The sequence below is a fragment of the Vombatus ursinus genome, unplaced genomic scaffold (assembly GCF_900497805.2).
Source record: "Vombatus ursinus unplaced genomic scaffold, bare-nosed wombat genome assembly UNPS02003292.1, whole genome shotgun sequence".
In the NCBI taxonomy this organism is placed as follows: Eukaryota; Metazoa; Chordata; class Mammalia; order Diprotodontia; family Vombatidae; genus Vombatus; species Vombatus ursinus.
This window is the reverse complement of record NW_020943070.1, coordinates 5,036,731-5,094,651: the sequence shown is the minus strand read 5'-3', so window position 1 is coordinate 5,094,651 and position 57,921 is coordinate 5,036,731. Positions and strand designations below refer to the sequence as shown.

The 57,921-nt window shown below is 42.2% G+C and overlaps 1 protein-coding gene across 1 annotated transcript; it reads left to right on the top strand.

Annotated features, from left to right (window-relative positions):
* Window positions 1-11,995: 11,995 nt before the first annotated feature.
* NCF4 (neutrophil cytosolic factor 4) lies at window positions 11,996-37,729 on the top strand. Its single transcript, XM_027872897.1, has 10 exons — window positions 11,996-12,339; window positions 17,671-17,755; window positions 19,041-19,194; window positions 20,413-20,483; window positions 26,540-26,667; window positions 29,563-29,620; window positions 31,119-31,217; window positions 32,825-32,958; window positions 36,226-36,291; window positions 37,327-37,729. The coding sequence occupies exons 1-10, from the start codon at window positions 12,308-12,310 to the stop codon at window positions 37,520-37,522; spliced, it is 1,023 nt and encodes a 340-aa protein (XP_027728698.1). The 5' UTR covers window positions 11,996-12,307; the 3' UTR covers window positions 37,523-37,729.
* The last annotated feature ends 20,192 nt before the right edge of the window (window positions 37,730-57,921 follow it).

The window sequence follows — 57,921 nt, the reverse complement described above, 5'->3', positions numbered from 1 at the left end:
ACACACACACACACACACACACACACACACACACACACACACACACAGAAAGAGAGAGAGAGAGAGAGAGAGAGAGTCCTTGCTCACTGTTCTGTGTAATGTAACTCTTTTGAATGGAGTTGGTGAGATACCTGTGGCACCATTTTAGTCTCTGAGAAAAAAAACAAACTCAGACCCTGGTTTGCTGAGACACCATGTTGTTGGGACCCAGCTCTCCAATTCTTTCACCTAAAATAGCACAAACTCTGATCTCTTACCAGAAGCAGTTATGGAATGAATGTGGCTGAAGAGAAAATGGTGGAATGGTTAAATGAGGGTTCAAGGATGACTCAGGCATCGCAGTGCCTCTGCGTCCAATCAAATAGCCTTCCATTCACCAGGAGGTTAGACTACCAGAACCAGTTGTAGAATGCCCACACATGCTCCAGAGTCCTTCCAAGGTACTTCCATCACCCACCATGTTGACTGTTTCCAAAGTAGCCTTCCTAGGAAGGCTACTGTTTGTGGGGAGGTGTGATCAGAAGTGCTCTGCACGGGGGCCAGTTCCCATTGTACTTGTCCCCCTGCTGGCAGATATACATAATAAAGGCAGGAAAGTAGATTACATAGGTGAAGGACAATGACCTTGACACATTTTCTTAGTTTTTGTTCTTGCTTAAATTCATGTGGTAACTATGCAAAGCCAAAGCGTCCCCCAATTTAAGTTAAATCTATTTTTTGGTCCTAATATATCAGGGGCTAAAGGGAGGTCTGTCATACCAGGAAACTATCTGACTTAGAGTTAGAAAATCCTTATAATGCCTGCCATTTGCCTCTTATAGGGATCTTATGATGCCCAAACCCCATTTCAGGGGACTTTGCCAAACAAACAAATGGGCCCTGGGATCTGTGTGGAGGCTGGAGCCATGGAGCTCATTTTGGTCCAAAGATTCTCACTGGATTGTCATATAAATGAAGATGAACTAGAAAAAAAATGTAGTGAAAGAGGCAAACCATTGTCATATATCCCCTGAACATGCATCTTTCAGTGACAAAACAAAACAAGCCATCTCAACTTCCTCTACTCCCTTTTCTCATTGTATTCCTGCACTTACATATAGTTGGAAGTTCTGCTAACACCTCAAACTCAACATTTCCCAAATGAGACCTCCATTTCAGAGAGAAGGAGGAGGAGGAGGAGGAAGGCATTGAGTGGCTGCATTATTCAAATTAACACTGAATATTTCCATTGGGCTGGAACCAATTATCCTGTTTTATGCGATTATAACTTCGAATAGTGCTAATTCAAATACCCGAAACCACTTCAAGGCATTTCTTATTCACACTGATAGGGACCTAGCTGTATTATTGTGAAAGCCCCCTCCTGCCCTAAGAGTGAAGAATTCTTTCAAAAGGCAGATGATGCAGAGTTAAGTGGTAAAGAGTCCAGTGGCCCCATTGTATGGATGAAGAGACTGAGGTTTATGGGCATATACTAATTCCTATGAGGCCCAGACCTGAGATGGAGAGTGTGAGGGTAGGGCTGAGGGAGGGAGGTTAGATCTTGGGATCCTGACACCAGCCCCTGACTCTGCTACCTTCCAATTTGAACAATACTGGCTAATTTTGAGAAGAATCATAGCATTTCTCATTTAATTTTATTTTGATATTTTACAGATTCTCTCCTCCATTTTCAACTTTGATAAGTAATGAATAATATTTTATCTTGCACTTTCCCACTGAAACCACCATTGGAATCTTTCTGTCTTGTATGTGAGTGTGTGCGTGTGTGTGTGTGTGTGAGAGAGAGAGAGGGAGAGAGTAGCAAGCTTGTACCACATGTGGATTGGACAGTATGGAATAAATGTGAAATTTCAAATGGCTAATTTGGCTTAAATATTAGCCTCATAAGATATTAGCAGCAGTTATAAGTTAAATTACTGAATCCTATTTAAATTACTGCGTTAATATGTACTATGATTCTATGTTTAGCATCTCTTTCTGTGTAGGAATAAACTACCTTGGTGAACAATTTATACAATAACACTACTACAGAGGACAACGAATTGGAAAGACTTTAGAACTCTGATCAAAACAATTTTAAAACCGCAAGTCCAGAACAATGCAGATGAATAATTCTACTCAACTCCTAACAAAAATATAAAATATTTTAGAAAGAGACATACATTTTTGGGTGTGACAAATGTGAGAACTTATTTTGCTGAACTAAATGGATATGTTTTGAAAGATTTGTATGTTTTTTAAAGTTTACTCAATGGTGGCTAGTGGGAAGGACAGATTAATTAAAAATACTTATAAATTGAAAGATAAAAATCAACTATTTTTAAATGAAAAAAGGTTAAAATGAAAGCTATTAAATACACTTCACATCTGGTTTGTATTGTGCATTGGATATTTTTTATTCCCACCACTACATTTTGGGAAATCCCTCCATTTGCTAACTTTGACTCTAATTAGCATTGTCTCCAATATGCCAGAAGTGTTAGAATGGAAAGCCTAATCCCCCTAATTTCATGTGTACCCAGGATAAAACCGAGTTCCTGAAACACAATTGTTGAACACAGGATCCAGTCCTCTGGTCCCCTGAGGGACTCTTTAAGGCTAGCTAAACATGAGAGATAGGATTTGTAATGAAGTCCCCTGATGTCTCCACTACACTGCACCATCTCCTCTAATTATGAGCTCCTTGGGGTCTGGGACCATATCTTTTTCTCCCTTGTTCCTTGTCCCGGTCTTTCTTTTTATCGTCCTGAAGACGCCTCCTCACTGGGCTATCTTACCCGGTAATTGGGAAGCTCAGCTGTGAAAGAGCCAAGTATCTGAGCAGAGGCCAAATTTGTAGGATACATCATCAGTGCTTAAATACCCTCTTGGACGTACTCTGTGTCCTGGCTTCCAAGCAGTACAGGACCTGGCGTGGACCACACAAGACCCCTCGGGAAACATAGACTTCATATGAGCTTCAAGCTGACAGTTTCCCTGAAGGCGGGCAGCTAGGGCCATATACCACCATACTAAGGAAAGATGGTCATGGCAGGGGAGAGTGGGGGAGTCCTAGACCATCGCAGACCAGCTGAGCTGAGGCAGTGTTGTTGGTTTACCCCCTCTCCACCTCCCTCCTCTCTCATACTCAGAACTCAAAACCTCCCAAGAGCCAGGCCAGTGTGCCTTGGTGACACAGCCCAGAAGGCAGTAGGACAGACCTGGCTGAAATATCTCCGAGCTCTGTGTTTACTCTCGATGCTCCTTTCTGCTGCATGGCCTCAGATGACCTTTTTTCACTTCACATTCCCTTTATGATTCTGAGTTCCTCTGTCCAGTCCTCTCTGGTGCTCAGTCCCAGCTGAACTCCAGAGTTTGTTGCTAACACCAGCATCTAGCATTAGACTGGACAGACAGAAGGGGATCAATAAATCCCAATCCATCGGCTGACCTGAGTGTTGAGGACACTGCCTTCTTTGCCAGAAGTGCCAGTGGAAAGAGCACTGCTCATCACCCAACTTCAGGTCCTCATCACCTCTCTCTTGAATGATTGTACCTGTTCATTGTTCCTCTCATCTTTCTCCTTTCCAGTCACCCCTCCACACAGCCACCAAAATCATCTTCTAACAGCACAAATTTGGCCATGTTACTCTCTAGCTCAAGAAACTTCATTGGCTCCCTTTTACCTCTGGTAGGAAATAAAATAATTTTCCCTAGGAGAAAACACCTCAGTTTGTTATTTAAAGCCCTTCATTGTTTGGCTCCAACTACCCCTATAGTTTAATTTCCTATTATTCCCTGCTGTATACTCTAAAATAGACTATTTGCTGTTCCCTGAACTTGGCATTCTATATCTCTTACCTCCTTGCCTTTGCATGGGTTATCCCACATGCCTGGAATGCACTCCTTTCTCATCCCCTCTTAGGGTCCCTAGTTTTCTTCAAAGCTCATCTCAGGTGTCACCTCTGGTGAGAAGCTTCTCCTGTTCCCTCTCAGGTATTAGCCTCCCTCCCTCTTCAAATGATTTTGTATTTAATACTCTGTGTACATGCTGATTTCCCTGAGTAGAATATAAACTTCTTGAAGGCAGGAACTTTTTTTGTTTTCTTTGTAAATTGCCACACTTAACAAACGTTTCTTGGATTAGACAGGGATTGGGAGTCTGAAGAGCTGGTTCTCAGTCCTGACTCTGACTGCTTCTTGTTTCTTTTAAGTAATTCACTCCCTCTTTCTCAGCCTCAGTTTCTTTATTAGTGAACTAAGGAAGTTAGACTAGTGTCTAAATGTTTTTCTTTTGCTCATCCCTATCAGTAAAAATATTTTGAATGTACACTCTCCAATATATGTATGTTTGCTTATTTATAAATATGCAATTTTATATAATTTTAACTATATAAATTATATAACTAATCATTGTGTACATTATAATTGGTCAATTAACTATCATTAATTAGACTCTTGCTATGTGTCAGGCACTGGGCTAAGCTCTGAGGATACAAAGAAGGAAAAGAAAAAAAGTCCCTGCCCTCAGGGAGCTCACACGGGGGAGACAACATACAAACAAGATGTAGACAAGACAAGTCAGAGATGATTAGGAGAGGGAAAGGACTAGGAGTAAGGCTTCATGTAGAAGGTGAGGTTTTAATTGGGACTTGGAGGGTAGGAAGCCAAGATGAGGAGGGAGAACATTCCAGGCATGAAAGACAGAAAGAGAACATGCTTGGAAATATAAATTTTAAACATATTAAGAAAAAAATGAAATAATAATCAAACCTGTAGTCAGTAGAGATTCCTTGGAGTGTATGGAGTCTTGAAGTGACATGATCACAGCTGCCTATGTTTTAGGAGTGTTATTTTGGCTCCTGTATTGAGGATGGTTTGGGGAGGAGAGAGACTTGAGGCAGGGAAACCAGTCGGGAGGCTAGCGCAGTCCTCAGGGGCAGCTAGATGGCACAGTGGGTAGTATGTGGGGCATGGAACCAGGAAGGCCTGAATTCAAATCTTGTCTCAACACTGACTAGCTGTGTGAGCCTGGGCAAGTCACTTAGCCCTCTTTGTTTCAGTTTCTTCATCTGTAAAGTGAGCTGGAGAAGAAAATGGCAAACCACTTGAGTATCTTTGCCAAGAAAACCCCAAATGGGGTCACAGAAGAGTAGGACATGAGTGAAAAATGACTGAACTGAACAGTCATCAGGATGAGGGAAGATGAGGATCTGAACTAGGGTTGTGGCTGTAGGAATGGAAAGGAGGAAAAGATATTATGAAGGCTAAAATTACAAGATTTGGTAATTAATTGGCTACAGCACAAAGAACAAAGAATAAAGGTGAATAACCTTGGCAACTTGGAGGGATGGTGGCAAGGCAGCTAGGTGGCACAGTGGATGGTGGCACACTTAGCCTAGAGTTAGGAAGACCTGGGTTCAAATCTGACCTCAGACATGTACCAGTTGGGCAAGTCACTTAACCTCTGTTTACCTCAATTTCCTCATCTGTAAAATAGGGATAATAAGAGGACCTACAATCCCAGGATTGTTGTAAACATCAAATGAGATAATATTTTTAAAGCACTTAGCATAGTTCTTGGCACATAGTAGGTCCTTAATAAGTGCTTGCTTCCTTCTTTCCTTGGCAGAAATTAGAAAGTTCAGAAGAGAAGTGAATTTCTGAAGAAAGATCATATAATGAGATGTGCAATGCAGATTTCAGTGCATCTATATGTGCTCATCCTGTTTGGTCCCACCAAAAATATGAAATGGGTAGGGCAGCATTCTTACTCACCACCCTCATTACCCAGGAGCTCAAATTCCACTGAGGGTCACCTGCTGCAGCCATGAAGTGATGTGGGAGAGTGGTAGACAATGGGGTCAGGTAGGAATTTTACCTGTGTAGTTGCTTTTTTTTGGGTGATTGGGTTACTGTTATATTATAACCTTCTTGAGGTTATGATATCTAAAGCAGAAGGAGAAAGGTTGAAAATATAGGGCACTACCAACAGAGGGAGGGAGTATAGAGGGGAAGTGTTGGGTTATAATGGGTTAAGGTAGGGTGGGGTTGTGCTGGAGTCAGGTGCCACAAGAGACTATTCTAGGATCCTGAGATTTTAGACTTAGAATTGTGAAGATCCTTAGGGGCCAACATTATCATTTTACAGATGAGGAAACTGATGCTGAGAGAGGTGAAGGGCTTGCCCAGGGTCTTAAAGCTAGCAAGTATCTGAGGTGGGATTTGAACTCCAAGTCTTTCTGCCTCAAAGTCCAATGCCTTATCTGCCGTGCCACTCTTCCTCTATTGACTGGCTAGTGTGAGGAGAGTGGGATGAGATACAACCTCCTGCTCTTTGGTTGGTCACTCCTTGAGTCGATGCCATGGATGCGTGGCTATGCAGGCCTCTCCCCATTGGTAATCTCTAAGGTTCCTTCCAGCTGTAATTATTCAGAAATTTTGTGACTCGGTATTCAAATAATTTTATCTTATATGCCTTACAGAATCTAGTCTATTATAGAAGATAGCAAGCCTAATTTAATGAATCACAGGGGAAAACCAATCTCCTAATTTCCTGCCCACACTACATTTAACTGAATGACTCAGAACAATGAGGCCTATCCAATCAACCAATTTAGCAACTCAAGCAGATTTACCCAACTTCTTATCAAGTTAGGGGTTGGCTTGATGCTGAGAGCTGGGAACTGGAAAGGTATTTCTTCACGCTAACATACTCTGCCCCCTGCTGGCCAGTGTACTCTTGAGGTAATTGGTAGTCCTGGATTCATTAGATATGAACTGGAAGAGGCTTTATACATCAAAGGCCCACTCCTTACATTTTCAGATGAGGAGACTGATGACCAGAGAGATTAAGTGATATGCCCAAAGTCTTAGAACTAGTGAATAGTTAAGAGTTGAAATTTGAATTTATCTCCTTCGATTTCAAATCCAATGCTCTTTCCAATACATTGTACCTCATGAGTAAGAGAAAGAAATGACCAGGGTCTTTGTTTGGTCAATAAATTGTGAGGAAGCTTGGGAACATCACATGTTATCATTGGGACTAACTTACTCATCCATTCACTCAGCAAGTATTTATTAAGTATCTACTATATGTCAGGCACTGTGGATAAAAAGACCAAAATGAAATTGTCCCTTCCCTCAAGGACCTTGTAATTCTACTGGAAGAAGACAACATAAATGAATGAAGATAAGGCAGTCTAAAGTATACATAAAATCTCTTTGACCTAGAAATCAATCAATTAATCATTAAATATTTCCTAAGCATCTTCCATACTCCAGACACTGTGCTATCCATATACCTCAAGAAGGTAAAATATAGAAAGGAAGTCCCGTATACACCAAAATATTTCTAGCAGCATTTGTTTTATGGTAGCAAAGAACTGGAAACAAAATAGATGTCCTTGAAATGAGGAATGACAATATAAATTATGATAAGTGAATGGAATATTATTGTGCCATAAGAAACAATGAATATGATGGACCAATGCAAAGAAAAGAAGGTAGAACCAGGAAAACAACAGACACATTGACCACAACAATGTCAATGGAAAGAAAAAAAGTCAAAACCAAATGGTGTACAATTATAATGACCAAAGGCCCCCAAAGAAGAAATATGAAATTACACTTCTCTCTTTTCTTTGAAGAGGTGGGGAATGATGAGGGTGAAACATTGTACATAGTGTTGGATAAAGGGTAACTTTCTAGGGGGGATAAGAGTGGGATATACTGGGAAGTGAAGGCAAATAAAAGATATTGATAAAAATTATGTATGATACATGATTACATATATATAATTTCTCTATACAGAGATATGCAAATTGATTACATAGAGAGAAATGACATATGCAATGATATATTTATTTTTATTAATATTTTGTTTATACAAAAACAAATCTATCAGGGGAGAGAGAGAGAGAGAGAGAGAGAGAGAGAGAGAGAGAGATTGAGACTCTCCCCTTTCCATTTCCACTAAGGAAGTCTCGTGCTTTGGACCCACACACTGGCTCAGCCCTGAGGGAGCCTACCCTTTAATGAGAGGATTAGGTTTCCTTTTCTCATACTCTTTGTATCATTATATCCCCAAGGACAATTTACTTAAATCTTAGGTTTTGACTCATAACTAGAGCTACATAGTCATTGTATGATATGAATCAGCAATGGAACAGGTATTTCTTTCCTACAAGCAAAAGAAATATTAAACACAAATTACTCACAAACCTGTGCTGACAGAAAGATTTATAGTTGTGTTTGGTAAAGCATAGAATTACAGCTCTGCTCCTTTGGGTGGTGAATATATAAACCCCATTGGAACATAGAGGATTTTGCAGGACTGATGAATAGGCATTGCTTTATTTTAGCTGGCCTCTTTACCGCTACCCTACTGAGCCCATGTCAACTGGCCAACCAGTCCAGGGCTTGGCCTTTTCTTCTTGTTAGTGGTCATCTTCCCTGATGCAAAAGCTAGCTCTGCCACCAGCTCTCTCCCCACTAAAGAATCAGAATCCCCAGACCTCTCAACTCCCAAGGTTGTCTCCAAGCCTGGACATGTCCATCTCAAGATCACTGTTCGGTCACCTACTTTGGAAAGGAAACACAAAGCAGAAAAGGCAGCCAGGGTCCAGGTTCAAGTTCAGAGTTGAACTATTTTGGGGGTTAGTCATCTTTAGCCCGCACACTTCCATTGAGAGCGTCAGAGGGAACTCACGTGTTCCCCAGCTAGTAGGAGAAATTAAGATAGGCCACCCCCTTGAAAGGATCACTGGCTCATCCTGCCCAGTGGCCAATGAGGAGATGGTTTTGTCATCTCAATTTGAGTCCTTCAGCTCTGAGGCACACATTGCCAGAAGAGTCAGGGGCATTGTGATCTCTGAAGCACCTGAGCTCACATTCATTCATGAAGTGCCTACCCTATGCAAAAGCCAGGGGATACAGATGCTAGGGGTTTAAGAACTGCCTGGCATCTTGGGGTTTGTAGGCAGGGCAAATGTTTCCTGCTCAACCTGGTGAGCAATCATGGACTATTCAGCAGGAGTGGGGAACTTGCAGCCTCGAGGCCACATGTGACCCTCTAGGTCCTCAAGTGCAGCCCTTTGACCGAATCCAAACTTCACAAAACAAATCCAGAATGGGCTGCACTTGAGGGCCTAGGGGGCTACATGTGACCTTGAGGCCACAGATTCCCCACCCCTGGACTATTGGAAGGCAGAGTTGAGTCTTCCTGCCCTGGAGTTTAAAAAAAAAAGACACCTATAGTCTATGAGAGAGACTAAGGATGAGGGGACCTTAAAAGCTGAGCTAGAAAGCATTGGCAAGAAAGGGGCAACAGGCAAAAGGAGGAGGGGTAGGGCCGGGCTGCCAGCAGGGTCATTGGCCTCTTGGACCATCTTGGAGCAGAAGTTCCAAGAAAAGATTCAATCTTCTTTCAACTTCCCCAACCAATGCTTGTTCATTAAAAGAGACTATAAACATAATCTATTTGTTCCTTTGCCCTAGTGGTTCTGGCAGCCCATTCTTCCCTCCCCCCTGAAACCATAAGAAGGCTATAACTTAGTTAAAACTGGCTATTAAAGAAAATAAACAAACATAAATTTAAATTATTATAGACAAAAATCTGCCTAAATGTTAGGAATTGGCTGAAATTGTGGTCTGAGATTTTGTGATTAAATTCCTAACTTTTTATTTAATATAACATGAAGAAAACACCAGAAAAGGGGAGGCACCAGCATATTGAGCATAGACTAACCCCCCCCCCAAAAAAACCTAATGATTTTAAGAGGGTGTGGTTGATTAAGTCCCCAGGAGGGGGAGGTAGAGAGGAGAGGGCAGTGGCCTCTAGGCCAACTGCACCTGCCTTAGCAACAGGAAAACCCTACAAAGAGCCATTGTTGTATAAAAACAAACCAGAAGCGAGGCAGGGAATCTTTAGTCCAAAGGAGCTTACTTACATCCTCCTGGGGGGGGGGTGGGGTGGGGAGGAATGTAATTTGTAATCAGTCAACAAGCATTTATTAAGCACCTATTATCTACCAAGCATTATGCTAGGCTGCTCTTGAGGAACTTAGAATCTCTCTGGGGGAGACAAAATGTGCTTGTATAGATAGACACAAAATAGATACAGGCAAGCTCGGAGCTCAGGAAAGACTTCATGTAGAGCCAGGGCTCAGAACCTGGGGTCCATGGATCCCCCAAGGGAGCCCATGAACTTGCAATGGAAAAAATACAGCTTAGTTCAGTGAAATTGGTTTCTTTTATAATCCTATGCATTTCACTCGATGCATTTACAAACATGATTCTGAGAAGGGGTTCATGGGCTTCGCAACCCAATTGCCAAAGAAATCAATGGCATATATGCTATGGTGGAGCACTTGAGCTGAGCCCTGAAGGATGTTACAAAGTGATGATAGTCATCAGTTTGGAAGATACTGTAAGGTACTCCCAGTGTGGACATCATCTCCCTCAATCCTTCAGAGTAACTAGGAGAGGGGAAGGTGCCACCATTAAAGGGATCGTTAACTGTCATGGTCCTATACCTGCATTCAGCCTCCAGTAGGGATGGGGAACTGGGCTCAGGCATAGGGGTCAGGGGGGATCAGCTTAGGTCAAACATTCAGGTCCATCTCTCACATTTCCTGTAGGTGTATTCTTGGCCAAATCTTCTGAGAAGGGTGGGATGGAACCATGCTACAGTCACATAGTACGTGGCTCTTGTACATTTCTCCCACACTCCTTTCAAACTTCTTTTTTCCTATCTATGGCCTCACCATCCTTCTAAACAAACAAGTTCACATCCATTGAGTCATCCTTAACTCTTTCCTCTCCCTATATCAGGGGTTTCTAACTTGAGGTCCTTGAACTTTAAAAAATGTAGATAACTCTAGTATAATAAAATTGGTTTTCTTTATAATTTTATGTACTTGATTCAAAAACATGATTCTGAGAAGGGGTCCATAAGCTTCACTAGACAAAAATGGTTTAGAATCTGTATCTAGTTAACTGCTAGGTCTTGTTATCCTGACATCTCTAAGCATCTGACCTCCTTTCTCCATTCACTCCACTTACCAGTCAATAAGCATTTGTTAAGAGCTTACTGTGTGTCAGGTTCTGTGCCAAATGCTGGGAATACAAAGAAAGGCAAAAAATGTAGTCTTAATCACTCTAGTTCAGGTCCCCATTAGCTCTCACTTGGAAGATTGTAATTGTCTCCCAATTATCTCCAGTCTCTGGCTTCTTCAATCCATCCTCCAAGCTGCTGCCATATGGATATCGTAAAAATAGCGACCTGACCTTGTCACCCTCCATCCCTGACTCAGAAATTTTCACTGGCTCCCAATTACCACTAATATAAAAATACAAACCCATCTTTCTGGGTGGGCTTTCAATCCCACTCCACCTAGAGCTCCATCTCCATCTCTCCATCCATGATCCTATGCAACGAACTGATCAGGAGTTGGGAGCACAAATCAGTGTAGGGTAAGAAAAATACCATGAGATGTGAAGAATCGGGTAATGGCCTATTGCTGCCATGGGTATGATGGATTAACATGTGTTATTTCCCCCATCTAGTTCCTTTCATTGACCTACCCTTGCAAGAGCTTTCCCTTCCTTCCCAGGATAAGTGGGTTTGCTCCTCTAAGCTCACCAATGGGAGGCCAATGGAGTAGGAGCTCTGGATGTCTGGGGTTTAGGGGTGGGACTGGTCAAACCTAGGCTTGCCTCATTCTATGCCTAGCGCAAGTTTTTGCTTTTAAAACAGGAGCCAGGAAATAAACTTTTGGGGAAAGAACCTTGGCACTAAGAGACCTGGGTTTCAGTCCCAGTTCAGCCACCCAACTGCTGTGTGGTGTTGGGCAAATGTTTCTTGGTTTCAATTTCCTTGTATGTGAAATATGGCAGTTGGACTAGATCATCTTTCTAGGCGGTCCCTTCCAGCTCAAATAATTTATGAATCTGACTGACTGCCTGTGTAAACACATCTGTAGTGGCACTTCCCCAAATTGTGGGTGAAGGGGAGGGCTTGAGGAAACCAACCTTAGAGAAGCAGGAAGGGCCCCAAAGAGCTTTAGGGCTTCTGGGATTTACAGAAATCGTGCCAGTGGGGCCTGGATGCAAAGTGGGGTTGGTCAGGAGGTATTTCCCAGATTTCTTAGGTCTCTGGATACCCTGGGGATCCCCAGACAGAACTAAAGAGCCCTGGGGAATCCCAGAGCTCACACAGACCAAGAAGGCAACCAGAAGAAAGTGAGAGGTTGGCCTCCAGCTGGCAGCCTGAGTCTCCCAGGCCTTGTTGTTCTCCAGCTTCTTCCCCTGACCGTCCAAAGCCATGTCTCTGCCCAGACAACTTCGAGAAGGGAGGTAAGTGGACAAGGACCTCAAGCACAGCCTCTGACCTTGTCCTTTAGGTAGGAGTCCCCTTCCATCCCCTGAAGGTCCTTTGTAGTGAGCTTCCTGTCACTCTGGTGGAGGGACTGATGGCAAAGCTAGGGAAGACCAGGTTGAGTCAGAGCCCATCTGGTAAATGAGGACTTCTGGTAAGTTTTCTTTGAAGATAGAAACTGCCTTCTGATGCACTGATCACAGAAAGAAGTGAAGATTGGCTTGTCTGGCTTTCTCATTTGAGGAAACTAATGCTTAGAGCAAGAAGTGACCTGTCAATGGTCACATAGTAAGAGGCAGACTCAGGTCTTCTGGGTCCAAATCCAATGCAAGGTCAAAGGCTGGGCACTTACTGTGTGCCCAGCCCTGAACTAGACCTTCAGATCTAAGGGATGGTCCACAACAGCTTTAAGACTTTCCTCCCAACAGCCCTATGAGGTGGTGATGACGGGCGGTCATAGTAATGATGATAACGATATTGGCCCATGTCATTGGTTGCAGAACATTAAACATAGCGATTGTCTCTGGAGTCTTTGCTGTCTGAATGTCATTGAACAAGGTGATGAGGTAATAACAAAAAGAAATAAAGTAGCGATTTGATCCACAGGCACAATGAGAAGCCGACCATTAAATGTACCAGAGTAACAGCAAGATTGAGACTTGACCGTGACCATTTCTTTCTGAAATCCATTGGAAAACTTGGGGAATTATTGGTTTTTAATAATAATAGTTAGCATTTACACTTCAAGGTTTGCAAAAATATGTTATGTAAATTAATTTATTTATATTTCGAACTGAAACAATGAAAAGATCATTTCCATACAGTCAGCAGAACTCAAAAAAGGAGTCTTATATGAAACACTGACTCTCCACTTCATAAAACTTGTTCTAAATTCTACATGTTACTTTTGCAACTGTACTGCTAGCTGTTCTTTCTGAATTTCCTTCTGTTCTCTTCTGTGCATTTAAAAAAAATCTTACAATGGCCCTCTTTTTTTGTTACATCAGAATTGCTAACCCTCCCTTTACTTCCCAATTAAAAGCTCAGAGAAAGAAAGAAAAACCTGCTTATAATAAATATGCATAACCAAGCAAAATGAATCCACACAGTGGCTATGTCAAAAATGTGACCCTGCACCTTGTGTCCATCTTCTCTCTGTCAGGATGTGGGTAATATGCTTTGTAATAGGTCTTCTGGAGAGATAGTTTCTCATTGCTTTCATCAGATTCTTTTCTCATCCCTTCAAACCCTCAAAACAGAACCAATTCTACTTCCCCAGGACCTCTATTTTTCCTCAATAACCTTCAAAGACATCATGATTCTGAAGGAATACCTGTTTCACTTTCCCCTATTAGAACATTAGCACTATGTTATAATATAACTCTTTCTAATTTGTTCAAATAAATTTGGCTTTCTAGGTTCCTTTGGACTCTTATGTTTGTGTTTCAAAATTCCTCATCAGCTCTCATCTTTTCATCAGAAATACTTCTAAGTCCTCTATTCCCTTCCCCTTTTAGAGGATTATACTTAGCTTTGTAAGGTATGCTATTCTTAGTTGTAAGCCTTTATCTTTTGTCATTTAGAATACTGTATTCCAAGATCTCCTCTGATGTTCAGCAGAAGCTGCCACATCTTGCATAATCCTGACTGTAGTTCCTTGGTACTTGAACTGTTTTTCCCCTGGATGCTTGAAATAATTTTTCTTTGACATAGGAGCTCTGGAGTTTGGCTAACATTCCTAGAAATGTTTCTTCTGGAGATCTTTTCAGAAGGATATTTTTTCTCTCTTTCCTTTACTCTCAGGTGAAGTCAGCTACTATGGTTTCTTATTGGATTCCTTCATGGTTGTCTAGTCTAGTCTGAACTTCAGGATTTTGCTGGAGTGGGTATGTGGAAGCTGAGTGGTCTGTCTCCCATTCAGCTGGTTATCTTGACTGGAAGCCTGCAAAGCACTTTGTATGCATTGGACATCACACCCATGCTGTGAAGATGGGACTTTGTTTTCTCCCCATTTTACAGATGAGAAAACTGAGGCTGAGATGTGCAGTCAGAGAACTTGGGTTTGAATCTTTCCCCTGCACTTTCCTATCCATGTGATTCTTGGGGCAAATCATTTCACTTCCCCAGGTCTCAGTTTCCTTATCTGCAAAAAGACTATATGACTGCAGTCCCTTCCAGCTCTAAATCTATGATTTCATGACTTAGGATCATACCATAAGGGTGACATTACAATCTGTGCCATTTCTCCAACTCTGATTCTTTGACCCCATGGGTTCTTTCCCTTGTGTGTCCTCACAAACTTGTGTTGTGAGTTATGTCTATTAGGCACACATCCCCAAGGCTGTAGGAGCTCTTTGGGGAGGGGGTACTGGAGAGAACAAATGGTGTCTACCCACATGGTTACAATCTAATTTTTGGGGAGGAAACAAGACACCCACACCTGGAATGAAATAATTGCTGAGCTGCTCAGCAGTGGCTACAAGTTCAAGGAGAAAACTGGAGGAGGGGGGGTTCCCTAGAGCCAGGAGGAGTTGGCTCCCTCAAGGAGAACAGAGATCTTTTAAGCAGCCAGATTCATTGGTCTTTGAGAGCATCCCTCCTTTCAAGGCCTCCTCCCCTCCTGACTTGTCTGGTGTGGAAAGGGCCCTAGATAATGAGCAGGTCAGGGTCCATGACTTTCTGCCTTCGTGACTTTGGACAAGTCACTGTAACTCTCTGGGTTTCCACTTCTTCATCTGTCCAGTGAAGAAGTGACTTCTAAGGGCCCTTCCAAGTCACAACCCTAGGAGTCTGGTACTCTTGTTAGACTAGAAAAATCACATTTAGATAAATGAATGCATGAATTTATTAAGTGGTTTTTAAGTCCTGAGCACTGTGCTAAGGACTGGATATACAAATACAAAAAGCGGGACTGTTCTTGCCCTCAAGGAGCTTACATTCTACTAAGAAGAGACAAAGCATAAAGGGAAGTGGGGGCTAGGGAGGGATATTCTGTTGAGAAAAATTGTGGGGATGGTGAGTGGAGCCATGAGGGAGTAGGTTCACACACACACACACACACACACACACACATACACACACGCACCCATACACACACATATACACACACATGCACACATGCACTCATGCACACTTTGGGAATAAAAGCTCATTTCATCAAAGTATGACATATGTTTTCTTAAAGAAGAAGTGAACCTCTGTTTTTTCTTGGGGGTGATCTGGGTGCCATCTGGGTCAGGAACTACTTTACTCTTGTGGGAAGTTAGACCTGTCTCTCAAATTTCATTATCTTTCAATTTTTGTAATCCTTCCAGTCAGGGTAGATGGAGCTCTGACACTGATCAACTGTGTGACCCCAGGCAGGTTGCTTATTTATTCTGCCTTTCATGGAATCATAGACTAGAAGAGAGCTCAGAGGTCATCATCTAGCTCACCCTTGCCCCACCCCCCACCATCTCCACAATCAGTTTCCTTAATGAGAGAGGCAGTGGGATTGATAGAAAACTGGTCTTGGATTGAGGAAGACCTTCTCTGACACATACCATCAGTGTGACCTTGGGCAAGTCACTTAACCTTTGAGTTTCCTTAAATGTAAAATGAGGTTAGGTTTGCTGGACTCCAGCATCTCTTCCAACCCTGGATCTCTGGTCCTACGACTCTGGGCAGATCACTGGACTTCTCAGAGCCCCAGGCAACTCTCTAGGACCAAAACTGCACAGTAGGAGCTGACCTACCTTGGTAGAGGGATTTCTCTCCGTGGGAGAGACCTCCTCCCCCTTTCGCTAATGAAAGCAGAGGCCTGGACCAAAGAATCCTCCTCGGCCTCTTCCTCCCCCTCCTCTTCCTTTTCCTCTTCCTCCACATTTCAGATTTCTGCAGTGCTTAAAGATTTCTCAAAGAGCTTTCTTCATAGTCACCTGCCATTTAAGGGCCTCTACACATTGGTTCCTACCTATATTTGCACTTTTTTCATGTCACTCCCATTCACATTTTCCTTCCAGCCAAACAGTCTGATTTGTTGCTCCCCAAACTTGGCGTTCCGTTTCCCTCATCCATGCCTTTGCATAGGCCGTGCCCTCCACCTGGAGTGCCCTCCCACCGTACCTCCACCTCTTAGTCCCAATGGTTCCTTTGAGTGTCAGCTCAGGTGCCTCTTCTTCCATTCTGCCTTCTTTGATCCCCCAAATCTCCTCAGCTAATCCTAGAACATTCTGTCAGATTCTTACTCCTCTCCCCTTCACTGAATATTTTATGTTAAACTTATCTGAGAGCCCCTCCGTAGAATGGAAGCTTTTTAAGAACAAGGGTGGTTTTGTTTCTGTCTCCTTATCCCCAGTGCTTCACATTTGTTAAATTCACACTAAAAAACTGTGGAATAGAAGTGTACCCCATGAGGCAGGTATGTAGCTATTATTATCCCCATTTTATAGATGTGGAAACTGAGGTGCAGTGTCTCCACCAGGGTTGCACAGTCAGTATGTGTCAGAGCTGAATCAAACCCAGGTTCTCTCCTGACTCCAAGCACAAGGCTCTTTCTGCTTAGAAGACAGTAAGATATAGCATTCCAGGGGAATCCCCCTTCATCCAGAAACAGAGCAACCCAGATCTTAAGTCACTTGAAATTTCAGTCCTGTGCAATGAACATTGATCTTTATAATCACAATTCCTACGTCCTTCAAGATTTTGAAAGGCCTCCTGAATCACAGAGGAAAATTCAATTAAGTTCAATGGACTTTAGTATTAAAGAATTATTATTAATTCAATTGAATTCTTAACCAGAATATTCAATGAACTATAACATGATCTTTCTGGACCTCAGTTTCTGTAAATGGAGGGGGGTTGGATTAGATGATCTCTAACATCCTTTCCATTTCTGACATTTCATTTTCTAAGGTCCCTCCAAGCTCTGCCGTTCCCTGTTCTGAGGCCCCTCCTAGCTCTGGCTTTCCCTGTTTTAAGCCTCCTCTCAGTCCTGACCTTCCCTGTTATAACATTCTCTGTTAGAGCAGCTCTCTCAGTTCTGATGGTCTGTGATTCTAATAAAATATAGATTCGGGTGAGTATCACACCCGTAGCTACTTCTTACTCCTGGTGTAGCTCACCGTGCACCTTATTTTATCTGCCCGTTGTAGTGTAAGCTCTCCTGGGGCATTGAGTATCTTCTTTGTCCTTGTATCTCCCACACCTACAGTAGGTGCCCAGAAAATGCTGCTTGAATGAATTTGAGTCTCTGGATATTTCTAACCCCCCGTCAGGGTTCTCTAAGGATCTCTGGCCTCATGACCCTGATGACCTTTTCTCTTCCCCAGTGACTTTGATCAGCTCCCAGATGATGTGCCTATATCAGCCAACATTGCTGACATCGAAGAGAAGAGGGGCTTCACCAGCCACTTTGTAAGAGACACTCTTGCACTGCTGACCCAGGGCATCCAGCCTGCTCCGGGCAGGGCGGGGGACGGGGAGGGGGGCGATGGGGACCAGCTCCTGCATCACCGATGAAGCCTATGGTCCTCCAAAGCCCTTTCTGTCAGGCTTGATCTGAACAGGGGGCACAGAGAATCCTTCCATTTGCCAATGACCCCAACTCAAACACAATTCATCCTTCTGGTGCCCACCCCCTCCCCCACTCAAACACAATTTACCCTTCCAGTGTCCACCCCCTCCCACCCCTCTGCATTCTGGAGATGAATGAAGTTTATCAGATACAGTAACCAAAGAAAGCTAAGATGGTGATGGCTGATAATGGCTTCGTGTATCTTCACCTTGGAAATCATAGATTTAGAGATGTTAAGGACAGGGACTAGCTCATCTAACCTTGTTTTACAGAAGAGGAAATTGAGTCTCAGAGAGGGGCAGTAATTTGTCCAAGGTCACACAGCAAATAGCACAAAGAGAACTCGAATCCAGATCTCCCTACTCTAAATCCAGCACTTCACATTGCCGTGGCTGACAGATCTACATGTTAGTAAACCATAAAGAGCTCAGTTCAGGGACTGAACTACTAGATGATTTCAGATGCAGTAACCAGTTTATGGGGGAAGAAACAAGTTAATTAATCAATCAGCAAAAATGCTGTGCTTGGCACTGGGCAGGCAAAGACAAAAGAGATAGTGGATGCCCTCAGTTAACAAAGGCGACCCCTTGTGCACGAAGAAGTATATTCAGAATAAATACATAAATATAAAGTGATTTGTTGAAGGGAATGCACTCACAGTTTGGGGAGGCAAATAGGAAAAGTCCAATGTAAAAGGTGATGCTTGAACAGAGGAAACCAGGGATTCTAAAAAGTGGAGTTGAGGAGGGAGGGCATTCCAGGCATGGCGACAGGGAAGCCTGTGCAAAGGTATGGAGGTGGGAAATGACGTATTATATGCAAGGAACACTCATAAGGACAATTTGGTCATGTGACTTACACCCCAGTCCCACAGAATCACAGAATTTAACCATCTCCGGGACAGGAGAAAGAACAATGAATTTGGAGTCTACCTCACTTCGTGTGTGACCTTGGGCAAATTACTTAATCGCTCTGCGCCTCCGTAAAATGAAGAGGTTGACCTAGTTTCCTCTGAGTACTCTTTTAGCCCCAAGTCTTTGATCCTCAGACCCTCCTCTGCTCTGTCTTCTGGGCTGCCTCTCCCGTGGCCTCTGGACCAGCCTCTGAAACTTTGTCCCTCCTCAGGTGTTTGTCATTGAGGTGAAGACGAAAGGGGGAGCCAAGTACCTCATTTACCGCAGATACCGCCAATTCTATGCCCTACAGATCAAACTGGAGGAGAGGTTTGGGCCTGAGAGCAAGACGGCCCCCTTTGCCTGCACCCTCCCTACACTGCCAGGTAGGCTCCGCCCCCTTTGCCTGCACCCTCCCTACACTGCCAGGTAGGCCCCGCCCCCTTTGCCTGCACCCTCCCTACACTCCAGGTAGGCCCCGCCCCCTTTGCCTGCACCCTCCCTATGCAGCCAGGTAGGCTATTGAGGGCTCTCGTCCTACCTTTGAGCAGTGAGTTCATCCCTTCCCTCTCCTGGCTGCCCCAGCCTCCCTCTGTCCTTTTAGGGTAGAATAAAGGTTTGGGGACAGGAAGGGAACCCTCTCCTGAGTGAGTCTGTGATTCCCTTGATCTGGGAGTCTTGTTTTTCAGATTGTTCTTCTGGCCACCAGAGCATTCCTGTTGTAGTCAGTTAGGGAGAATGCTGTGCCGGGAATCTGGGGACCTGGGTTCTAGTTCTAGCTCGACTCAGGGCTCTCACATGGGATGACCTTAGATGTGATCTGTTTGTTTTTTTGAGAGCAGAAATGAAGAGAGGGAAGAGGGAGTTGTAGAATTGGAGGGTGTCAAGTTGTAGCAAAGAAATACTCCCTAATGATGAGAGCTTTACTTGGGTGGTTTTGAGAGGTAGTGAGATGCCCATCACTGAAGGTCTTCAAGTAAGAGCCTGAATGACTGCTCTCTGGGGATGCTAACCCAAAGTAGAGTGGATTGCCTTGGGAAGTAATGAGTTTCCTCTAATTGGAGGTCCTCAGCAGAGGCTGGTGCCCACTTGTCAAGGACTACATAGCCTCTGGGGTCTCTTATAAATCTGAGATTCTGGAATTCTGTGTTTTTGTGATGCACTATGCTGCAGCCCCGGGCAAATCACTCTCCTTGTCTGGGCTTGCTTCTCCAGCTGTAGAATGAGTAGATTAGCGTCAAATGGTGTCTAAGGTCTAGAGAGATGGCATTTTCTATCTATGGATCTTAGACTATTAAAAAAAGAAGTTATTGCTTCTCTTTTTTGGAATATCTCTAATAGTTCCACTCCCTCCATCCACAAGAAACAGGACACTCATCTGCAACAAAGAAATATGGATAAAATAAATCGACACATTGGCCCTGCCCAATAATGTATGCCTCGTTCCTCACCTGTAGTCCACCACCTCTCCACTAAGAGGCAGACCTGTCAGTCTTCTAGAGTTGCCGTTGGTTACTAGTGATTGATTAGAGTTCTGACATCTTTAATAAGTATTCCCTTCTTTCACCTTACTCTGATGCACTAATCATTTCTCTCTCCTGCAGCTAAGGTTTACGTTGGTGTCAAGCAGGAAATCGCTGAGAGCCGGATTCCAGCCCTCAACTACTATATGAAGGTACTTCTGAGCATAGGCAAAAGGGGCGGTTCAGGTCCTGGCTTGGCAAGCAGTGCCCCAAGGGGCTGGTGCAATAGCAGCTCCGACTCCATCAGTCCCCGGGCCATTCAACTCTCCCCTTGGCACAGGAACGAAGGAGTCTCTGTTTCAGATCTTAGGACTCCGTCTGTCCTATCCAAGCACAATGAGTGCTCCAGAACCTCTCTCAGTAACCCCTTTGGGTTGATTCTCAAGCGGTGGGGATGGAGAGTATAGAATCATACATGGTGTCTTGCTTTTTGTATCAGGGAATATTCATTTGCTTTCATTTGGGAGAGTAGTAGAGAGAATGCTTTCATCTCTCTTTTTTTTTTTTCAATTCAATAAATATTTATAAAACACGTATATGTGCCAGGAGCTGTGCTAAGTACTAGGGATACAAAAAGAGGCAAAAGACATTCCTTGTCCTCAAGGAGCTTACAATCTAATAGGGGACACATCGTGTAAACAAGTATATGCAAACTATATAATGAATAAATAGGAAATTATTGACAGAGGGAATACACTGGAACTGGGTTAGGGAAGAATGCTTTCACCTCTGATGCCTGCTCTGAGGCTGCTGAGTGTCTAAGAGGATAGAGCAGTGGGCTGGAATTCAGGAAGGTCTGAGTTCAAATCCAGCCTCAGATACTTACTAGCTGTGTGACCCTAGGCCAGTGACTTAACCTCTGTTTGCCTCAGTTTCCTACTCTGTAAAATAAGGATCATAGTAGCACCTATCTTCCAGGGTTGCTGTCAGGATCAAAGGAGATTGTAAAGCATTTAGCACACTGCCTGGCATGTGGTAAGAGCAATATAAATGTTGGCATTTATTATTATTGTTACTATTACTATAAATGTTGTGACCCCGGGCAAGTCACTTAATTTCCATCTGCCTCAATTTTTTCAACTGTAAAGTGAGGATAATAACAGTACTTATCTCCCAGGATTGTTGTGAGATGATATTTGTAACGCATTTAGCACAGTGCCTGGTACATAGTAGGTGCTTGATAAATGTTTATTTCTTCCTTTCTTACCAATGTGACTTAAGTCATTTAATATCTCTCAGACTCATTTTTTCATCTGTAAAATGAGAGAGTTGGATTACATAGCCTTGAGGTCTCCTCCCAGCTCAGAATCTCTGATCTGAAATCTTTTTCCCTCTCTGGGCCTGTTTCCTTTTTTTTTTTGTAAAATGAGGGTTTTGAACTTGAGGTCCCCTATGCCTGGACCAGCATTATTTCCACTACGCCATAGTCAGAAGAAGGCAGGGTGATGTGATGGAAAGAGCTGTGTGACCTTCAGTAAGTTGCTTAACCTCTCTGAATCCCATTTACCTCATATACAAAACAGAGATGATACTTCCTACTTGCTTGGACTACCTACTTGCCTCAATTCAACAAGCTATGTCCAAGGTCTTGTGCCAAGTGCTGGGGACAAAAAGGACCACAGCCCAACCCACCAGTCTCTGCCCTCAAGTTGACATTTTACTGTGGGATTATAGTCTATGATTAGTTAATCTGAGAGGAAGCATTGACACCTAATGGGATCAGCAGAGGCTGCCTGTAGGAGGTGGCACTTGGATGGAACCTTGAGTGACACTGAGGATTCTAATGGGAAGAAGGAAAAAGAGAGCATGCCAGGCATAGGGTACAGCCTGAACAGTAACCCAGAGGTGGGAGATGGTGAGTTTATGAAACTGCACACAAAAGCCAGATGGACTAGTATACATAAAGTATATGAAGGGGAGTGATATGAAATAATTCTGGAAGGATAGACTGGAGCCAGATGGAGGGCCTTTAAATATGGCAGCAACAGTCATAATAGCTCAAGTTTAAAGAATCCTTTAAGGTTTGCAAAGTGCTTTACTTGTTGGCAACTACCCTACAAAATAGGTACTATTATTAGCTCCATTTTACAGAGGAGGAAACTGAGACAGATGGCGGTTGGTTAACTTTCTCATGGTCACAAAGCCAGTAAGTGGCTAAGGCAGGATCTGAATGCAGATTTTCTTGACTTCAAGTCCAAAACTCTATCCACTGCACCACCTAGTAAACGACAAACAGGACATTCATATCGTAGAGTCCATAGGGAGCCATTTAAGATTCTTGAAGAGGAGAGTGACATGATGGGACCTACAATCTAGGAAAATCACTTTGACAACTGTGTGGAAGATGAATTGGAGCTAGCCAGAGACTTAAGGCATGGAAAGCAATGAGGAAGCTGTTGCAATAGTCCAGGCTAGAAGGGATGAGAGCCGGAGCTGGGATGATAATCATGTGAATGAAGAGATGGGGACAGATAGGAGAGATATTGTGGTACTAGATCTAGGTAGCTAGATGGCAGAGTAGACTGAAGGGCAGAAAGACCTGAGTGCGCATTTTGCAGCAGATACTTACCAGCTGTGAGACCTGGACACTTCACGTAATCTCTCTTAGCCTCAGTTTCCTTATCTGTAAAATGGAGTAGCACTGATCTCCCCAGGTTGTGGTGAGGATGAGTTGAAATGTCATGTCAAATACTCTGCCAACTATAAAGTGCTGGGCTCTCTTTAGTTAGTAAATGCTAGCTCTTATTATTATTATTAGAACTGACAACTTTTGGTAGTTAACGAGGTGCTTCAGGGTGAGGGAGAGGGCAGAGGCAGAGAAGACTTTGAGGGGCTGAACCTGGGAGTCTGGGAACCTGTGAGCAGAGGTACAGAAATAAGGAAGTTGGAAGAAGAAAAGGTCTAAAGGGGAAGTTACCTTCATACCGGCCTCAGGATGAACACATCCAGGATGGTTTTTTTGCATCAAATTTCATTTTTAAAATGCAATTGACATTACACCACTTAGTTCTCTTTTCAGCCTAAGTCCGAAGGGCTGGTTAGTGTAAGGCCAGAATGAGAACTGGCTGGGAGTCCATTTCCCACTCAGACACTCAGGGTGTGAGGGGTAGAGGAGAAGAATCTTTGGGGTCCTACCCTGGAGTGCACCCCAGCTGGGAAGACAAAATGACAAAGGGAAGTAACTAGAGGGCAAACTGACAGCTTTGGAGAAGACCTGAAGATGAGGGAAAAGAGAGAAGGGTGGACTTCAAGGACCCTCCCAGCTCTTGATGATGATTCTGTGAAGGAGGTAGAACTGTTGATTGGAGTTTTGGCAATGAAGGAAAATGTCCTGGAGGGTGGGGGTGTCAGGTCACTCTGCGATGAAGGACCAGAGTAGGACCCTACACCTAGATCTAGCCATCTAGTCTACTGCTCTCATTTCATAGGGGAAACTGAGGCTCATGGGAGTTGCCCAAGGTCACACATAGAATCATACTTCTAGATCTGGAAGGAATCTTATCAGCCAACTGGTCTGTCTCCATCATCTTAGAGATGAGGAAACTGAGTGACTTAACCAAGGTCCTATATAGATCTTAGATCTTAGGTCTATGTCTAAAAGGGACCTCAGAGGTCCTCTGGTCCATCTCCCCCATTTTATAGATGAGGAAAGTGAAGGCCATGAAGGTAAAGTGGTTTTTCAAAATCCCTCCAGTATTAAATGTCAGAAACATCAGTCTTTTTGGCTGATCAATGGGATTTCCATTGTATCATGTTTCTATCTTCATAACAGCCCAGAGCTTGATTGCATATCTGTTGTCTCAGGCCACACGCAGGTAAATTCAGACACTCGTCATGAGATTGGCCACGGGGTGGGGGTGGTGAAGGACATTTAGGCCATGATAACTCTCAGAGACCAACCGCCTGGTAAGTGTTAAACAAGCTGTGATCAGACCCAGTGGAGGGAATGTCTTCATCCCCCAAATCACAGATCCTTGAAGTATTAAGTAAAAATTCCTTCTAATAAGCCCATCATCATTTCCTCTTATTCATCGACGTAGATGTGATTTTCTGGTATCATGTCCCAGGGTCATGGTGATTAGCACAGTTTGAAGCTTGTAGAAATAATGAAAAAGAAAGAAACCCACAGAGAGATCCGAAGAGACTCTGATCAGCTCTAAGCCTGGAGGAGAAAGCCTCACTCCACACCCCCTTACCACCATAATGAGAATGTTTTCTGAGGATTCGCTCAAGGACTTAGCAGGAGGGGCTGATGGAACCAGTCCTTCCTCTATCACCTTTGCTTTTCTCCTCTGGTAATGGTGGGGATGACAATCTTCTATTTCTGACTCCATACAATTAGTGCTGGAAATAACCACCTGCCTGCCTAGTGTTTGATCATTTGTCTATTTCCAGTCACCTCCAAAATATTAGTTGAGCGTCTATGACCTTCCAGTCTCTACTCCAGCTGCTATTTCAGGTCCAAAAATGAACAGAGGATGGGGATGCTTCACTCACAAGGACATCAGTTTGGGACTAGAGCCAGTACAAAGCAGGGGAGCCAGAGGATGTGAAGATGAGTCCTTGAAGTCATGTCATTTTCATGGATCTCAGTTTTCTCATCTGTAAAATGGGAGGGCCATACTAGCTGACCTCTAGGGTCCTTTCTAGTTCTGGATCTATGATCTTAGATAAGAGGGGGAGGGGATTTGCCCAAAGACCCACAATTAGCCAATTGCAATCTGTGCACCAGGCTGGAGATACAAAGAAAGGCAAAAATACAACCCCTGCTCTCTGGAAGCTCACAGTATAATGAGGGAGATAACAAGCCAAGCCAGCAACTATATGCAGACAAGATGTAGACAGGATAAATAGGAGATAATCAGGAGAGGGAAGGCATCAAAAGTCAGCTGGGATGAAAACCCAAAAGCTCTCTCTCTCTCACCAAAGGATTATAGATTTAATGCTAGAAAGAATCTTAGAGGTTTCCTAGTCCAAATCTCTCATTTTACAGACAAGGAAACTGAGGACTAGAGAGGCAAAGGGACTTTCCCAACAAATAGTAAGTTTCAGAGTCAGAATTTGAATTCAGGTCCTGCAAATCCAAATTGAGTGATCTTTCCACAGTACCACTCTCTTGCCACTCTACCAGACCACCTCAAACTCTCGACACACTGGGACCCAAAGATTGCGACCCTGACCTTCTATGGGTATGGGATTTTGGTTGGGTAAGCTAGGGGTCCAGGACAGATTGTAGCTGTTCCCTGTGTCCAGGTCCTAAAGGAGGGAAAGTGTGAGCTTCAACAGTGATGGCGTTGCTGCTCCAGCAGGGGTCACTGTAACAACAGCAAATACAAAGCAAATCTGCATCAGACTGTGAAATACTAATTTGTAATTAAAATGCATGAATCCAAATATTGTCGCTTGGAGCTTAGGGCGCTAAATGTTTAAAGCTTATGTTAGCAGTTTCCCTGCATTTTGAGTTGTATGACCTGTGTGACCTTGGGCCAATCACTTAGTTTTTCTGGGTGTCACTGTGGGGTACAGTGGAAAGAATGCTGGAGTAGTTTGCTATTTCCTTCTCCAGCTCATTTTACAGATGAGGAACTGAGGCAAACTGGGTTAAGTGACTTGCCCAGGGTCACACAGCTAGTCTGAGATTGAATTTGAACTCAGGAAGATGAGTCTTCCCGATTTAAAGCCCAGTGCTCTATGCACTATGGCGCCACCTAGCTCCCTCACTATTATTATCTCCCTTCTATAGCTGAGGGAACCAAGGAAGGCAGAAGTTAAGTGACTTGTCTAGGGTCACACAGCTAAGTGTCTGAAGCAGGCCTTCCTGACTCCAGGCCTGGAGCTCTATCCACTGAGCTACCTAGCAAGAAATGCTTATAGAAGGGCTCAGGTTGAAAAGGAGCTGGGATGTGTTAGGGAAGATAAAGCCCAGAAAAGGGAAAAGCCAGAATTCGAATTTAGATCTTTTGACTCCTAATGGAGTGCTTTTTCCACTATCAGTATGGATCCCTTTTGTAGGTAGTGTGATTTTGTCCCTGCCTTTCAAAGCAGACACCCTCCTTTTGTATAGCGTCTGTCATCCAGTGTATTAGCCACATACTCCCTTTGTTGGGGGAAGAAGGATCTGGGTGAGGAGGCTGAGACATTTCAAGGGGACTGTTTGGGACTTTCTCTGTGCCTCCTTTAACACCCCCTCTTCCTTTTCCAAACACAGAAACTTCTCAGCCTGCCTCCTTGGGTACTGATGGATGAAGACGTTCGGATCTTTTTCTACCAGTCTTCCTATGATTCTGAGCAAATCCCCCAGGCATTAAGAAGGCTCAGGCCTCGGACCCGGAAAGTGTGAGTGGCAAACCCTCTCTGGCTTCTAGCTCCTTAGATCAGGGCTGGGTCTCTGAAGGGGTGGAGACACCCTCATTGCCAGCATTAGAGTCACTCTTCAGGGCTCAGTCTATCTCCAGAAGGCTCCTGTTAGAGCATCACTCCCCGGGGAAGCCCTTTTCCATGTTGTTGTTCGTCCTTCCTTCTCAAAGAGGACCAATGACATCACATTCTGTGGGTGGGACGAGGGGAGGTCTGTCCCATTTACACTACCTCCCTTTTGGAGAAAGGTCTTGGTTTTGTCTATTCTATGGGGAGCACACAATGTGGAAATTTATCTCTTTAATAATAATAACAGCACTTTCAAGTTTGCAAATATTTTCTCATTTTATCTTCATAACAACCCTGGAAGATAGGTTATATTGTCATTTCTATTTTAGAGATGAGGAAACTGAGGAAGACAGAATAAATGACTTGCCCAGGGTCATACAGCTTGTGCCTGAGGTCAGATTTGAACTCAGGTCTTCTTAACTCTAGGTCAAGAAAGCTCAATCCACCGTTTCTCCAAGCTGCCTCACTGATGCAAAGTAGCAATTTATTTATAATTTATGGTCTCTAGGAGTAACCTGGAGGTGCTGAAAAGTAAAGGCACTTGTCCAGAGTCATACAGCCACTGCGTGTCAAAGTGGCACTTGGGATGACATCTTTCTGACTCAAAGGCTGGCTGTTTTTCCACTTGTGGTTCACAAACATCTTAACCTCAGAGATTCCTTTACACGCTTAAAAATTATTGAGGACTTCAAAAAGCTTTTGTTGATATGATTTATATCTACTGATATTTACTTTAAAAAATTAAAACATTTTTGAGTCATTTAAAAATAATAATAAACCCAGTACCTGTTAACATAACATTTTAATGGAAAATAACTATATTTTCTTAAACAAAAAATTAGCAAGCTGAGTGGCATTGTTTTACATCTTTTTGCAAATGTCTTTAATATTTAACTTAATGTAAGACAGCTGGATTCTCATATCTGCTTCTGCATTCAATTAATGTTTTGGTTGAAGTATATGAAGAAAATCTGTTCTCATACAAATATGTGCTTGGAAGATAAAAAAAGTATTTTAATAAGGAAATGACTTGGTCTTTGTAGTATTATAAAACTAGTTTTGATCATGAGGACATCCTGAAACGGTCTTGGAGACCCACAGGGGTCTGTGGCCCACACTAGACTGTGGTAACCTCTAATTAATGTTTAACATGGAACAATTAATAGAGCCAGTGTCCAGAGAGAGGGAGCAGTATCACATTACTGTCCTCAGCCTCAGCCAGGAAACATCTGGAGTAGTGTGTTCAGTCCTGGGGACCAGATTTTGGGAAGTAAGCTGACAACCAGGCACAAGTTCAGAAGAGCGTGATGAAGATTGTGAGGTGAACTGAAAACGATGCCATCTGAGGGGTGGCTGAAGGAAATGGGAATATTTAGTCAGGAGAAGAGAATGTTTGAGGGGCACATGAAGGATGTCACTTGGAAGAGATGTTAGACTTCTCCTCTCTGGCCCCAGAGAGTAATGAAGGGGAGTTTCAGAGGCAGATTGCGGCTTGACTGCAGGCAAAAAAAATCAAATCGAATCAAACCTTCCTAACGATTTGTACTGTCCAAAAATGGAACAGCCTGGAAATCAGGAAATTCATAGAAACGTGTGATTTGGAACAGAAGGGGGCCTTAGCAATGATCTAGCCCAATCCCCTCATTTTACAGATGAAAAACTGAGGCCCAGAGAGTCCCGGTGACTTTCCTGGCATCGCACAGGTAGTGAGTTCTGGATCACTGCAGGTCTCCAAGAGGAGACGAGGTGCCCATGTGTTGGAGACGTTGGAAGAAGATTTCTGTCGCAGTATGGGCAGGGAGGGGAGGTGCTGGATGAATGCTGCAGAAGGAAAAAGCCTGGCCCTCTGGGATCGATGTGAGCCAGTGAGCCTTGTGGTGCAGTGCATGAGGACATTGGCTAGAGTCTGGCCATGCTACTTACTGCCTATGTGGCTTTGGGAGAGTCACACACTCTCTCTGGGCCTCAGTTTTCTCATCTGAAAATGGAGGGGTTGCAATCTCCAAGGTCCCCCTCAGTTCTAAGTCCTAATTCCCTACGAATCTCCCCAGGCTACCCATTCCTCTTTTGCACAGCTCTACTTGGAAATATTAAGCTTAAACCTTCTTCATTGTCTCCACCCATTGCACCTTGCTTTACCCTGTGAAAAAAGGATCGAGAATTTTTTAAGCACCTACCGTGTGTCAGGCACTATGCTTTACAATTTTTATCTCATCTGATCCTTTCAAACAACCCTGGGAGGTAGGTGCTGTGATGGGCCCCCATTTTGCAGATTAGGAAAGTGAGGCAAGTGACTACCCAGGGTAAGTGTCTGAGGCTGGATTTGAACTCAGGTCTCCCTGACTCCAGGCCCAGCGCTCATTCCTCTGAGCCACCTTGCATCCAACAAAATAAGTCTAATTCCTTTTCACGTGACATCACTTCAAAAGTGAAAAACATCTATCTATCATGTCCACCAACAGTCTTCTCTTTTCCAGGTTAAAAATTTCCCATCTATTCAACTAGTCCTCATATGACACGGTCTCCAATCAATCTTTCAATCAGCAAACATTTATTAAGTGACTACTGCATGCCAGGCACTGTGTCAAGTCAGTCAACAATCATTTATTAAACACAGGACACTGTGCTAAGGATTAGAGATAGAAAAAGAAAGCTAAAAGGAAGACACCTCTGCCCTCAAAGAGCTTCCATTCAAATGGGACCAAGGGAAGCATCTCCTTGGGGAGGAGGAGCCCTGTGAGCTTGTCCTTCATATAGACCTTGAGGAAAGAAAGTGGTTGGAGAGCTTCTGTTTTCTTTTTGCAGCAAGAACATCTCTTCTCAAGCTCCGGGTTTTGACCGTCTGGGTGCACCATGTGCCGAGGTATGTGTTCCCTTTGGCGTTCATACCTCACCTATAAGGCTTCTCAACCTCCACCGTGGAGAGCGACTTTTCGGTCCCTCCAATCAGTCCCTCCAAGGACATTTGTTACTCGATGCCTTCTGTGCTCTGGGTCTGTGTGTAGGAGTGTGGATGTGTTAGCATAGGGGCTTGGGGGCTATGGATCGCAAGGATGCATAATATAGTGAGAAAAGCTAAATTTGGGGAAAAGTGAGATGAGTTTGAAGTCTGCCCCTGACACCAGCTAGCAGTGTGATGGGGAGTAAGGCACTCATTCTCTCTGAGTCTCAGCTGAGTCATTCGTAAAATAGGAACCTACCTCACAGAGTTGTCATTCATTACGGCTGACATTTCTATGGCCATTTAAGGTTTGCGAAGCACTTTGCCTTCAGTAACTTATCTGATCCTTTCAATTCAGCAAACTGCTTTACGGGAAAATGAGGGGGTTGGACTACTTGGTCCCTGAGGTTCAATGATCCTAAGCTTGTTTCTTCCTCTGTAAAATGAGGGGGTTGGACCAGATGGCCTCAGAGGTCCCTTCCAGTTCCAGAGTGAGGGGCCTATTGTCAGCTGTGTGCCAGGCACTGCTGTAGTAAGGCTCAAATGAGATAATGAACATAAAGCTATGTGGCACAGTGGATAGAGCACTGGGCCTGGGGTCCAGAAGATCTGAGTGCAAATCTGGCCTCAGACACTAGCTGTGTGACCCTGGGCAAGTTACTTAACCCTGAATGCCCCAGTTTCCTTGTTTGTAAAATGAGCCAGAGAAGGAAATGGCAAACCACTCCAGTATCTCTTCCAAGAAAACCCCAAATGAGATCACAAAGAGTCAGACACAACTGAACAGCAACAAAATCCTTAGAGTGCTCAATTATGAATTATTAAGCAAGTCCTTAATAAATGATTTTTCATTCATTCAGATGTCAGCTACTAGTGCATGACTCTAGTTGGGCAGATAACATATAGGATCATAGCTCTAGTACAGAGAATATCTCGTCCAACCTTCTAATTTCACAAATGAGGAAACTGAGGATCAGAGAGACTGAGTGACAGGCTCACAGCTCATATGTGGCCAAGGCAGGATTTAAATTCATTTCTCCAGATTCAGTACACATTCCACTATACCATGATGTCTGTTTGTTACAGCAGAGCTATCTAGCTTGCCAGCATCGCTGCTACCACTTCAGAATTCTAAATTTCAAGGTTGCCAGGCTAGTTCTCATCCCTCAGGGTAGGCTTTCTTAGAGACCAGCTGAAATCAGATGGTCAAGGGATGGATTCTTACTTATACAATGTTGAACACGAGTTCAATAACTAGACCTCTTAAAACACTGTTACCCAGAATTCACTATTTTTTAATTCACAACATTTATATTTTCCTCAGAAATGCTTATTTCCCTTCCCCCACTTTCCCAAGGATTATAGATATTTGGGAACATATCTTCACATATTAATCCCAGTTGTATTCATGTATTCTCAGGCTTTGTTCGATTTCACTGGAAACAACAAACTAGAGTTGACATTCAAGGCCAAAGACATGATTTTCCTGTTGAGCCGAGTGAACAAGGACTGGCTGGAGGTAAGATGACCTTGTGTTGACTATTTGAGGGTGAGCTGAGGAAAAGAAAGAAAGTAGTAAGTAGAGATGGTAAAGTTACTCAAAATCATGTTCCATGAGGATACCTTGAGAAACTTGAGGCACCTTGATTATTGACTGACTAACTGACATTACTGTAACTCCTTGAGAACAGAGATTGTTCTATCCTTTGTCATTGTAGTTGTAGGCAACCAGTAAACACTTACTGATTAAATGATCTTCAAAGAGCTGAAGAATTGTTATGTGGAAGAGAGATTGGATTATTATGAGAGGCCTCAGAAAGATAACTTTATTTATATTTTGTATTAATTTACCATGAATGTGCTCTTTCCTGTCAACAGAATGTAAACTCCTTGAAGGCAGGAACTATTTTATTTGTCTTTGTATTCTAGTTGCCTAGTTCAGAACCTTGTGTGTGAGCTTGCTCAAGCAAGGTGTGGAGTTTGGGAGCATTCCAGAGTGGGTAGGCGCAAGCGTGCACACACACACACACACACACACACACACACACACACACACACAGACACCCACACCTGAGATCGAATTAATCAATCAGCCAGATAATAGTTGTGGAAAAAAATGCTCAGCACAGTGCATAACACATAGTAGGTGCTATATAAATGCTTATTCCCTCCATTCCTCTCCCAATCAATCAATCAATCCATAAACATTATTATGCCTTGTCTGTATTAGACACTGTCCTTGGTGATGGAGAAATGACAAAGAATGAAAGAATCTCCTTCATTCTCAAGGAACTTACATTCTAATAGGGCTGAGAGGGGAAGAAAAACATATGAACTATTCTATGAAAAATTTTATTTTAAGTAAAACTTTTCTAAGTCTTTAATATAGTTCAATTAAAAATGATGTAAAGTGCCTTCTAAACCTTAAGATCCTATATAAAGGCTAGCTTTAAAAAAGAGTATTCTGGAGCAGGGGTTCTTGACCTGGGGGTCCTTGAACTAACCTTGAGGCAGATAGAAGGCGAGTGGATAGAATGCTGGACCTAGAGTCAAGAAGACCTGACTGGTCAAATCTGGCCAACGTCATGCAAGTAGTAAAGCACAGGCTCATAAATCTAGAGGTGAAAGAGACCTCCAAGGCCATCTAATTCAATCACCTCATTTTACAGATGAAGAAATGGAGGTCCAGGGAAATGAAATGGCTTGCTTGAAGCCATTACAGGTAGTGAATGGCAGGGGGAGGATATGAAACTGGGCCCTGTGACTCCAAATTCTTTGTTCTTTCTACCTTACCACTCTGACTATTAAAAGGACTGACTTAGGCTGGTAGGGATAAGAGTGAACTGGTACAAGAGACATTGGGTAAAACAACAACTCTCATCTTAATAGCATTTTAAGGTTTTCAAACACTTTCTGCACAACACTGTGAGGTAGGGAGGGTACATGTGTATAGGGGAGGTATTAGCCTTCCTTATTTTACAGAAAAGAAAACTGAGCCTCTTGAGAGGTCAGATGATTTGGTCATGATCACACACTTATTAAGTGTCTCAGTCAAAACCTCACCTCAGTTACTCTGAGCAGGCCACAATGTTGCCTCCCAAGGTTCCATGCTCTTTGTCTTTCCAGGGCACTACCCATGGGGCTACAGGGATCTTCCCAGTCTCCTTTGTGAAGATTATCAAGGACTTTCCAGAAGAGGAGGACAGCCTCACAAATTGGCTTCGATGCTACTACTATGAAGACACAGTGAGCACCATCAGGTACTGAGGCTCAGGAGCTGGGGTCCATGGCCTTCCTTTCCTGCTTCCAGCTCCTACTGGTGCTGGTCTTCTCCCCCATCACCTCACCTGGGCCCCGAGAAAGCTGAGGTTTTTTTCCTGACCTGCTTTTTATGCTCTGCAAAAGCAGCCCCCATAGTCCATGATGGGGTAACTTAGAGGTTGGAGGGTGGTGCCAAGGCAAGGATGCTGGGTTTGGTCCTCAACTGGGCCCACAAACTCTACTGTATTCAATGGCCATAGATAGTAACCCTAATCCCATCTGGGCCTGTGGCTAATACAGGTATGGTGAAAGGGTGAGATGGTTCTGTACTTCTCTTCCTCCACTGTACAATTCAAAGTATGGACCCTCCTAAGGTGGGTGTCATTGTCCCCACCCAAGATAGAGCTAGCTTGCTCTAGTAATTAGGGAAATACCCAAGTCATCCTCATTTAGAACAGAGGGAATGAGGCTCCAGGGGGGAGAGAGAACACCGAGTTACTTCCAGGCTCAATTATCTAAGGGGCTAAGAAGAGTGGATGAAGAGTTTGCTGATCAGACAGTTCAAGTCATGGGAATTTGGCTAGCAGAATGCTTTGCAATCAATTCATCACTCAATCAATAGGCATTTATTATTTTGTGACTGATAGGAGGAACAGTGGATAAAGGACTAGACTTGGAGTTAGAAAGACCTGAGTTAAAATTCTGTCCCTAACACTCATTAGCTGTGTGACCCTGACTAAGTCACAGAACCTTTATCAACCTGAGTTTCCTCATCACAAAATGGGGATAATAATAGCACCTACTTCATAGGTTATCAGGATCAAATGAGATAACATATATAAAGTGCTTTGCAAACCTTGAAACTTTAAACCAGCTTTTTAAAAATTGACTATTATTTAGTAAGCACCAATCACATTTAAGATCACATGGGAATCACATGGAAAGTGAAGAGGTTACTGACTTGGATGGATGGTGGAAGAGTATGCTGGAGGGGAGATCATTTTACATTTTGAAGTGTCCCAGAATGAGAGCAGGGCGTGGGCTTGGGAGGCGAGGCTGTGATCCAGGTACTGAACTCCTCCAGAAGGGAGAGAGAGGGACCTGAGACTGCTAGCCATAGAGAAGAGAAGTGAGTATCCAAGGAGGAAAGGTGGCCACTGCTCAGTAACAGTGGGTCAGGGAGGGTCTGGAAGCGGCAACGGGGAGAAAGGATCTTGCCAGTGGGAAAGAGCACCGTGCTAGGTGCTGAGAATACCAAGGCAAAGAAAAAGTCATCTTCAAGGAGCTTCACTGCAGCAGGGGGAGACACTAGGGGCATATCTAGGGAGAAGCCAAATCGGGGCAAAGTAATTTGGGGGTAAGGCACCAGCAGAGGGGGAAGTGGAGTCAGAAAAACTTCATCTAGAAAGTGGTGTTTGAAGTGAACCTTGAAGAAAACTAGGATCATAGTTTCGGAGCTCAGAACTTCCTCATTTTACAGTTCAGGAAACTGAGGAACAGAAAACTTAAGTGACTTGCCCAAGATCATATAGTTAGAAATAATAATAATCCAAATTTACAGAGCACATTAAGGTTTGCAAAGTGATTTATGTTATCTCATTCATGTGATCCTTATGACAACCCATTTTACAGTTGAGGAAACTGAGGCTGATACAGGTTAAGTGACTTGCCCAGAGCCACTCACCTTTATATGTCTGAGACAGGATTTGAACTCAGGACTTCATAACTCCAAGGAAGGAGGGAGAGTACTCTACCTGCTGCATCACCTGCCTCAGAAGTGAGAGTTGTACCCACAATCTGTGACTCCAGGACCAGGGCTCTCTTTCCCCCATCATGCCTCTAGAGATTCTTCTTTAATAAATGTGTGTTGAATTGAATAGGAGGAAGCCAAAATGTAGGAACCAGAGGGAGTAAGCACTTGGTCTGACTCACTTCAATTGGCTTTCTAGAAATTTCAGTCTTTTTGTTTTGGAGGTTTACATGCCCCCATCTGCCTGGTGTTATGAATAAATGAGTCTCTGATCACCTTCTGCTGCCTTAGCCACCAACGCTGAATCATACATTCATTCTGCAGGGGAAGGGTCATCATGGTGCCCAATGAAGATTAGAACTCAACCTAAGAGTGATTGGGTGATGCTATTTGCCAAATGAATGTCAGCTCTGAGGTCATTCTGGACTGAGGAGGGTGAAATTTGCCTATTGGCATCAGTGAAATTCCAGATGAGCAGACCAAGAGGGGTCAACAAAAATGTTACTATATGCTATATGTGGCCAAAATATTCCCATCACCCCAAATCCCAACCCGAGAGTTGGATGAGATCTCAGCAACCAGCTAGCTCAACTGAAATTTGAAATGGAATCCCCACTGTAACAAACCCGTTAAGTGGTCATTGAGCCTCTGATTGAAGAACTCCCATGATAAGGAACTTATTACCTTCCTAGGAAACCAATTCAACTCTTGGACAACCCTAACTATTAGGAAGTTTTTCCTGACCCCAAGCCTGAATTTCCCTCTTTGCAACTTAATCAATCAACCAGCACTCAACAAATATTGATTATGTAGGCATATTGATTTGCCTACTCTGTGCCAGGCACTGGAGATACAAATAAAAAAGTGAGACAGTCCCTGCCTCCAAAGATCCCCGAATTGGTTTTTAGTGGGGGTGGGGGGACGTGACAGCAGAGAATACGTGTTTGCAGAGAAGTCAATGAAGGAGACTGAAAAGCTCCCATAGATATATTTTCCATTTGAGAGTTCTGTCCAACACTGCCCCTTCTGTTTGACTCTTGTTGAGGCCCTTCCAAAATCTTGCCTTGGGATATCCACCCAAAGTATTGCAAGCCTTCCTCATTTTCTTCTGACATCAAGAGGGTATTAGTGACTGTACATCTGTCATACAAAATAATTGCACATTTATTTGATGGGACAAGCTGAGGGAATCAGGAATGAATGGCCTCTTGAAGAAAGCGGCATCTGAACTGAACTTTGAAAGATGTTTAGGATTCCAAGAAACAGAGAGTGAGCAGCCCTTGGGGACAGTTTGTGCGAGGCATAGAGGAGAAAGATGGAATGCTGGGAACACTGAATAGACTAGTTCCAGTCATTATTCTTAATTCTGTCATCTGGGTGAAAGGGACCAAAGCTAACTCTTCTTCCATGTTTGGCAGAATATGGCAGAGGAGAAGGGTGTAGGGGCTAGGGTGGGCATCCGTCTTTCACAAGCTCATGCTGACAAATCTCTTATTTCTCTGTGTCACTTTCTTAGGGACATTGCTATAGAAGAAGACCTCAGGAGCACCCCATTATATAAAGACCTGATGGATCTAATCAGGTGAGGAGGCCCCCAAAAGGATAAAAGCAATGCTCTCAAGACATCTGAGTAACCTGATGTCCAGGGGATGGGAGAGGCCAGCTCCTCAGGCCAGCCCTTCAGACTAAGGGTCCTGAGGCTTGGGGAATTGGAATGTCATGGGCTCTGCCTTCTTTGAGCAGGGGTGAATTCCTGTCCTTTAAGATCTATTCTCAAGTAATGGGCAGGGAAGACATGCCTGGTGGGAAGCTGAGTCCAGAAGGGAAATCAAACCCTGTGTAGTGGTGGCAAGATGCCAGCTGGCTGGTTATTTGTTCTCCAACTAAGGGCTTGGGGAGGTGCTGATTCAGTGGGGAAAATCCTACTTATTCACATTCTTTAAAGCTTATAGATAATTTTCCTCTCAATCCCATGAAGTAGGCTGTACAGGCACCGCTATCCCCATTTCAGAGGCAAGGAAACAGCCTTTGAGAGGTAAATGAAGTGATTTGTCAAGGCCATGTTGAATGGAAGTAACGGAGTCAGGATAGTTCATGAGAAGCATCTGGACAGCGTAGCAGAAAGGTTATGAATTGGGAGTCAGAAGACCTGGGTTCAAATCTTGGTTCCACTAGTGACCACTTGTATGATAGACAGTGGGCAAATGTCTTCTCTGGGCTCAGTTTCCCCATCTACCAAATGATGAAGTTAGAATCAATCACTAAACAGTTATTTATATTATATTTATTATATATAATATAGATATAATATATAATACATTCATATTTATAATATTAGTTTATAATTTATAAGAAATATATTTATTCTATATTAATTTATAATAAATATATTTATTATATTATATATTATTTTATAATGAATATATTTATTATATATTGATCCTATTATATATTAATTTATTATATATTAATCCTAAGGATCAGCAAAGCTTGCACTTGAACACTAGTCCTCTAATCCAAAACCCAGCATTCTTTTCCACGCTTCTCTCCTCGCTGCTGTCTGGAGTCCCTCTAAGCCTCCTGCCCTTGCCCCTTTCTCCTTGTTTTTCCCCACCAGGCGAGAGTTCCAGCGCAGCGACGTTGCTCTGAATTACCGGGACAGCCAGGGAGACCTGGTGCGGCTGCTGTCGGACCAGGATGTAGAGCTGATGGTGAAGCAGGCCTGGGCCCGCCCCTCTCAGAAACGACTCTTCCCCTGGAAGCTCCATATCACGCAGGAAGACGCTCTCCATGTCTACAACACAGCCCCTTGAGAAGGCATCATGTATCGGGGCAGGGCAGGGATGGGACGGGAAGGAGGCCAATGATCTCCGCTGGCACTGTCCCCATCCTGGACCTGATGAAGCCCAGCCCGCCTCTTGTTCCATACCACCTCCCCTCTAACTTCCCCAGCCTGAATGAAATAAACAGCTGAGAGTCTGCAGCATCAGCCCCAAAGCAGCCCAGTGGTGGAGTTGAAAGACAGTTGAAGTTCCATTCATGCTCCTTTCTGCTTCCTTTAGAGCAGAGAATATCAGAGCTGGGAAGCCTGGGTTCAAGCATTATATCTGACGCTTACTGTCTGTGTGACATTGGGTGAATCACTTCCCCTCTCTAGGCCTCAGTTTCCTCATCTGTAAAAGGAGAGAATTGGACTAGATTGGAATCTGAGAGCTGCTTCAGTTCTGAATCTATAGTCTATAGATCATATTCTCTGCTCTAAGAGAGTTTAAACAAATGGGAGGAAAAAGGAGATTAGGCTAGGTGGGCTATTTAAGTAGATACGGAGTTGTCAGAAGGTTCCTGGCTTGGCTACCAGATCACTGCCCTCTGGGAGGAGAGGTGCAATAAATAGCACCCCGGACTTTAGAGTTAGGATGCACTTTAGAGAGCAGGTGTGGAAACTCCTCATTTAACAGTTGAGGATACTGAGGACCAGAGTGGAAGCCCCCATAGGAGTATCGATTTAGAAGTGGAAGGAGCCTCCTTGGCTATTGAGCCCAACTGCTCCATTCTACAGATAAGGAAACTGAGGCCCAGAAAGATGACAGAATCCTAGATCCACGACTGTAAGGGGCTCAGAGGCTGGCTAGGTCAATGCCCCCATTTTACAGAGGAGAAAATGAAAAGGTCAAAGTTCAATGGCTCACCCCAAATCACACAGGGAGTAAGGAACAGAAGTAACATTTGAACTCAGATCTTCTGAATTCTTACCCCATGCTCCCTTTATCATCTCCCTTTCACAAGCGAGGAAACAGACTCAGAGACATGTAGTCTCTTGTCCAAGGTCACTTTTGAAGGGAAGTTAGAATCAGCAGGGTGGGAGGGGTGAGGAAACCTAGGCTCTTCTGCTCTGATTTGCTGAGTCCCCAGTTACTGCTGTGGTCATTTCTGAGCCCTTTCTATACTCTCAGAATCTGACTTCTTATTTAAAAAAAAAAAGGAATAAAAAGAAAAAAGCAGGTGCCTGCTCTGGCTCCCCTGGTGCCTTCGAGGCTCAACCAGGCTGGGAACTGCTGATGTGTGGGCAGAGGGCAGCAGCCTTCCATCGGGCAGGGCTGCTTTCAAGGCTCAGCCCTTTCTGCTGGTTGATTGATCAGTGAAAGCTTTGTTATTGCTGTTTTTGTTGTCTCTTTCATGCAACAGTTTCTAGAAACCATCAGTGAGTTTTCCAAAGGGAGGAACCAAATGGTTTTACTGTTTTGTTTATGGAGAACAGTTCTAACTTAGCTAGGAAAGCTCATTTTGGAAATATCCAAGCAGAGTTCCTCTGGCATTTACTGACATTCTCCTCTGAAACCTCAGCTTGGCTCTGGAAGGCTCTTGCCAGTGGATCAAAAGAGCGGGTGGTCCCTTCCAGATTGGGAAGGTTTTGTGTACAAACCTAGCAATGAAGCCCATTTCTTGTCCCAGGAGCAACCTTGCTGAGAGAAGGGAGGCTCATTGCCAGAAGGTTGGCTATCAAAGGATGGATTTTTAAATTTATTTTTATTTTTGAGCACAGCAAACCAAGAAATGAACAAGAACACAAAATGCTTCATAGTCCTTTTGGGTTCCTTTCTCTTTTCTCTGTGAGTGGAAGGGCAGTCAGTGTGGCATAACGGGAAGTTCTTTGGAGTCAAAAGACTTGGGGTCGAATTCTGGCTCTGTATCTTATTACATTATTACCTCAGACAAGTCACTTCACCTCTGGGGACTTTGTTCTCCTCCCGTGTACAGTGCAAGTTTCTTCCCATTCTACAATTCTGACCCTATGATGCCAGCGGAGAGAAGTAAAATGAGAAAGAGGGTGTTTAGCATTAGACAGTTCTTAGATCATCCACGAATATTAATTTAATGATTGCTACTCTTTGATTGGCACTAAATGATTGGTACTAAACTAACTTAACCTGTGCCTAGAAGCTATGATGTGACTATGGGCTCAGATAAAACTTTCACCCCACAAAAGGCAAAGAAGAAGCCATCTCATGGCTGCTTTCTCACCTCTGTGGAATCTTTACAAAAACGATCTACACAGAAAATAAGAGTATCCTTGATGAAAACATGAGAAGGGAACAGCTGCCTTTTGCAGATAATTTTCCACAGTGGACAAACCTTTGCATTATCCACACAACTGGCTAAAAGGAGCAGAGAGGGGCAGCTAGGTGGCCCAGTGGATAGAGCACCAGCCCTGGATTCAGGAGGACCTTAGTTCAAATCTGGCCTCAGACACATAACACTTACTAGCCGTGTGACCCTGGGCAAGTCACTTAACCCCATTGCCTAGCCAAAAAAAATAAAATAATAAAATAAAGGGATCAGAGGCTATATGAGTCTGCTGGGCTTATTACTCATTAATTATTTCTTTAACTTGGCAGAACAATATAGATCCTCCACTCTCCCTTTACATGCTATATATTTATTTTATTTTTTTCCTCAATTACAAAACATAAATTTTCAAGTTTATTAAAAAAACTTCAGTTCCATATTCTCTCCCTCTCTCCTTCCCCTTCCCCCCTCCTAGAAAAGGCAAGCAATTTGATATAGAGTATACATGTGCAGTCATGCAAAACATTTCCATATTAGCCATGTTGCAAAAGAAAAAGCAAACCAAAAAACCCCGAGAATAATAATGAAAGTTTAAAAAGTAGGCTTCGATCAGACTCCATCAGTTCTTTCTCTGGAGGTGGATAGCATTTTTCATCATAAGTTCTACAGAATTGTCTTGGATCACTGTATTGCTGAGGATAACTAAGTCATTCATAGTTGATCGTTGCACAATCAAAACAGATCTTTGAAAGCTCTCCTCAAGCGAGGTATTTTCCATGAATATTTTCAGGGCAGTTCAGTATCGAGCAAGTGGGCTGAAAAAAAGAGTGCAAAGAATCTTTGAAGCCACATGCACAGACCAAAATGGAAGGAAGCTGGTGGGAGAGGACTGGGTCACAGAACATTGTAAGCATTGTAATCCCTGTTAGCAGTCTGGCTCCGGGGTTTGAAACTGCCGTGCAAAGTGGTTTCTACTCACTAGTCAAAAAACTTTCTAGCCCCAGGTAACAGTTAATAAAGCATATTTTCAGTACTTTTCTCGCTAATCCTAAATTGTTAACAATCACTTCTTAATATAATCCTGATTGGTTCTCAGGCCTCTGATAGAATGCTTCTTTCAAATTCCTGGAATCACTTAGCTAAGAGTTGGTGGGAGTCTTTCCTGAGCTATTCTGAGCTTCATTGCTCTAGGCTGTGGTCTAGTTTAGCGTCAAAAGCCTTCGAAGCGAAAGTACTTCATTATTTTGTCCCCATTTTACGTATAAGAAAACAGAGGCTAAGAGGTGTCTGTAAGAGTCAATATTAATTAGAGCATGGGTCTGAACCTGAGTCTCTTGACAGAAGGCCAAAATTCTTTCTGCTACATCACATCAGGATTCACTATTATAGCTGTATAGCTGAAGGGATATTAAAAGGCATTGAGTCCTATCCTCTCATTTTACAGATGAGGAAACTGAAGCCCAAAGAAGTTCAGTGATTTGCCCAGGGTCACACACAACTTCAAAGCATCTGAGGTCTTCATGATTCCAAATCAAGTATTCTATCCACCATAGAGGAGGCAGCTAGGTGGCTCAGTGGGTAGAGTGCTGGCACTGGAGCTCGTTCAAATCTGGCCTCCGACACTTACTGGTTATGTGACCAAGTCACTTCACCCTGTTTGCCTCAGTTTCCTCATCTGTAAAAGGAGTTGGAGAAGGAAATGCAAACCACTCTGGTATCTTTTCCAAGAAAATCCCAAATGGAGTCATGAAGAGCTGGACAGGACCAACATGACTGAACAACAATATGGTCCAGGCACTGTACTAAGTGCTGGGAACACAATTGGACAATCCCCTGCCCTCAAGGAGCTTGCGTTCTAAAAGGGGAAGATATCACATTCAAGTAAACAGAAAAGAGGGGAGAGAGAAGATGCACACTGAGGGCAGTGTGGAGAAAGTCCTGGTTGTGTCAGGAGTATAGCCTATAAAGGCATGAATGCATGACTTGGCCTCAACTCCATCCTTAACATAGAAGTCTGGGAGGTACCAATCAGGGCAAGGGACCACGGTACATAGAGTATAATTCCAATATGAGAAGTTCAAAGGTTGAGGGAATCTCAAGGGTGAGAAGTGAGTGAGTGTGTGTGTGTGTGTGTGTGTGTGTGTGTATGCATGTGCACGTAAGGACTTTGGAAACATGTTTGGGGATGAACCAATCAGCAGCCCATTGTCACTTTCTCTTGAGTCTGCAAAGGCTACCGCTTGATCCAATGGCCATCCCTTCTTCAGTCTTCTAGTGGCTGTCGCCTCTCCTGTCTTTCTGAGGTCACTCAACGACCAATCTGTCTGCAGAAAGGATACAGGTCTTTACCTTGCTTTATCCACCATGCTTTCTAATAGCTTTATCCTGCTTATTGTATATTACAACTGTAATAGGGGCTTAAGAGCTGACTGGCATCTTGGGATTTGTAACTCAGCCATAAGAGTCATTTAGGGCTATTGAGGTCTATGAATCATAAGGCAGACTTGACTAATATCCAGGAATTCTTAGAAGGGATATGGCTTTTGGAGATCTCTTCAGTGTAATTCCAGACTGCCTTCTGGCTCAAATATTGCAAGAGACCCAAATTCCCCTCAGGGACCAGGGTGAATGCTTATTCCTCCAAACTACAAATTCCAGTATTTCACTCAAATCTTTAACCTCTTTTATGTAGGTATCTCTGTCTGTGACTCATCCCTCTATTAAACTAAATATAAACTTCCCTTAATTTTGTACCAATCCTAGTTCCTGGAGCTAGAGTGATAATTAACAATAGTAACTAGCAATATTTTACTTGAGACAAGTGATGGGCCGGACAAGGCTTACCTGGGATATAGCTTGGTGCTTGGAAGATTGCACCTTAGCTAACTTTTCTATATGTTTGCAAAGTACCTTCTACATAAGGTACTCATTTTCACTCCTGTTTTACAGATGAGGAGACTGAATTGGAAATAGGCTAAGTGACTTCCTTAAGATCATACAGCTAGTAAATATCTTTGGCAAAATTTGAACTCAAGGGGAAGCTAGGTGGCACAGTGGATAGAGCATGGGCCCTGGAGTCAGGAGGACCTGAGTTCAAATCCAGTCTCAGACCAGACACTTGACATTTACTAGCTGTGTGATCCTGGGCAAGTCACTTAACCCCAATTGCCTCACAAAAAAACCAAAACAAAAGAAAACAAAAATTTGAACTCAAGCCTTCCTGATTTCAATTATAACACTCTACATAAAAAACCACTTCACTCTCTCTTGGGAGGTCCTGAGATTTCTACCCTACTGAAAGAGTTTTCATTTTGGGTAAATCCTTTCTGTCTCTGAGTTTCATGTATAAAATAGGCAGGAGATGGGTGATCTTTAAAGTCCCTTCCAATTCTAATTCTATCATCACCAGGTCCACAAGCTTTGAAAGCTAATGGTCTCCCAGTTCATGGTCTTGCGGTCTAGACTGAGTAGGAAGGAAATTGAATTAGAACTGTAGTATTGCATAAAAGGGACCTCCCCAAGTCATAGCCAGGATGAAAGTTGGAGGGAGGGGCATCTGGTCAGAATAGCATGTGGAGTTAAGAAGAAGATGACCCTCATTTTTTAACACTCCAATATTCTCTCAGTGACCCTCTGTGGTCTTTACCCATATTTTCCCCAATCTCAATAGAGGCACAGTTACAAATAAAGGAAATGGAAACATCCGTAGTTGGCAGCTTGAGGAAGTGGTAGCATGTGACAAACTATAACTTACATGCACTAATACTGTAAACGATGCCTCATCAAGGAGATGTGTGTCCAGAAGAGGAGGTGGGATGATCTTGAAATGAGAATGAGAGAAAACAGATGGACAGCTTGAGTGATGGGACCTGTGGAATATGGAAAGAGCTAGAGGATAATCCCATTGCATTGGGTCAATCTATGGAACTGACTCTAGAGTTGAGGGACCTGGATTCAAATCCCACCATTGACAACTGCTACCTGGGTGACCTTGGACAAATTTTGGATGGTGGGAACTGTTTCATTTTGGGTTTTGTGTTCCTAGTACTTAATTTAGGATCTAGCAAATAGTAGGTGCTTAATAAATGCTTGTTGACTGACTAGTTGATCCCCACCTGCCCATCCTGTGCAGTCCTTGTCTGTGTATACCAATAAGTTCATCCAACAGTTGGAGGCTTTCCTCATTATCTCTTGACTGTCTAAGCTGTCATCCCTGCCATTCTCACTTGGCCACCTTCTTTTCCTAGCATACACTTCCTTGATGATATCTGCTGATCTTCATTGGGATTCATTATTGGTTAAACACTGCAGTCTGCTCATATTCACCCCTGACCCTCTCTATCTGTGTGACTCTGGGCAGTCATTCCACTTCTTTGAGGCCTCAGTTCCCTCATCTATTAAATAGGAGGAAAGGCTAGGCATTAGACTCAGTGACTTCTAAAGTTTCTCCCAACTCTAATTCTATGACTCTATGACCAGTCAAAAGGGGGCGGGGTAGAGCAAAGCTGCACTGTTAAGTACAGAACATTAAAATAAACAAAGAACTGTGGGGAAATCCATGAATCTGTAGAGGAAAGTGGGAAGTTAAGGAAGTGTTTACAACTATGGCATAGTGAGGTCATTATCAAAGTGGATAGAGCACTGGATCTGGACTCAGGAAGACCTGAGTTCAAATCCAGCCTCAGATACTTATTAGCCCTGTGATTCTGGGCAAGTCACCCAATCTTCATCTGCCCCAGTTTCCTTAACTATAAAATGAGGATAATAATAATAGCCCCTACTTCACGGGATTGTTGTGAGGATCAAAAGAAATATGATTTACGCTTAGCACAATGCTTGGCATATAGTAGACACTTTAAAAAGTCTTGTTTCTTTCATTCAATTGAAGAAACTGGGGATGTTTCTTTAGAACAGAAGGTTTAGGAGGAACAAGAAAACTGCCTTCAGTTATCTGAAGGGCTGACACATAGAAAAGAGATCAAGACTTGTTTTTCTTGCCTTCAGAGGGAGGAATGAGGAACAGAAATCGCAGAGAGGCAGACTTAGGCCTATTCTAACCAAAGATTCCATACCAAACAGCTGTCTCAAAATGGACTGAGCTACTTCAGGAAGCAAGTGGGCTCTGTATCACTAGAAGTCATAGGAAAAAAAAAGTCCAGATGTGGGCAGTGAAAGTGTCATGATTTCTATTTTAAATTTCAGGAAGTCAAGACTTATCAAGGTAAATGTCTGTTTCATGCACCCTGTAAATGTTGGGGCCAGGGTTTGAGCTGGTGAATCTGCTGCCAAATCCAGCTGTCTTTGCACCAGGTCGAATTCTCTAAGGGGAATCATGGACCTGGGTCCTCAGCTTCAAGCCTCTGTCTGAGATAGGCATTGGACTCTCTTCTAACCCCCACTCCCCACCCATCACATCAGAAATCTCTGGATCTGTCTTCTCTCTGTTGAGTCAGACTGATAACTGGAAACTGATAGGGTTTGGGTGGGCCAGAACTAAGAGAAGGAAACGTGTCCAGTGATGATTAGAGACTCAGTCCAACCGAGGGCTTTACAAGAACCTGAGGCAAGGCAGTGGGGCCAGTTAATCTAAGCCCCAAGAGGGTGATCAGTCGATTCTATTCCAAAGGCATGGCAGGAACCTGCCCCTCCTTTTCCTTGTTCTATTTTCACCAACATCTAGGGATTCCAGCTTTCCCTCCCCCTCCCCTACAGAAGTGCTGCCCAATGTCATGCCTTTGACCTTATCCCTAGGAGAAAGGATTGGGGGAGGGGAAGCCAGGAAGTGGGGGTGACTTGCTCCTTTGTCTCTGACATTTCCTCTTATTGAGCAACAACTGGGTCTGATTGCCTTCTCAAGGAGGGAGGTGGAGGGAGAGGGAGAGAATTTGCAACTCAAAACTTTAAAAAATGTTAATTTTTTCACATATAATTGGGGAAATATTTAATGAAATAAACAATTTTTAAAAATAACTGGATCAGAAACAATGACCGCCATGAAGTTTCTTAACATAGGTTTTAAAAAATTATGTTGTGATCCTGGGATTTGGAGAAAATATCGTTTTGGTTGAGGCCATAGAAGGATAGGTTAAAGCAATGGTTCCCATTTAACGATTTTCAAACTCCTGAGTGATTCAAGATGATGGCTCAAGGAGCTCATGCTAAAAATGTCCTCATGACACCTTACTCAGTAAATAACTGCCTAATTACATTACAAAATAGTCTTCCTTTGTGACAACAAGCTTGGACATATTTGAAGCATTAAGTTTGTTATCCTCTTAGGTACTGTAAGCTCTTAATGAATACATCTGAGAGAATATTATGGAACCAAGAAAACAAAACAAAATACACAGTAATTACAACAATGTAAATGGAAAGAACAACTACAGACCAAAAATCCAAGGCAAAGGTAACAAAATTATGAAAATCAAGCAGGGCTTAAATGGAGAGCTAAGAGAAGACACTCCCAACCTGCCCTTTTGTGGATATGAAAGGTCCACAGTGGTTACACATTGCACATAGGTTGGACTTTCCTGGTGTGCTGATTTTTTTCCTCTTTAAAAAATATTGTCATATGGGATGGCTCTCTGGGAGAGGAAAGGGTGGAATACATGGGATAACTATGATGACATAAGTGAAAATGTCAATAAAAATTTATTTTAAAAAAGATTGTCATGAATAGTATATTAAGTTGCTCTAGGGGTTCAGAACACCTTTATTGTTGTTGTTTTTATTTACATAATTGAATATTGTTTAATATACTTCTTAAGTGCTTATACTTCTTTATTTTTTCTCAGTTACATGTAAAATCCATTTTTAACATTCATTTTTTAAAAATTTTGAGTTCTGAATTTTCTTCCTCTCTCCTACCCTTCCCATCCCCTTGAGAAGGCAAGCAATTTGATATAGATTACATACGTACAGTCATGCAAAATTTATTTTCATATTAGTCATGTTATAAAAGAAAACAGACAAGAAAAAACAATAAAAATAAAGAAAGTTAAAAAAGTATGCTTTCATCTGCATTCAGTCTTTATCAGTTCTTTCTCTGGAGATAGATAGCATTTTTCAACATAAGCCCTTCAGAATTGTTTTAGATCATTGTATTGCTTAGAATAGCTAAGACAGTAACAGCATAACAGCTGATTATCATACAGTCTTGCTGTTATTGTGTACAATGGTCTTCTGGTTCTGCTCATTTTGCTTTGCATCAGTTCATAGAAGTCTTCCCAGATTTTTCTGAAACCATCCTGTTTATCATTTCTTATAGCACAACAGTTTTCCATCACACTCATATTGCACAACTTAACTTATTCAGCCATTCCCCAACTAATGGGCATCCTCTCAACTTCCAATTCTTTGCCACCACAAAAAGATCTATTGTAAAGATTTTTGTAATATAGGTCTTTTTCCTTTTAAAAAAAAATCTCTTTGGAATACAAACTTAGATGTATTGCTGCATTAAAGAGCTATGCACAGTTTTATGGTCCTTGGAGCATAGGTCCAAATTGCTCTCCAGAATGATTGGATCAGTTCACAAATTCACCAAAATGCATTAGTGCCTCATTTTTTCCTACATGCCCTCTGACATTTATTGTTTTCCTTTTCTGTTATATTAGTCAATTTGATAAGTGTGAGTTCGTACCTCAGAGTTGTTTTAATTTACATTTCTTTAATCAATGGAGATTTAGAGTCTTTTTTCATATGACTATGGATAGCTTTGATTTCTTCATCTGAAAACTGTCAGCTCATATCCTTTGACCATTTATCAATTGGAGAATGACTCTTATTCTTATAAATTTGACTCAGTTCTCTATATTTGAGAAAAGAGGTCTCAGAGAAAGTTGCTGTAAAATCTCCCCCCCAACACACACCACCACACATCAGTTTTCTGCTTTCCTTTAATCTTAGCTGTATTTGGTTTTGTTTGTGCAACCCCTTTTTAAGTTAATATAATAAAATTTTTCTATTTTACATCCTATAATTCTCTCTATCTCTTGTTTGGTCATAAATTCTTTCCTTAACCATAGATCTGATAAGTAAAATATTCCATGCTTCCCCTAATTTGCTTATGGTATTGCCCTTTATGTCCAAATCATGTACTATTTTGACCTTATCTTGGTATATGACTACACCTGATTTCCAATTTTCCCAGCAATTTTTATCAAACAGTGAGTTCTTGTCTCCAAAGCTTGGATTTTTGCATTTATCGAACACTAAATTACTATGGTCAATTACTACTTTGTATTGTGCACCTAATCTATTCTACTGATCTGTCTTAGTACCAGTATCAGATTGTTTTGATGATTACCAACTTTGCAATAAAGTTTCAGTTCTGGTATTTGCTAGGCCACTATCCTTCACATTAAAAAAAATGATTTCCTTGTTATTCTTGACCTTTTGTTATTCCAGATGGATTTTGTTATTATTTCTTTCTAGCTCTATAAAGTAATTTGTGGTGGTTTGATTGATATGACACTGAATAAGTAAATTAATTTAGGTAGAATTGCCATTTTTATTTTATTGGCTCAGATTGCCCACAAGCAATTAAGAGTTCTTCAGTTGTTTAGATCTGACTTTATCTGTGTGAAAAATGTTTTGTAATTGTGTTCATATAGCTCCTGGTTGGGGGGCAGAGCCAAGATGGCAGAGTAAAAGCAATGACTTGCTTGAGCTCTCCCCCAAACCCCTCCAAATACCTGTAAAAAATGGCTCTAAACAAATTCTAAAGCAGAAGAACCCACAAAAAGACAGAGTGAAGCAAATTTCCAGCCCAAGACAACCTGAATGGTTGACTGAAAAGGTATATCGCGCTAGGCGGGGAGAGGAGCGCAGTTCAGCATGGGCGCACAGGCCGCAGCAAACCTGGAGCAGGCTTCAGAGGGCTGAATCTCGGGCAGCTGTGGCAATTCCAGCCTTCTCAATTCATGAAAGCTGAAGACAACTTAGAAAGTCAGTAGGAAAAGTCTGTGTCTGTGGTGCTGAGAGAGAAGCTCAGGGTCTCAGCCCTATTCTCCAAGCTTGGCCCCGGGTTGGCTGCTATCTCCTGAGCTTCAGGCCCTCAGACTGAGGGGGAACTGAGTGGTTGATCAGAGGGTGATTTCAAGGATCTCTCTGTTGGTGCAGGATTCTCTTGCTTTGTCTATGCTTGGATCTAGGTCACAGTTCTGGGTGGTGGTCCTGGGGTGAGGAGGAGCGCTGGGGTGGTGGAGCTCGTAGTGGCTGTGGAGAGAGAACCCTCCTCACAGTTCCAAGACAGAAAACAGTGCTTGTGGTCACTCATAGACCAGAGCACAGGCCAGGAAAGGAGTAAACACCTCGCCCTTGATCATAGCACCTTGGAAGAACTGCAAATTTTCAGGTCCCTAGAAGTATCTCTGAAAACAGCTGCACAAACCCCCCAAAGCTTAGGACAGTACATTCTCCACACTGGAAGCAGACTCCTACCTTAACAGAGTTTATAACTCAAGTAATTGGCTGGGATCATGAGCAAGCAGTGCAAAAAGAATCAGACAATAGAATCTTTCTTTGGTAACAAAGAAGATCAAAACATACAACCAGAAGAAGACAACACAGTCAAAGCTCCTACATCCAAAGCCTCCGAGAAAAATATGAATTGGTCCCAGGCCATGGAAAAGCTCAAAAAGGATTTTGAGAAGCAAGTAAGAGAAGTAAAGGAAAAACTGAGTGATGCAAGAAAATTATGAAAAACAAGTCAACAGCTTAGTAAAGGAGACCTAAAAAAATACTGAAGAAAATAACACCTTAAAAAATAGCCTAACCCAAATGGCAAAAGAGGTCCAAAAAGCCAATGAGAAGAATGCCTTCAAAAGTAAAATTGGCCAAATGGAAAAGGAAGTCCAAAAGCTTACTGAAGAAACTACTTCCTTAAAAATTAGAATGGAGAGGGGCAAGTTGGTGGCGCAGTACATAGAGCACCAGCCCTGAAGTCAGGAGGACCTGAGTTCAAATCCAATCTCAGACCAAACACTTGACACTTGCTAGCTGTGTGACCCTGGGCAAGTCACTTAACCCCAATTGCCTAAAAAAAAATAATAAAAAAAGATTAGAATGGAGCAATTGGAAGCTAGAGACTTTATGAGAAATCAAGACACTGTAAAACAAATTCAAAAGAATGAAAAAATAGAAAACGATGTGAAATATCTCATTGGAAAAACAACTGACCTGGAAAATAGATTCAGGAGAGAGAATTTAAAAATTATTGGACTATCTGAAAGCCATGATCAAAAAAAAGAGCCTAGACATCATCTTTCAAGAAATTATCAGGGAAAACTGCCCTGATATTTTAGGACTAGAGGGCAAAATAGAAATTGAAAGAATTCACCAATCACCTCCTGAAAGAGATCCCAAAAGGAAAACTCCTAGGAATATTGTAGTCAAATTCCAGAGTTTCCAGGTCAAGGAGAAAATATTACAAGCAGCCAGAAAGAAACAATTCAAGTATTGTGGAAACACAATCAGGATAACACAAGATTTAGCAGCTTCTACATTAGGGGACCACAGGACTTGGAACATAGTTCCTGGTTTTGTCTTGGCTGGTAGACTTCCAAGTATTTCACATTGTCCGAAGTTATTTTAAATGGAAGCTTCCTGCTGGACTTTATTGGTAGAAATGCTGATGATTCATGTGGGTTTACTTTATATTCTGCAACTTTGCTGAAGTTGTTAATTATTTCAACTAATTTTTCTTAGTTGATTCACTAGGATTCTCTAAGGATACCATCATAACATCTGGAAAGAGTGATGGTTTTGTTTCCTCGTTATCTATTCTAATTATGTCAATTTCTTTTTCTTCTCTTATTGCCATTGCTAGCATTTCTAGTACAATATTGCATAATAGTGGTGATAATGAACATCCTTGCTTCACCCTGATCTTATTTGGAAGGCTTCTAGTTTATCCCCATTACATATAATGCATGCTGATGGTTTTAGATAGATACTGCTTATCATTTTAAGGAAAACTCCATGTATTCCTACGCTTTCTAGTGTTTTTTTAATAGGAATAAATGTTGTATTTTGTCAAAAAGCTTTTTCTGCATCAATTGAGACAATCTTTTTATGATCATGACTTTCAGGTAGTCCAGTAATTCTTAAATTATCTCTCCTCAATCTATTTTCCAGGTCAGTTCTTATTCTAATGAGATATTTCACATTTTCTTCTATTTCTTTTGTTCTTTTGATTTTGTTTTATTGTTTCTTAATGTCTCACAAAGTCATTAGCTTCAATTTGCCCAATTCTAATTTTAAAAAGTATTTTATTGTTACCTTTTGAGTTCTTTCCTTCCCTCCCTCCCAACCCTACACTAGAGAAGTCCAATATTTGGCAAAGATATATATGTGAAACTACACAATACATACTTCAATATATCCGTTGTTTCTCTGGAGGTAGATAGCATCTTTCTTCATAAATTCTTTGTAGTCAGATTGAATGTCATATTACTCAGAATAGCTTAGTCATTCACAGTTACTCTTTGAACAATATTACTGTTACTGTATATAATGTTCTCTTGTTTTTTTAAGATGTTATTTTCTTCAGTATTTTTTGTGCCTCTTTTAACAAGTTATTGACTCTCTTTTCATAGTTTTCTTGCATCTCTCTCATTTATTTTCCTAGTTTCCCCCCTACTTCTTATTTGATTTTTTAAATCCTTTTTGAGCTCTTCCACAAATTCTTGTTGGGCTTGTGTCCAGTTGACATTTTTTGAGGCTTTGCCTGTGGCTGCTTTGACATTGTTGTCTGAATTTGTATCTTGATCTTCTCTGTTATCATAGTAACTTTTTTATGATCATGTTCTTTTTCTTGTTGTTTGCTCACTTTTCCAGCTTATTTATTGACTTTTAGCTTTATATTCAAGGTGAGCTCTGCTCTCAAGGTGGAGGAGTCACTGTCCCAAGCTTCAGCACAAAAAACCTGACAGTGACTCCTTCACTTGTTGCTGTTTTCAGAGCTAGTTCAGAGCTAGTTTTTGGTTCTTTCAAGGTGTTATGGTCTAAATAGAGGTGTGGTCATTGCTTTCCTGGACTGTACTCTGGTCTGTGAGTGACCACAAGCACCTTCTGTGCCTTGAAACTGTGACCAGGGCTCCTTCTCCCCTGAAGCTGCAAGTGCTATTATCCATTGTGTCCCTGGAAATGTGACTTGGGCCCCTGCTTTCCTGCAGCCACCAACTCCTTTCTACCTTGTATCTGAGACTAGATACATGCTCCTTTGTGAGCAACCACAGGTCCTCTTCTTCCTGGAACTGTGAACAAGTTCCCTGTTCTCCTGTAGCAGCAATCACTAGTGCACAAGTGCTCCTCTTCACCCTGGTACTATGACCTGGAACTGTGTATGGGCAATGAAATAGCATCTTTCTCCCAGAGCCAGCAAAGAGTACCTATAATCTCCTCTGACCTGTTGTCCAACTCCCTTACTGTCTATGTGCTGAGAACTCCTGAAGCTGCTGCTGCTGCTGCTAACACCATCTCCAAGGCCTTCAGCTGGCTTGCTGGGGTACAGCCTACACTGCCCTGCACTACACTCCTGTGATCCTAATCAACACTCCAGTGAGACAGACCTTTTCTGCTGACCTCTAAATTGTCTTAGGCTGGAAAATTGTTTCACTATGACCTTCTGTTGGTTCTGTTGCTCCAGAATGTGAATTGATTTCTAGGAAAATAACTTCCCTTTTCTTGTATTCCAAGTATCCCATCCTAATAACAAAAAAACCTTTTACTCAGAAATAGAGCAGGATTCCTTTCCCTTCAGTGACTATGTATTTCCCAAACACCTCATTGCTAGAGGATTAGTAAGTCTGGATGCTGATACAGCTATAGCAGGCCTAGGAGCAATCCTAGGAAAAATTCCAGATGGTCATATGTTCCTGTGAAATGCTGGCTAGCCCATTTCTGTAAGCCTGTTCACGACAGGTTTGGGGCATATGAATTCCTAGGGTCCATTTCAGATAGTGCCTTTGGTGAGGGAAGAGAAAAGTGTGTAGTAAACAATTCTATTTCCACTTTTATCTTTGTATCTCCAGTGCTAGCTCCATTCTGGACTCATAAGAAGTGCTTAAATGTAAATTTAGCAAATTCTTGTTAATTAATGAAGTTTTTTTTAAAATCAGGTCAAATACCATCTCTTACAGGAAGCCCATCATGACTCCCCCAGTTGCAAGTGCTATCACCCTGGAAATTACCGTGTATGTACTTTGCATACATGTTGTATTCACTCATCTCTGTATGGGTTTGACCCTGAAGGCAGGGACTATATCACTTTCTTTCCCAGCTCACAGTACAGTGCCTGAAACACAGCAGATATTTAATAAATGCTTTTTGATGGATTTTTTGCGCGCAGGGAAGTGAGCTTTTAATCCTGGGCCACCAATAAGCTACATCATCTTGAAAGTCATTTCACTGCCCCCTGCCTCACTTTCTTCATTTGTAAAATAAAGGAATTGGACTAGAAGGTCACTTACTATTTGAACCCATGTTCTCTGACTTCAAATCCAGCCTTCTTCGCAAGATATCACATTCCTTCTAAGAGGTGATGATTCTATAGAGGCCACTTTGGATTTCTTCCAGCCAGAGCTATGCTTGTTTTCTTCTCTATGAAACTGTCACCCCCTTTTTGCATCATCTCGTCCTCTAAACTGACCTTATTGATTGAACTTGTCTATAATATGCCACCCTTTCTAGAAGAAGGGGTAGGAAGAAAAGATTGGTGTGTGTAATAGTCATGGAGTTGAGGTTAAAATAGGATGGAGAGAGAAAAAAATCACAGGGTCATAGATTTAGAAGTAGAAGGGACCTTAGAAGTTAGCCAGTACAACTTTATTTTACAGATGGGGAAACTGAGGCTTGGGAAGGGTAAGTGACCTGCCCAAGGTAGCAAACATCACAGGTAGGATGACAATCTAGGTCTTCTGATCCAAAGAGATAATCTTTGTCATGTGCTTAGCACAGTGCCTAGCACAAAGTAGACATTCTCTTCTCCTTCCCATTCCCTCTGACACCAGTTCCTGGGCTCTTTCCACTATACTATGAAGGCAATCATGATTTTGATTCAATGTCCCATGATGCAACTCTCTGGGTGACTATCTTCCCAAAAGCCACACGGCATGGGGTAGAATGGTGTGTGTGTGTGTGTGTGTGTGTGTGTGTGTATGTGTGTGTGTGAGTGTGGGTAGGTTGAAGTACATGAAAGCTAAGGCCTTATTCACGGATAACATTTTCTCCCTGAAGGTCCCTCCCAGTTCTGACATTCTCTCTTCTAAAAAAATGCAAACACAAGACAAAATGGCATCAGTTATGGCAACTCTCAACACATCACTTTCAGTCTCTTTAAAAAACTCTCTATAATATTTCCAATGTGCCCATTAGCTCTCTCCCTGGTCCTACAGGACTAGAATTATTATTCCCTCTATATATATGAAAAAATCAACACTGAATGATATTAAATGACTTCCTGAGGATCCCATAACAAATTAACATCTGAATAGAAACTAAAACTCAGGTTTCTTTTGTTCTTGTCCTTGGACTTTTGAATTATATCATTATGGGATTTTAGCCCCTTAAGGTGGGTTCTGCCCATATTTATTTTTGTGCCACTTTTTATACTTCATTAAACTGGCCCCCAGCGACACTGGGAACGTAGGTCAGTCCCTGGTATCTCTAGGAGAAGCAGCAAGGGAGGAATCAACTATAATTAAATTGAATTCATTTCAATTCAGTTTGCTTCAATTAATAAGCATTCATTAAGCATCTACCATGTGCCAGCCATAGCTATATGCTGGAGATAGTAAGACAAACATGAAATAGCAGCTGCCTTCAAGGAGCTTATATTCTGTTGGAGGAGTTAACAGGTACAAAATTCAAGTATAACAGATGTTGAATCGGTCTATAGAAGGTGATCCCAACCAGGGTTTGATGGAATTCCCCTGTAAACTCACCTGAGACGGCCCTATAGAACAATTCAACTTCTGCTACATAAATACAAAATACATATGAACTAAAAAATTTTGGAGGAGAGGAGTCCCAGAATAAGATCTTTTAAATTCAGATTTTTTTGTATTGGCCAGAATTTGTTTCTGCCCTCCCTCCACCCTCAATTGAACAAGAAATAAATAAAGAAAAAAGAGCATTAAAATACTTGCAGTAAATGTGCAGAGTTACATAAAGCAAAATCCTGTATTGATCATGTCCAGACATGTCTGATTCCTTCTTTGTCTCCAATTCTTATCTCTCTGTCAAGAGATAGACAGCTGGCTGCATCAACAGTCCTCTGGAATCACAGCAGATGTTGTATTGATTAACATTCTCTAGTCTTTCAAAGTTATTGTTATTGTATTATGAATCGTTCTGCTAGTTCTGCTCACTTCATTCTACCTCAGTTTACATGTCTTTCTAGGATTCTCTGAAGTGATCCCTTTTTCCATATAGCATAATAGCATTGCCTTACACCCATGTATCATATGTGGGGGTGCTATCTTAATAATAATAATAATAATAATAATAATAGTGATAATGAGCCATGGGAGATTATTATTGAGACAGCACCCCAACACACATTCAAGGGAAGATGCTCTGATACTAAAGATTAAAAAAAAACTTAGGTACAGCTTATGTGGACACAACAGTCCAGTCAAGTCAACTAGCAAGACACCTACTACATGCCAGGCACTATGTGAAGCTCTGGTGATACAAAGAAGGATAGAAAATTCCATACTTTCAAGGAGCTCACAATCTAATGGGGGAGACAGCATTCAAACAACTGTACAAATACATACATACATACATACATACATGCACATGGTATACATATGCATGCATGCATCCGTGCACATATACATACTATATGTGTATATATGTCTGAAGATAACTTCAGAAGAAAGGCACTAAATTTCAGGAGGACCAGGAAGAGCTTCTTGAAGAAGGTGGGACATCAGCTGAGAATTGAAGGAAGCCAGGGAACCAATAGATACAGCTAGGTCCCAATTAGTTCAAATAATTAATCCTATGACATGGTCATAGGTATTTAAACTCATGTTATTTGAAGTTAAATTTAAGTAAAATGTGGTAATTGATTCCAGCCTAATGGTAAATAAATAATAGGAATTGTAATTCTCAACTAATTCCCAGCCAACCTTCAGACAAATTACATTCCCTGAAAAAGTTATGTGAAATTGTCCAGTGATGTGGTTGTTACTGATAATACATGTTGATTTCCATGTAATTCCTGAATATAAGAAAGGTGTGTGCTTTAAGTTTGATGACATGATTCCAACATTACCCAAGGTATCGGATTGAGTATTACTAGCGGTTAGGGTTGTCTTTTCTTACTTAGATCTTTGCAGACATTGGAATAGTGTTCTTTTGGCTCTGCTCTCTTTCTTTTAAAAAATTAAGATTTTATTTTAATTTAATTTAAATTTATTTAAAGTTAATTTAAAGTTAAAATTTTAAGCTTTTAAAACACATAATTGTCACTTTCCAATGACACCCTTGCTCACAGCAAAGAATCACAGTTAAGCAAAACAAACCAATACATCAGCAAGGTCTTCCAATACTTGCTATATCCTGCACCTGTGGAGGTATTCTGTACCTCTCTACTGAGGGGAGAGCAATATGCTTCACTATCAGTTAGCTCTGCTTACTTCAATCTATATTACTTCGTATGGGTCTTCCTATGTGTCTCTAAATCCCTCATTCCTTTTGGAGTAGGGTATTCCTTTCCATTATATTCATTATACTACTATACTATTCAACCATTCTCCAATCATCGGGCATATTTTTTCTCCAGCTTTTTGTTGTCACAAACAACACTGCTATGAGTATTTTTCATACATATGGGTATTTTCTTGTTGTCTTTTCATATTTTGGAGTATTATTCCCTGCAGTGGGATTTCTAGACCAAAGAGTATGAATAATTTAGTAACTTTAAAAAACTTAGATAACTTTTCTTCCATTGTTTGCTGAGACCAATTCATAGTTTCATCAACAATGACTTGGCATGTCACACCAGTTTTATTTAACCTAAAACAAATGTGAAATGGGTTCATACCCAAATTCCTTTCCTTCCTTTTCTGGAAGCCCTCAAACAACCTTCTCTTCTAATGGGTCCCACCATACCTCTGGGCATACACAGTCCATATGACAAGTTATTAGCAAAGAGATGGGTTCATGTTACTTCTCAGTGTGTGTGTCCCTGATATGTCAAACCTTTTCACAGATAGCATGACCTGTGGACCTTTTTTCCAGGTTTGAATGAGGCTATATATCTCTGTCTCTTCTCCTTCTTGAGGTTCCAAATCCCTTTTCCTCCTCTGTCATCCAGGCTCCATCTGTCTTTCCATGTCTCCATCCATGGCATATATTGTTCCCTATAGAGTCAAGTGGAGGTGAATTTCTAGATGAGTGCATCCCAATTGCTATGTTCAAGTAGTTTCCTTCATTCTTTCTTACAGTCAGTCAGTCAATAAACATTTCTTAAGCACCTACTATGTGCCAGACATTGTGTTAAGTGTTGGGGATACGAAAACATGGTCCTTGCCCTCAAGGAGCTCACAGTCTAATGAGGAAGACAACAAATAACAAATAGGTGCAAGCAAGCTTTATGTAGGATTTAATAGGAAGTAGTTAATAGGGAAGGCATTATGGGGTAGTTAGGTGGTGCAGTGGTTAGAGCATCCAGCTATGCCTGTACAACCTTGGAAAATTCATTTAACACCCCTCTTAATATTCAACCTTGCTACTTGTTCACTAGAATGTTTCCTCTCTTTCCCTAAGTACTAGGCTTTCTGGCCCTACTTGGCAGGTAAGACTTAATTGACTTGGCAGAGAGAAGCCTAGAATTCAAGACACGAAGAAAAATGCACAAGATGAAATCCACCTTTTTTTTTTTTTAAATATATGCAACCTGAGCTGCAAAACCCATCGATATGCGATTCTCCTCTCCTTGGTGAAGATCAGTGCCTTGAGCCTGCATGAGGAGTGTTGATGGGAGAGAGACACAGTCTCTCACTTCTCTTCAGTCTCTTTAGTCTTTGGGCATTTCTGGCACTTGTAGAGAGAGAGAGAGAAAAGAGAGAACGAAAAAGAGTACAAGAGAATGAGGAAAGAGAGAGAGAGAGAGAGAGAGAGAGAGAGA

Bases quoted from the DNA above. Each gene is read 5' to 3' on its own strand.
- NCF4 (XM_027872897.1), top strand. From the start codon at position 12,308: ATGTCTCTGCCCAGACAACTTCGAGAAGGGAG. The intron at 17,756-19,040 runs GTAAGAGACACT...GTCCCTCCTCAG, and splicing joins GGGGCTTCACCAGCCACTTT to GTGTTTGTCATTGAGGTGAA. The intron at 26,668-29,562 runs GTGAGTGGCAAA...TTCTTTTTGCAG, and splicing joins AGGCCTCGGACCCGGAAAGT to CAAGAACATCTCTTCTCAAG.